Source organism: Cervus canadensis, chromosome 24 (genome assembly GCF_019320065.1).
Source record: "Cervus canadensis isolate Bull #8, Minnesota chromosome 24, ASM1932006v1, whole genome shotgun sequence".
Lineage (NCBI taxonomy): Eukaryota > Metazoa > Chordata > Mammalia > Artiodactyla > Cervidae > Cervus > Cervus canadensis.
Window position 1 is genome coordinate 44,396,387 of NC_057409.1, and position 60,948 is coordinate 44,457,334.

Consider the following 60,948-nt stretch of genomic DNA (forward strand, 5'->3'; position numbering starts at 1 on the left):
CAAATGAACTTATTATTTCCCTGGTGGTCCAGTGGTTAGGACTCTGCACTCCCCGCACAGGGGGCACAGATTCCGATCCCTAGTTGGGAACTAAGATCCCACATGCTGTACCATTAGGCCAAAAAAAGATGAGAATAGGTACTAACCTATAGTAGAGGAAATACTGAGTATGCTCAGGCGCATCCTTGCCAGCAAGCCAGGTGCAGTGAAGGGAAACTTACTATGACCATAAGTATGTAAAATTATTTCTGCAGTGTTTGTGATGTAAGTTAAATACACAGTTAAGGTTCTAGGAGACCCTAGATGGTCAAAAATAAAAGGACCAAATGAACTTATTTACAAAACAGAAATAGAGTCACAGAAATAGATAACCAACTTATGTTTACCAAAAGGAAAAGTTGGGGGAAGGATAAATTAGGAGTCTGGAATTAACAGATACACACTAATATTTAGAAAACAGATAAACAGCAAGGACTTATAGTACAGGAAACTATATTCAGTATTTTGTAATAACCTGTATGTGAAAAGAATCTGAAAAAAATAAAACCAAAATCACTTTGCTATGTACCTGAAACTGACACGCCATTTTAAATCAACTGTCCTTCAATAAAAAAGAAATTAAAATTTTTTTGATCTGTAAAAATGACTGAATTCTATGTTGGATCTCTGCGAAACCAGAGGAAAATCCTGAAATAATTATTAGAGGAAAGATCAGATAGACCCCAAAGCCAAAATGAAACCCTAAGGACAGTGGGGCATTGGAGAAAGAGGAGAACTAATAGTGAAGAGAAGAATGGAACCTCAGTGGGATCATCAAGCAGAAGTTCCATACACATCTTCTATCTGTATGCCCTGTGAGGAACTTAAGTATTGTTATGATGGGCACTTCTCTCACCACATCTGAAAGAAATATGCAGTTATGAAAAGGTAGCTTTTTGGATAATGTGACTGATCATACTATGCAAAAATCTCTATTTAGTTATGATGCTCTTTGACTCGTTAAGTATTGTTGCTAACTGGGTTTACATCTAAACATATCGATAAAATAGAATGCCTTCATATTTTTAAATAAGTGATCAGTCAGAAAATTGATATTACTCTTGAGTATAAAAGATAATTAAATATAATTGCACTAACCAGGATATAGTTGGGCTAGAAATTGAGTAGGAGTTAGTTTAGAAGGCTTTGTGAACTACAGAGAACACTTGCAAAATTGAAATTAATTTGGTCAGATAGGATCAGATAAAATCTGATGAGAAGTTATTTTTAGACAGAGAGGAATTTTTTTTAATTGGTTGACTTTTGGCTGCACTGGGTCTTCATTGCTATGCTCGGGCTTTCTCTGGTTGCAGTGCACGGGCCTCTCATTGCGGCGTCTTCTAGAGCGTGCAGACTTCAGTAGTTGCAGCATGTGGGTTCAGTAGTTGGGGCCCAAGGGCTCTAGTGTGAGGGCTCAGTGGTTGAGGTACATGGGCTTAGTTGCTGTGGGACATCTGGAACCTTCTCAGACCAGGGATTGAACATACGTCCCCTGCATTGGCAGGTGGATTCTTATCCACTGCGCCACCAGGGAAGTCCCAAAGAGAAATTTTACTTTAAAATTTTGAATATGTTGCAGACCACTCGTTGTGTAAATATACGGTACAAATGAATAAGGAAAATGAAAATTAAATAAAATATATCCCCCATTTTTTTATTATGGAAATTACCATCCATACATGGGTGACTCTCTTGTTCTTTTCCTCTTTAATTCTTCCTTTTTCTTCCTTTCTCCTTTTTTAATTTAAAGTTATTTAAAAGCAGAGAAAGTCTATGTTTTAAAACCGAAATGATCTCAGCTAAGTTACTTTGTACTTTTGTGGCTTTTTGTTGTGGTTATTTTCCTATATTGTGGATCAGCAACCTTTAATGCAAACTTGACCTACTTTTCTGGTGTAAAGAGAAGGCAAGGCCTGAGCCTTAGATAGATTGCTTGGGAGGATGAGGACAGTGAAGAAAAGATGGAATAACTACCAACAGTAGCCAGGGAGCAGGATAATACCATGGAACCCAGATGGAGGAATAATTTCAAAGAAACATTTTGTGAACTGTAATGAATGATACAGAGGACCGAGGAGGTTAAGAAAAAAGTAGCCAGTGCATTCGTGGGGACTGCATAAATATCTTGGGTCAGTTCCAAGATTGGAGGATAGAGCTGTGTGAATTAGGTTAAAAAGAGTTTGAGTCAGTAAAATGGTTTTAACTTAACAAATCCAACTATATTTTGTCTTTAAAAAAAAAAGATAATTTAAATAGTGTATACTTTTTTCCTCAGTGAACAATGTTCCAGTGTGTGTTATTGGGGAAATGTAAATCTGTTCCTTCAATTCCCATGTGCCTATTACAGTGAGAGAATGTGAGCATCTTTAACATTTGTGTTTTTTATTTTAAATGGCCCCTACTGTTCAGAAGCCAGGTATTTCATCTGATGCTCAGTTGAAGAAATGCCCTGTTTAATGCTATATCATATTTTATACATTATTAATATGTGTTATAGAGTTTTAGACATAAATAATAGAGTAAACCACGCTTTTGGGAGATTTAAGAGCTTTAAAATTAGTATAATTTTTAATTTATACAGTTTTAACTTTGGACTCCACTCTCTGGCCATTCTTTCCTATGCCCTTGCAAAGATGTTCCTCAAGTATATATGGTAGAGAAATGGAAGAACTGTAAGCTTATCAGTGGAGAGGCGAAGGAGAGCATATGATGATTAGAGAAACCAGCAAGGTCAAAGTTAGCTCTTTATTTGTTTTTTTTTTTTTGGCAAGACCTTGAGGGAAGACGAAGATGCTTGGAAAGCAGTGAGTAAAGGTGGAAGCAGTACTGCTCTTACCATGACTCGGTTTATTTATCTTTCTGATAATAGTAGCAGCAAGTTTGTTTTCTTTTTTTTTAAATTTATGTAAGTGAAATAAAGATACTTTCCCTCTTAATCTGTTATACATTAAAAAATTGTTTTATGTATTTCTTTTGTCTATTTACAGCTTCCGAACTAGCGAAAACACCAGGAAAAAGTGTTTCGCTCAATACGAAGAATGATTCTGAAATTACAATAGACATTCCTCAGTGTAGCAAGGGTAAGATTTTAGCTCAGTTGTTTAAGGAGAGTTTTCAGAGTTGCTTCAAATTATATTGTTTAAGGAGAGTTTTCAGAGTTGCTTCAAATTATATATACTACTTTTTTTTTGGTCTAAGTGCATGTTTATGTATTTTCTGTTCTGTTCTGAAAATGCATTTGGCAGATGCAGTTAATACCCCAACCTATGTGCTATAGTGTATTTAGCAAAAATACAAAAAGTAAAGGGCACAAAGATCTGTGCAGGTTGAACTTGTACAAATTGACAGAGCCAATAAATACTGTTGTCATTTGCCTAAGTTAGCCAAATGTTTGTGGAAGATTTGCTTTGGCAAATACTATTTGAAATAAGGTTTTGGGGATTCGCAAGTCTTATAGTTTGTGGAGAATTGTGGATCACTTGTTTTTGAATAACCCATTCCAACTAGATTAAATAGTGTACTATTAAAGTAATGAGCCGGGTATTCTCTCATGGTCCAGTGGTTAGGGCTCCACACTTTCACTGCTGGGGCCTGGGTTTGATCCCTGGTTGGGGAATTAAGATCTCACAAGACACATGACATGGCTAAAATAAATAAATTTTAAAAAAAAGAAACAATGAAAAGATGTAGTTTTTCTTGTTACATGAATGCTACAGAAATGTCACTAATGGGAGCAATCATAAAATTAATAAGAACAGTTCAGCCTCTAGTGGAGACGTAATTAATTGAGAATTCAGTAATATAGTGGCTTCTGGATAGAACTGGCAACTTTGTTTTTAATGAAATTAGGTTTTTATGGAACATGAAGTGTTTGTAGTGAGTAATGACTTTTTGTTTCATTCTTCAGGGCATTCTGCTTCAGACCAATCTCAGTTGAAGGTAAGCAGTTGACTAAAAATAAGCAAAAACCATAGCATTACAAAGTAAGACATGATGAAAAATAACCATTTCACCTCTTAATTTAGATAGTACTTTATCATTTACAAATATCATTTACAAGTATGCTAATTAAATACCTAACTTATAGATGAAGAATGTGAGGTTCAGAGAAGTGAAGTGCCTTGTCTAAACTCAACCAACTAGGAACGGGACAAGCTGGAAAGTGGAGCCAGGTTTTCTGGCCCCAACTGTCCTGCCTGTTCTGTGTCAGAACTATCCCTGGGTATTTTCATCAAGTAGAGTTGGCTTGGAAATTTTACAGTTTGGTTTGGTGTTGCTTTTATATGTAATGTGTTTTTTTTGGGGCGGGGTTAATCCTAAAATCCACTAAATCCATTAATCTATCCCCCTATCATTGATGTTTGAAACCCAAGTTGGCTTTGGTAAATTCATTCCGGGGTAGCAGACAGTAATGAACCGTTCATCCTTTCCTTTGTGTTTTGTGTTTTCATTCTTTCATAATACTTTGTCACGTGGCCCTGCCTAGATGTGGGCAAGCTCAGGTAGGCATGGATGAATCCAGGATAATGAATATGTGAGTGGTGAGTGTTCCAGGCCTAGGTGGCTATAGATTTAGACATGTCTGGACTTGTGTACAGGCTCAGTTCTGGGAACCCCTCATAAAATTTTGAGTATAGACATTCAGGGCCATGGTTGTAGCCTGTGCAGGAATGTCCTATTTTAGGCAAGTGTAGGTGTGAGACTAGGCATGTCAGAGCCTCCCGCGCCTTTGATAATGCTTTTTTCCTCCATATTACATCTTGTATCACTATAAAAGAATAAAGCTCATTTTCATAATCCAGTCAATGATTTAGATAAATTAGCACATTCTTTTTCAAGTTGTGGATCACAACTTAGTGGATCTTGTTGATTCCCTAAGACATGGCCAGAAAACCTGTTAATCAGTGGTATTATACCCACCGTAATAAGAGACCATCACCCTGAGAGAGTCTTAGTGTTTTATCTTAGAAGGGGTCAGTCAGGAGAGAATATGTACAGGGCTTTGGGATCTGGCCTCCAGGGTTTTAAGGCACATTTGTCAAGATGGGAAACTGATCTGTATTAGACAAAAATTCATGGCATAGTATTTTAGGATTAGTGGACACAGTGAGGAGAGGGTTTTAAACTGAGTTTTGTCCAGGGTAGCAGACAGTAATTGACATTTACTTATCAAAATTTGAGTTTTGATAAGTAAACAAGCATTTGATAAGTAAACAAGTAAGCAAGCTATTTGCCCTGGTGAGTAATCTGCTATCCTAATGGGAGAATAGATTGCCCAGATGAGCAAACTGTCAGGATAAATTAGTTGCAGAAATTTCTGTAGGAAACAGTGAAGTTATTTACTAGTTTCTAGCCTTACCTTTTTGAGCAAGAATTTTCTGAAATGATTATTTTGACACAGATGTTCTCAGACCTGATAATTAAGCTATGTGGACATAGGTTGTCTCAGTTCTTAATCCAGAAATCAGTTTGGTAGGACATGATCTATAATTTTAAAAAAATGAAATAGGATAAAACAGGAAATTTCTATTTTATAAGTATTACTATAACTTAACTCAGTTATAAGCAGGGTATTTTATCTTTTTATCAATACTGTTATCATGTATACAACCGTAGGCATTTTATTGTACAGCAATTGAATAGTGTTAAAGTATTAGATTTTATAAAGAAAAGAAAAACATGTTATATCACTATAAATGTTTAAAAAGTTAAAAATACAGGAGTAAAAAGTAGAAATCTCTGTTTCTGTCCTCACAAACTATTTTTTATTTCTGGCTGCGCTGGTCTTTGTTGTGGCACACAGGTTCTCTAGCTGCAGCGCATGGACTTCTCTAGTTGGGGCATGCAGGCTTAGTTGCCCTGCAGCATGTGGGATCTTAGTTCCCCCACAGAGGGCGCAGCCCATGTCTCCTGCATTTTGGAAGGCAGATTTCTTTACTGCTGGACTACCAGGGAAGACTCCTCACAGACTACTTTAACACCAGTCAATTTTTTGTACATTAAAAGGCCCATTGCTGTAAGTATAGGAATCCCATTTAAGCAAATCCCATTTGCTTATTCATCATCACTGAACAGTGTTACCTTTTTTAAAAAAATATTCTGCTAATCTGATAGGTGAAGAATGGTTGAATAGGTTTGAATAGGGTCAAACACTGATAAATTTATGCTTTTTCTTTACATAATAATAGAAGTCCATACTTTACAGATGTCTGGAATACAACTTATAGAATCACTCTAAGAATCCTTTGGAATTTGTTTGTATCATTTTTGTTGTTATAGTCTTTTTTTTTCCCCCAACAAAGTCCTTTGTCATTGTCTTCTAGTTCCAGGAAGTAGCTCCTCTAGTTCTAATATCTATTGAAAACAAAATATTTTTCTTTCCAGCCTTTCTTGCACCCAGATCCATTGTTAATTTCCATGTCATCATTATTATTTGACTATTTAAACTATGTTGCTTTTTTATTTTTGAACAGAACAATGATAAAAGTGAATTTCTGTCAACAGCACCTCGTGGGCTAAGGAAGAGATTAATAGGTGTGTATTTCTTTTAATACTGAGTTTTTTATTAAAAAGCATCTAAACAAGAGGCAATAATGGTTAAATATACAGGTTCTAGCCTTAGAATGCTTACTTTTTCTTTGGCCTGTCACTTACAGGGACTTCTCTGTGCCTCAATTTTTTTCATTTGTGAAATAGGGACAACAGTGGTACCAGCCTCAGAGTTATTTTGAGATTAATTGAAATAAAGAATGTCAGATGTGCTTAGTAGTGCTTGACCATGATATATGCTTAACAGATGTTAGCTATTACTGTCTTTTATTATTATAACTACTTATTGCTGTTTCTTTTTGTGACGGAAAGGATATGTTCATGTCATCAATTGAACTGTAAATTGCTTAAGGGCAAGGACTATATCTTATATTTTAACTCTTAACACTTAGCACCATGTCTTTAACATTACAGTCAGTGGATATTAAGGTTAGTTAAAATTCTTCTTCAATATAATAACATGCTTTCTGGTTTATTTGCCTAAGACAGTTTTAGAAATGGTTCTATTGATTTATTTAAAAGTTTTATATTGAAATAATTCAAAATATTCAGTTATACTGAATACTATACAAAGCCAAGTAAACAAACATGAGTCCCACCTTTGGGGAAATTAAAAGTGTTTTGGGGTTTTTTTGGTTTTTTGGGTTTTTTTTTTTTTTGCAGCACTGTATGGTTTGCAGGATCTTAGTTCCCTGACCAGGGATTGAACCCAGGCCACAGCAGTGAAAATGTGGAACCCAAACTACTGGAACTATAGGGAACTCCCTGTTTTGGGGTTTTTAAATGTTTAACTTTGGGGCAAATTTCTTGTTGACGTTGGTTTCCTAAAGATATCAGCGCCTTTCTTGGGGTTGACTCCTTGACAGTATTAGCTGACATTGTTAAGTCCATGCCCCGTAGCTGTTCTTTTCAAGGTATAAAGTTGATGCTACATTTTTAATCAACATAAAATTTATAATACTAAATTAGGGGATATCTGAAGTAGTAAAAGATGATATGTGCAATTGTTGTTATTATTTTATGTCAAATACATCCCACATCTTAATTTCCTCCTTACTCCACAGAAGAATCTTTTTTAGAGAGAAGGTGAACGTCCTTTTCTTTCTCAATAACCATCAAATAAATACACCAACACGTATGATGTATTCGTGTAGATAGGATAAAGACATTGTCTGGTGCCTCCTACCACTTCTTACCCATGCATCTACCATGGGCAGCAATCACCAAAATCTGAATCTTCTAAGCTACATATGCCCACAAAATCAAGTCTTTTTTTTTTTTTCTTCTTCAGTATCTATATTTCTTACATGCTGACTGTATATTCTGAAGTATATCTACTCTTCAAAATAAATAGTGATTTGCTTAAAATTATTTATTTTGGAAGTTAACCTTTTATGATAGTTTTTTTTTATGATAGTTTTATACTTATTTCATTGAGTGTAAAAACTAGTTTTATCCTTACTTTATGATTATAAAACTAGCCTTACTACTTCTAGAGAATGGTTGGGGTCATTATGGTTTGTTTAAAAATATAACTTTTATATCAACTCTGGGATGGATTGTGCCTAGGTATTAGAAGTACTTAAAGTGACTGTCATGTATTGAGTGCTCTGTCAGCCAGGATGGCATTTTCAAGGGGCAGCAATGGAAAATTCTGTAACAATTGCTTAAGCCATGGACAATGAGGTATCTCACATCATAAGAAGTCTAGAGATACACAGTTCATGGTTGATGTAGTGACTCAACAGTGTCATGAAGGATCTTCCTGTTCTTCCTGTCTTTTTGCTTTATCGCTGGCATTTTTCATCTTTAGTTTTGATATTTTATATGCAAAATGGCTTCCATAGCTTTAAGCTATGGGTGTAAGTCTTTGGGACCCCATGGACTGCAGCCCACCAGACTCCTCTGCCCATGGAGTTTTCCAGGCAAAAGTACTGGAGTGGGTTGCCATTTCCTCCTCCAGAGGAGGCTGACCTAGGCATCAAACCCGTGTCTCCTTCATTGGCATCCCGCCGAGCTGCCAAGGGGCTTTCCTTCCACAACTGAGGAGACTCTTTCCCAAAAGCTCCCAGCAAATTTTCCTTCAAGTTTCATCAGTTAAATGTTTACATAGCCAACTCTGGTAGCAAAGGAGGCTGAGAGAGCATGTACTGGGCAAAGGAAAAGACAGTTAAATTTACTGTGATTATTTATTCCTTAGCACATTACCACATTTTATAATCAATTCTATTAGTAAGGAAGAAGGAAAGAACATAGTAGGTATGATCGACAATTTCTGCCTCAGTTCCTATGTGTTAGGCATTGTTAGTTGCTTTATATGCATTTCAGTGTAAACTTAACAATGTTTTATTAAAAACAGTGTTTTATTAAATTAGGCATTGGTAGCCTCATTTGATAAATGAGGAAACTGGTGCTCAGAAAAATTACAAAACTAGCTCTGGTGAGATTATCATCATGTAATGACAAAACCAGAAGTCACAATCTCTTACATCAATGCCCACACTCTTCCTAATACCCTACAGTGTCTCTCTTGTCAAGCTGTCCAATTTTCCCAATTACTTCTTCCCCCACAGTTCCACAGTCTCATTCTGACAGTGAAAGTGAATATTCAGCTTCCAACTCAGAGGATGATGAAGGAGTCACACAGGAACATGAAGAGGACACTAATGAAGACGTATTGAACCAAAAGATTCAAGCTCAGAATAGAGTAGTCTCAGCTCCTGTTTGCAGAGAAACCCCTTCTAAGAAGATGAAGAGAGAGAAAACAGTAAGTGAAGAGAGAACTTTAACCTGAAAGAAAAATTAGTAATATCTCAAAGATGAGCTACCTAAAAGATCCAAATGGGAGGGTCAGCACAATTTTTTTTCTTCACTTTTCTACATTTTCTCAGCCTTTCACATAAATTCCCACATATATATTTCTGAACTTTGTATCCTGGCCTCTCTCTCCATATCCATATATCAATACCGTAGCATATGCTAAAGGTGGCAATTCAGTTGACTGAAAAAGAGCTTTTCAATAAATATTAGTTGGATAATTGAAGGCAAGACTTCTCAGTATGTACCTTTTTATGTAGTTTTATTTTGTAACGCTGTTGATGTATTCAGGTTAGCCTACGTATATAATAAATGCTGTGACTCTGGATCCAGGTTGAGTTGTTTGGAGAACACTGCACATGGCCTGAGAAAAGGCTAATTGTCCTCTCATTCTCTGTAAAGACTCAGGGCAGAGCCTCCTGCTTGATGCCTTTCCATTCCTTCCTTCCTTTCATGGAGGCCAGTCATGCCCCAAATCAACAGAACACATGGTCAGTCATCTTACTGGAATAGTAAGCAAGTCATTTTTTTTTTAACGTTGGTGTTGATATCTGTCTCATTTTCACAGTCCTTCACCCATACTAATTAAAGAATTTGCTAGGACTGTGTGAGGCAAAACAAAGGTCCTGATATATAAAACCTTTTTTTTCTGTAAGTCTGAATGGGAATAATATGTTGGAATTTAGGAATCATTTTTGGACAGACTACTTCAAACTAGTCACTTTCTTCAACTTTTATGATCAACTATTATGAGTAAGAGTTACTCAGTTTTATCACTGGAATTAATTTTGCTTGGTCGTTAATCAAGGCGTTGTTGCTTCAAAAAGAAAATACTGACTGCCAAATAAAGAATTTCACTGATCTTGTTTTACACTGCTGTTACTATCTAGTTTTGATATAAAACAAATATCTGAAACTAAGAGCTGACTTTGCTTTGTCCACTTTCAGAGTCACTTAGTAGAAGAATATTTTGAAGCCCACAGCAGTTCTAAAGTTTTAACCTCTGATAGGACACTGCAGAAACTAAAGAGGGCTAAACTGGATCAGGTATGTTGTAATGAATGCTACTTCTAAATTTTTCTTATTGTGAGCTGAAAAATATACTACATAAGCAGCAAAATCTGAAGAGTACTATAATTATGTTTTTCCCTTATTTATCATTTCTTCAGGACCTACAGTAATCATCAGGGTCATAGTTTCTTTATTTTATTGACATATTATGCTTGACTTACAATGTTGTATTTCTACTGTGCAACAAAGTGATTCAGTTACACATGTATATATATTTTCACATTCTTTTCAATATGGTTTATCACAGCATACTGAGTATAGCTCCCTGCGCGGGGTCATCGTTTCTTTGAAATCCATGTACCATTAATCTCTATTGTTAATTTAACCCATATATTCACTGAACCTCACGTTGGTCATAAAACACTGACTGACCTGATTCTGAGTTAAAAACCTTGCAAAACGCAGTGGGTATTCTGCTTTCTGATATTATGGAAAGCCTGTCCAGTACAGTAAGGTAACAGGGTTACTATATACTATGATTCCAGCATGTCATATAAAAAATACCATACAGGTATACTCGGGGCTTTATTCATACCTCACTAAGGCAAGACACAGAACCATCTGAATAAGAAAATGTTTGATTAGAAAGTGGGCTTGATAATTTAAGTCAATAAGAGATTGTTATTGACTCAGAGAATCAAGATTTTATTATTTTCTGAAAGTAGAGTTCAGTGCAATTTTCTGAGGGACTTTTGACAGAGTTCTCAAGCTATAGGAAAGAGAGGAGATTATTGGGTAAATCACTGTGACCTGGATGACACGGTGCTGTGTGGTTAGTTTTTTTGGGTGTTTCATTTCTTTCTACCTGGCTCATTGGTTTTGCAGCTCAGATCAGAGACTAGCTGAAAACATGTGTCAAGAAACCACATTGTTCCAAGGAAGAGATGGCACTAACATCTTGTTAGTGCATCTGCTTTTATATAAGCAGCATGGGGGTGGGGGGAAGTGGATCTAGGGTCAAAGTAGGCCTTCACAGGACCTAGAGACAAAGATCTCTCAGAGAAGGAAAGAAACACCTGTTACTGATAAAGAAAGGAAGGTCTTTCATTAATTGCGGACATAGCTGGTGGATGCAGTCTTAGCAGCCCATGTCAAGAAGCATTGATTTCTCGTGTCTTCCAGTTAGCTGGGAGTTGGCTGGTCTAGGATTTGCTCCACATACCTGTCTTCCTTGTTGGACCTCCTTGGGAGGCTACCAGAGGCATGTTCTTTTCATGACAATGTCAGAGACGAAGTGAAAAAACAGAAGACCTCCTAAAGCCTGGGCTCAAAACTGTCTCTGTCACTTCTGCCTCATTCGGTAGCCACAGTAAATCACGTGGCTGAAAACAAAAAGTCAAAGCGCAGGGACTAGACTCACTTGTTTAGTGGGAGGGATTGCAGAGTCACACAGCAAAGGGTACGGAGGGGGGAGCAGCAAGTGCTGGGGCTGGTAATGCCATTCTGCAAGGATGGAGAGAGAAGCTTTAAAGCTACCTACTTAACAGTTTCACTTAGAATTTGTCCTGTTTCTCCTTAAGTATATGAATAAATAAAAACTGTTGGCAAAGAATACAAACTGTAGGCTAGAGTGCACTAGTCTTCAGTATTAAAAAAAATATTTTACTCAAAGGATAAAATGATGAAAACACAGTAGTGCCAAGGTTAAAAAGGAATATACAGCTTTTTGCTAGTGTTTTCATTTCAAGAAGTGAGCTGTGTTTAGTCACCAGAGTGTCTGGATTTGTTGTCAAAACTGGGAGGCAGATTTAATCATCTCATGATGGTAACAGTTTTTTTTAGAAATTAAAACCTTACATTTGGAGTTCATTCTCATGTAAATGGTTCTAGACAAAACTTAGCAAATTCATTACTGTTGTACATGTTTGTATGTAAGAGTATATAACACATTTTACAAAAACAAATATTGAAATACTATGTATATTCAGTAGATGCACTCATTACCAAACCTGATTAAAGTAATATTTCCACTAATAGCCTCTTCTAACCTTGACCTGTAAGGGAATATTTTTTTTTTTGGGGGGGGGAATATTTTTACTATGAATTGATTTGATGTATGTAACTTGAGAATGATCTTCTTCCTGCCCTCTTTCTTTTTTTTAAAGCGAACTTTGCATAACTTATTGAGCAAGGTTTCTCCTTCCTTTTCTGCTGAACTTAAACAACTAAATCAACAGCATGAACAGTTATTTCATAAATGGATGTTGCAGTTACAGTAAGTACTATTATCATTGCAAACCTCTGTAAAATAAATATATTTACATAATAATATATGTACATAGGTCTATGCTAAAATCAAAGCAGTTAGACATTTTAATTTCTTTTTGCAATGACCTTGATATGCATTTTTACTTACGTGTAAAAATTTGAAAAAATAGGTGTTTTCCCAGTTTTATGACCCAAATGTAGAAATGTTATTATATGACTCTTCTCAGAAAAAGTTAATCAAATTTGAAAGCTTTTATAAACTAAATAGCCTTTCTTAGAATTATAAATTATTACTTATAAAAATATTTGAAAATGTAATTTGTCAAGATTGATAAATATATCAGATTTTACTTCAGTTTTTCACAGCCAAGTTCCTAAAATGAAAGAATATATATTTTTCTTTTAATCCCATTTTATTTACATGTACTATAGACCTTCAAATTTCATGAGATCTGTTCTATAAATATTATTTTACCATTTTTAAATTGTTTCTTAGAATATTTTTCCAATTTTATAATTTCTCAAATACTTAAGGTAAAATTTTAAACTTTCATTAAAATACCTAGAATGATAAAAATTAAAATATAGAAATTTTTTCTATAATTATTTTTATATTTGTATTTAAAAGAAACTAAGTATAAGGAAGTGCTTAAAACGTATGCTAAAATGTGAATGCAGTAAGAACATGGAAATTGCCACAGTTTTCCCCAGTTGATCCAGGTTTTCTTTTGCCAATAATAAATCAAAGGGTTATGCTAGTAAGAAAATTATTTTCTTCCCTGTTAGGACCTCACCTTCTCTGAGTAACTATCTATGGATCTGTTCATTATAAATTTATATAGCAGATCTTCACTCTAATCCTACCCCACAGCCCACCAATTCTTTTCTTCCCATATGTCAACTTTGATAACTTGATTTGCTTTGCTTCCCAGCCTAGACCTCATAGTCAGCTACCCCAGTGGAATCACTAGTTCACTGAATTCCTTTGCTTTGTTTTTCCTGCTGCTTTTACCTTGCTAATCTCTGCCTTTGGGGATTTCTCTCTTCTTTTCTTCTATTTCTAGGCTATCCTGCATTGCTGCAGAGCATCTCATAAATACTGTTTCTGATTGACCTCCATAAACAATCATGGAGTTGAACTTTAGCTTGACACTTCATGCTTGATGTTCTGGGTTGTCTCATCCACTCTCTTGACTTCAGTTGTTCTTTGTATGTGAATAACTCCCATAACTGTATCTCTAGCCCAGCCAGAATTCACTTCAGCAGCAGACTTGAATTATATTGAAAGTGTCCATGTAGAAGTTCTATAACTAATTCATCATACATAAAATTTAACTTATCTTAAACCCATCATTTCCACTTGCCCCAACTACATAGGGTAGTGAATATCACTTCATCATATAGTTGCCAAAAAACTGAGTTATTCTTAATAGTCCTTTTCACTTATCTTCCATGTCTAATCATTCTCCAAATCCAACCAATTTGATCCATAAAGCTCTTGACACCTTATGTTTTTCTCCATGACACCTAATTCAAGTCCATAGTCTTCAGTTTTACCCTCCTTCCTATCCATTCCCCAACTCAGCCAGTGTAATCTTTCAAAAAAGATCATGTTACTTTCCTACTTAAAACCTTTCACTTAACACCTGACTACTGACTTTAAATGATCATATTCCTTAGAATAAAATCCAATTAGTGTCTTAGTTGGTTTAACAAGACCTTTTGTGACCTGGCCCCTGCTTACTTTTCCAGTTTAATCTCTCAATCAAAACTCTACTTCAGCCTGTTAAAATTTTAGTTTCTTGTACCTAGTGCCTAGTTCTCTCTTTCCTCCTGTTACTTGAAAGGTTATAGGAAGCTCTGATACTTTGGCCGCCTGATGCAAAGAACAGCCTCATTGGAAAAGACCCTGATGCTGGGAAAGATTGAGGGCAGGAGGAGAAGGGAGTGACAGAGAATGAGATGGTTGGATGCACCACCGACTCAATGGACATGAGTTTGAGCAAACTCTAGGAGATAGTGAAAGACAGGGAAGCCTGGCCTGCTGCAGTCCATGGGGTCGCAAGAGAGTCAGACATGATTTGGCAACTGAACCACAATAGGAGCTAAAGAGAAAGCTACTGAAAGTTGGAACTGCAAGCTTGATGTACAGATAACAAAACTGTGCTCTTTCTTTATGTATGTTGGGAAACACTATATTAATCATTATTTAGCCACGCCAGTTCTTCCTGTATTCTTGATAAGCTTAAATTAAGGAAACTGGTTGATTATAAAATTGGCAATAAGTAATGAATTTTAATTTCATGCGTGCTGTTTTTCTTACAGCCTGGGGTTCAACATTGTGCTTTATGGTTTGGGTTCTAAGAGAGATTTACTAGAAAGATTTCGAACCACCATGCTACAGGATTGCATACATATTGTCATCAATGGCTTCTTTCCTGGAATCAGTGTGAAATCAGTAAGTTTTAAAAATGTTTAAAAAAGGGTAACATCATATCCCCTGCCAGTCCATACCACCATGTTAAAGAGGATGCTATTTCATATTCTGGAGCATTCGTTTTTTGTTTTTAGTTTTTACACTAGTATGATTGCTAAGTGTTTAAGATCACGTGTTTGGATTCAGAGGGTCCTAGCTTTGACTCCCCCTCCTTGAATTTCCTGTTTGGTAACTGAGCATGTATTAAATCTTAGGGAAATGTTAGCTTTGTTTACTCTGTTGACTATCTACAAGACTTCTCTGAAGGATAGGATTATGGAAAAATTCAATTTTATTATGCTTTTTTGTCACTTTGATACTCTAAAAATAGTAAAGATTTAAGTAATAGTTTATCGTTCTTTGATCATTTTTACACCAGATGCTCATTTCTCTTCATCATTTGAAAATGAATTTAAGCCTTTTGGGCTCTGGATATTAACCAGTGTAATACTCCTTTTTAAAAATGTCCTAAATGTTTGGACCCTCTTTCATTTGATAAATCTATAGTTTTATAATATTTCTCATATTGTTGGGTTTGTTTTGTATTTTCACTGCCCTGCTTTTATTATTTACACCTTTGCTTCCCCATTTCCTTTTAGCAATAACTTATGCAAAAAAATAAATTAGATCTACTTAATCTACTTACCTTAAAAAGTAGGACTCTTGAAGTGATTTTTCAAACTTGGTGGGAAATCCAAATTTATTTTTAATTTATTTTTTAAAAGAAAGGCTTGACTTGCTAGTTGTGTTTATCCTACATGACAGAATAAGTTATAACTGATGTATCTCTTGCACTTTTATGACATAGATCCTGAATTCTATAACAGAAGAAGTCCTTGATCATATGGGTACTTTCCGCAGTGTGCTGGATCAGCTAGAGTGGATAACAAATAAATTTAAAGAAGGTAATGTGAAGAAGATGTTCTGTAGTTATAGGGTGAAGCTAACTTCTACTTGTTTGTGTACTAATGTACACAAAAATGTGGACAGTTTTAATAATGATATTTCTCTCATTGCTGATTAAGATTTCTTTAAAATAATTTCTCCTTTCCTTTTCTGTGAACCTCACTTAACTAACAGGAAAGAATTGCTCCTGCTACCTTGAACTTATATAGCCAAAGCCTTTTTTTTTTTCCAAAACCTTTTACTTCAGAATAATTTTCCAGTTTTGTTTGGCTAGTGTAAAGTGCTTCCAGCCAATTGGGACATCTGTGTCTAATAGTTTTATATTGTTTAATATGTTTATAAAGTATTATTTCTTTATCCTGAGGAAATATCAATGCATTTGAATAATTTCGTATACTAAAATCAGAGAAATAGGGGGGAAAATTTGTTTTTTTGGTATGTGTGTTTTGGTTATATGAACATTTCAGAAAAATAAAAATAAAATTATTTAGGGCCTAACAATTGTCATTTAGTCATTGCTTAACAATTAATTGGGGGCTTCCCTGGTGGCTCAGATGGTAAAGAATACGCCTGCAATAACTAGACCTGGGTTTGATCCCTGGATCGGGAAGACCCCCTGCAGAAGGAAATGATAACCCACTCCAGTATTCTTGCCTGGAGAATTCCATGGACAGAGAGCCTGGCAGACTACAGTCCATGAGGTGGCAAAGAGTCAGACATGACTGAGCGACTAACAATTAAATGGAGTAATTGGTTATGCTTAATGATTTAATAGATGATTTTGATATTATTTGTATGCTCATTAAAATAGGTGCCTGAGTCATTTTCAGTATGTATATGTAGTATATAGTCTGTATTATATACTCTATATTATAATAAATGTATATTATCTATAATTTCTATTAAATATATTTATAACTTTGTAAATCATAAATATTTTAGTTATGTAACATGCATGTTATCCAAGTTTTACCTTCACTGACTTTTATATTTTACTTCTCTGACCTCCTTTGTGCTTTGAGGAATATCCTAGGCCTCCCCCCTTCTCTTGTTGTTTTTGTCTCTTGGCTTTTGTGATAACCGAGGTTTTCTATATTCTCTCTTAATGCTTAGTGTGAACTCTCTTTTAGGAATGGGGATCCATCCCACCTTGCAGTTCAACATGCACAGATTCACCTGCAAATCTAATATGTATCTTGCCTTATTTCCTATGCCTTATTAAAACTGGTTACTTCATGGACTGATTCAAGTGTTAACCATTCCAGTTGTCTTTAACTGCTTCAGAGTCTACTGATTTTCAATGAATTTCATTTTTTAAGAGTATAATAGTGTCTTGCCTGTTTTATGAGTGACTGACATATCTTCTCAAATAAATTGCATACCCCTGAGAATAGCTGTTTTGTCCTGTATTACCTTGATATGTTCTTCAATACATAAGCCTTGCGTGTGGTGGGGACTTTACAACTACTCATTGAAAATAATAATTGAATTCTCTTTCCTTTTAGATTCTTCTTTTGAACTCTTTCTTCTTATTCACAACTTGGATAGCCAAATGTTGAGAGGAGACAAAAGCCAGCAAATTATTGGACAGTTATCATCTTTACGTAATATATACCTTATAGCATCTATTGATCACCTCAATGCTCCTCTCAGTAAGTTGAATGTTAGTGTTTTTTCTTCTTGAGATAACAGTCTTTGAAAATTACTTTTCTTAATGTTGTAAGTCATGGCATTTGTATTGTTTTTACATATACATTTCCTTTGTTCCATGTTTTAAAAACACAGTTGACAAAAATATAGGTGTCCTCAATCTGATTTAGAACATAATTCTTGGAAATAAAAATTCAGATAGTAAAGGGTGTGTTTTATGGTAAAGTTTCTTGAAGAAGAGGAGACCCAACTATTACTTTGGTTTCTTTCTAATTTTTCTTTGTGAGACTGCAATATTTATTTTATGCCTTTAGTTCAGAGACTTTGTGATAATCCCATAAAACAAAATGCTAAATTATTAAACTTTTTAAAAGAATGCCTTGGTAGTGTTAATATATTTTAACCTGAATTTAATATACACATAAAGATTCAAATGGTGATTGACAATGAAATTAGATTGTGAGGTACTGATTTGGATGGGGAAATAGCAAAAATGAAAATTTTCAGGATTCAGTTTTTATTTAATGCTTTCTTGTTCTTTCCTAGAGTGGAATCTAGTAACAGGAAAATATGAAAATAATTAGTCATTCTTATTTTTTTTGATCATGTACTCTAGTGTGGGATCATGCAAAGCAGAGTCTTTATAACTGGCTCTGGTATGAAACTACTACATATAGTCATTACACTGAAGAAACCTCCTATGAGAATTCTCTTCTGGTTAAACAGTCTGGATCATTGCCACTCAGCTCCCTAATTCATGTCTTACGAAGCCTTACCCCTAATGCAAGGTAAGGATGAAAACTGTTGTTTCTTTTTAAAAAAAACTTTACACATTTTAAGATATGCCTTGTTAGGTTTGAATGGCAGTACTTAAAGTCCTTACTAAGTTTGCAGGATTAAGAGAAATATTACCAATGATAATAATAGTTGCTAGTACTGAGTTATGCATTAGGTAGACTACGCAATAGTAGTCTCAAATTGCCCAATAATAAAGCAGGGGTACCAGCATTTTTAATAGATTTTTATGTTTCTGAGTAAGAACATCTCAGTGGTCATCGTTGAGGAAACAGCAGAATTTTGATGGATTTTACTTACATGTGATAGTTATTTTTAATTACATATTGAACATTATGACTCAGACACAGGGCCCTTTACACAAAATAGCTTTTTTGATCCTCATAAGCACTCTAAGGTAGATGGTAAAGGGCACAGAGATTTTGATTCCTATCTATGTGGTTCCAAAGCTCATACTGTTAAACCTTGAAAATCTTTGTATATAGTGTCTCCAGTGAAACCCTTCAGCAGCCTAACCAAGATGCATATCTGAATTAATAACAGCTAGTTAATAAAGGCTAAGAAAAGTTGTATGTAGCATAAGCCAGCAAAAAATAAATTATGTAATTAAGCTGTTGAAAAAGGCTTTTTAGTAGCCTCACAGGGAGGCCACAGAGAAACGTACAGGCAGGTCCAGAGCATCCCTTTCCCATCCACCCCCTGCCAGTAGCTCACACCACAGAGCCGTGTTAAAACCAGGAGACTGACGCCGGCACAATCACAGCGCTCATCCAGGTTTCACTTCTGATTCGTGCACTGATTTGTACCTATGTGTTAGCTCTGTGCCATTTTCTCACATGTGTAACTTTGTCAAGATATGCAGCTTTATCATCACAAGACTCCCTTGTGATGTCAACCATCAAATGCTAATTTTAATGAATTTTATTATTCCTTAAAGCTATTTCTGTACACTTAAAGATTATCATTGCATTAACAATGAAATATGTATTAAGTGACCTCCCAGATGGCTCAGTGGTAAAGAACCCACCTGCCAGTGCAGGTGACGTGGGTTCAATCTCTGGATCAGGAAGACTCCCTGGAGAAGGAAATGGCAGCCCACTCCAGTATTCTTCCCTGGAGAATCCCATGGACAGAGGAGCCTGGCAGGCTACAGCCCATGGAGTCGCAGTCAGACATGACTAAAGCAGCTTAGCACATATGTTAAATGGGTATCTAATCAAAATTTTTGATGGAATTGGGAATAGAAAAAATGTTCGTTCAATTTTACTATTATGCTAACTCCTAATGGACTGTTGCAAGTTACTACATATAAACTTGGGAATCCAGCAATGCAAATATTCTCAACATGATACTGACTGCTCTAAAGCAATTATTTTTAGTTTGGCATACCTAAATGTCTATATGCTAGCCTCCGGTGCTTCTTTGGTTCATCCTGTACACTCCAATACACATTTAGTCTTTACTTGGTATGAATGTGATTGATCAAAAAATCTTCACCAAATTCAGCTGTGTACCAAGTTATAAAGTGGTCATTGAGATGACCCAAAATGTACTTATAGAAATTATCTTCTAGACTGTAATAAAAATGAAAATGCAAAGGTTTAAAATTTTTGCCATATCCAGGGACTTTTGGGAAGGTTAGTTTTGTATAATACTGCTTCCAACTAGTAGTTCTACCTGGGACACTCTCCTACAGAAACAGTTCCAAAAACATGAAAGAATATTTATTATGATTTTATTTAATGTGGTGTTATTTTTTATTAAATTGGAAGTAATGTGAACATCCAAAACCAGTAGGAAAATGGTAAGTTTGTGGTATAAGCTGGCATTAAAAACTGTTTAGGAAGAATTTTAAGACATGGGAAAATAAATAAGTGAAAAAGTGAGGTTTAAAATGGTGTATACCATATATAAATGCTTGAATTTATGTTTTCACAGTGCTTCATTCCACAGAGACTTGAGAAAGCAGCATATGCAAATATGATCTCCACATCAAATGTTAGTGGCTGTAATTTTAGGGTTATAGAATTAATATTTTTCTCTTTAGTTTTTTCTTTAGTTTTTATTATATATTCCAGGTTTTCTATAATAAACTAATCTCTAGTCTAAAAAAAAGTTGACCCTTGAACAACATGGGGGTTAATCTGTGTCTTAACTTTTCATAGTCAGCACTCCATATCCCACTGCATCTGCAGAGTCAGTTAACTAGGGACTATGTCGTACTGTAGCATTTACTGTTGAAGAATATACATGTGTAAGTAAGGAAAGGAAGGTAATATAAACAGGCTAAGTGTTTCACAGTCTTTGTGTACTTGACTATTAACTGTTATCTGTGGATGTTAACGTTCTGGATTTCAATTTGTTTTTGTTTTTTTCCTTAGGGGAATTTTCCGGTTACTAATAAAGTATCAGCTGGATAACCAGGATAACCCTTCTTACACTGGTATCCAATATTTATGATATTAAATTGTGTGACCTTTGTTTCATCCCATAAATTCTTTTTCCTGGAATCTAATAATAGCATTACAGTGTTTCACAGCAGTGAATAAATGGTTTGCTCCGTGATCACTGTGTCTGCCATATCGAAAATTTTCAAGCAACCCTACAGATACACTGCTGAGCAGGCTATTTGTATTATTTGTCAATACAAATTGAAAAGCAAATCCAGTTTACTTCTTAAATTTCCTCTGCTATGGATGTATGTCTACCAACTACATATATTTCATATACTGGGCAACTTAGATTTTCTTTCATTTGCGTGAAAATAATCTGTTAAACACACATTTTAATAATCATTCAGGGGACTGCCCTGGTGGTCCAGTGGTTAACATGTCACCTCCCAATGTGGGAGTTTCAGGCTCGATCCCTCATTGGGGAGCCAAGATCCCACATGCCTTGTGGCCAAAAAACCAAAACATAAAGTAGAAACAATATCGTAACAAATTCAATAAAGACTTTGAAAAAATATTAAAAAATCATTCAGTTCTCACTTGACTTACTGGTTCCCTCTTTTAACACTGTTTACAACTGTTTACAACTGCCCATGAGATTATATTATACTTGGCCACAGTTGACTGCTTTCAACCAATCAGTTCTCTTAAAAAAATGTAAGCCACAGTATATAACACCTAAATATTCTCTAGTTTTGCTTCTTCGAGAGGTATTTACTCAGCATTTACTGACTGCTTTGACATACTCGGGTGATAGCACTTTTTTCCTGTGTTTTTCAGCATGGGTACGCATACATGGGGTCATGTCTTAAATACTGACTTATGTTCACATCTTCTTTTGAACTCTCCAGGACTTTGTTTTCAAGACTTTTACCAGCAGTGTCGGGAGGCATTCCTTGTCAATAGTGATCTGACACTTCGAGCCCAGTTAATTGAATTTAGGGACCACAAGCTTATAAGAACAAAGAAGGTGAGACTTTGCTCTATAACATTGTATGCCAGGAATAGGTCTCTTGTTTACTTAAGGACAAGTATGCCTATTATGAAACTGAGGTTGCCTTGGTGGGTCACAAGGATCCATTTAGGCGGTGTGCCATTTGAGTTCTGTAGAAAGAAGGTAGAAGTACTCCACTTTAGCATGGAACAGAAGACTTATGTTCAGAGTAACAAACAGTTCTAGTTCAGAGTAACAAACAGGCCATAGAAATGAGTCAGATAATCATGTTCCCTTCTCCTCTATTCATTAATCCTGTCTATGTGTATTGAACACTAACTGTGTATATTGCACAAAGCATTAGGATACAGAAGTTAAGCAAAAACCTAATTTCTTGTCTGATAAAGCTTAAAGTCTTAATGGAGAAGATGGGCATTTGTCAAATAATCACATACATGTAAAATTTAAATTGTGGTTAAGTCCTATGATCAGGAGGGACATGGTTCTGAAAGAACATATTAGAGTAGGTGGATTTGACCTAATTATGTGTATCAGAAGAGAGCACTGAGCTGAGACCTAAAGGAAGACTAGGAGATTTACAGTCATCAGGGGAAGGAAGAGCATTCTAGGCAGGAGCAGCCTGTAAAGAGTCTCTGGAACAGGACAGCAGCCAGTGTGACACAATCCTGTTTCATTCTGAAATAATGAGAAGTCACTGAGAAAACTGTTCTGACAGTGGTGTGGGGAGTGGGGTGGGGCAGTGTAAGGTGGCCGCTGCCAAAGCTCAGTGCACACAGACCAGCTAGGAGGGTGTTGGTAGCCTGGGTGAGATGGTGGTAATCTGGACTAGGTTAAAAAGAGAAAAGTGGTTGGGACTCAAAATGGACAAGAACTGATGACAGACTGGATATGGGAACCAAAGGAAAAGAGAGTGTTGAGAGTGATTCCTGGTTTCTGGCCTGTGTTTTTCCTCCATAACCAGAGAGATGGTGGGATCACTGGATGAGAAGCTGAAAGAGCAACATTTTGGGGGAGATAGAGCATGAGTTCATGGTCTTAGTATATTTGGACTTACTCCTGTTGAGTTTCTCCTGACATTTTCAAGTGGAGGTGTCAGCTGGGCATTTGGATTCCTGGGACAAGATACCAGAGAAAAGATCTGGGCCAGAGATAAAAGGTTATGATTCCTACATATTTAGATTATAATGGAAACCAGGCTTTGGTGAGACAGTCTAGAGAGAGAACATATAGTGAGATTAGAGGGCCAGGAACTAAGCCTAGTACTGTGATATTTAATGGCCAAGTAGAAGATAAGCCTGCAGGGGTGGAATAGCCAGAGAGCCAAGACGTCATGGAAGCCAAGAGGAGAAGCATGCTTTTAGGTCAGCAGTGTCAGGTGCTGCCGAGAGGCCCAAAAGGCAGAGACTGAAGATACGTAATGAATTTAGGAAAATGGAATTCCTTGGTGGCCTAACCAAAAGCTCTTTTGGTGTGACATGATAATGATGGCAGTAGGTAGGATGGCTTGGGTTGAGTGAAAAGTGAGGAAATGGAAACCACCATTTATAGACAACTCTTCTGGAAAGGTGCCATGGTTTTATGATGGTTGCAGAGAAATGAGGAGTCTAGTGAGGATTGTTTTAAAATTGGAGATACCTGAACCTGTAGCCAGTGGGAAGGATCCAGTTGAAAGGGGAATAAAAGAACAGAGGTATCAGTAGTGTAGCATTTTAGAAAGAGCAGGAAATACCCACCTTCTCATTCTTTAGTCTTCTTTTCCACTATAAAGTGGTTTAACTATAAACTCAGTGTATTTAATAGCTATATATCCCTGTGTGTCCCCTGGCTGCCCTTGTTATTTATACTTCTCTATTCATGTAAAGTATTAAGGAAATCAAGTCCATTTTTTGTTTAACATTTCAAATACATTTCTTACGAATGACTAACATTCAGGTATTCTCACATCTTTTAGGGAACTGATGGAGTGGAATATTTATTAATTCCTGTTGACAATGGAATACTGACTGATTTCCTGGAAAAGGAAGAAGAGGAGTTATAAAGCACTCCTGTACTCTTGAAACCTTCCGTGGAAGATTATTACCCCAGCTGCCACTCCTCTAAAGTGTTGCGTTTACATCCAACATTAGACTCTTCAGTGTACAAGATTTTAAGTGGGGAGGGGTAATGTCATCACCCAGAACCGTGATTAGCCTGGCTGGTATACCATCCTAGTTCTATGCAGCGGTCCTCAAATTGGAGAAAATGTGCCTTTCATTCATTACCTCTCTGGAGACTTCTTGCTGGAAGGAACAGTGTGCTCAGGGACTCTTTGGAACTGGATGTTTTTGAATTCTTTTATACCAGAGATGATGCTCCTAATTTTTTGAGGGCCTTTTATCACTGTATTTGCAAATGTGCTTGTTCCAGAGTGTGAAAATTATAAAGACAGTGGCATAAAGTAAATCTGCTTTATTTGCTATTCCACGTGTCAGAACTGAAGAGTATAATGGAGTAGGCAGATCATCTTTTACTGTTTCTGAAATGGCTTAATAAAAGGTACAGGACTGGGGGAAAGTAAGTGATTTTCAGCTTTCTCCTTTTGGATTTAGGCTACATGCTGATGGAGGAAGGAGCATGATGCTATTCAGTTGGGAAAGTGGGAAAAACCTAACAACTGTTTAGGGTGTTCGCCCATCCCAAAAAGCACATGAACAACAACAGATCATGCTCCTCGAGACAGTTAATGTTTGTGCCATCACATTCACAACATGAGTGAGAAGTCAGGCTAGAGAAACACGATCCTGAAATTATGTTTTAGTTGTTTTTTTCCAAGGCAACAGAAAAATTTAATTATTCTTGTATATCAATGTATTTTTTTCTTTTCTTGAATAACATGCAGATGAATAGCTTATTAATGGCTGGCTTTAAGTTAATTTTATTTCTCTATCAAGTAGGCCCACCTAAAACTCACTGTAAGACATTTCAGTTTTTTCTTAAAGTGACAGTTTTAAGCCTCCTAAATACACAACCCTTTTTTCTTAGGAAAGAAAAAAAGGCTAACCTTGACCACTGGAGTCAGCAGATAGTCTTTACATACTCCCTGAAATGTTTCATACTTGGAAGTTAAATTCTCTGTCACTGTAATATACTGCATCAGCATTTCTCACTCATTTCTTATCCTGTAAACCCCTTTTACGAAAATATTTCCCAAAATGCCCAGCATTTTAAAAATCATTTCTTTGTGTCATATAATGAAGTAATTTTATATTAAATCCATGTATAAGGGGGGTTAGTCTTAACCATAATTACTAATCAATATTTAAACAAATTTGTACATGAATAGGATTCAAAAATTTTTTAATTGTACCAAAGGATATTCAGTGAAAAGTGAGTTTCCTTACCATTCCCCGATCCAGTCCTTTAGGCAGCCATTAACAGCATTTTAAGCATTCTTCCAGAGGTATTCTATGCACATCTAAGGGTATTTGTCTATATTTCTCCTTTTGAAAACACAAATGGTGGCATATGATACTTGCTGGTTTGCACCTTTTTTTTTTTTTTTTGCTTAATATATTTAGTTTATAATAACCTACAATATATAAAAAAAGTATACAAAGTCTTTAATGACCTACTGTGAAACTTTGCATTTGCCCTTAAATTTATCTACTGGTTTATTTTTATATTTTTTGTGTCTATACTGTGCAAGCAATATGTGTGAATAGTCTACTATTAATAAAGAAATTTGAATAGAACTTTTTTTTTTTCATTTATAGTACTGTTTTTTTACTTAAAACTCCCAGATTCTCTGGGACCTTTTTTTTCCCCCCCCAGCTTTTGGCAATGCAATACAGCATGTAGGGTCTTAGTTCCCCAAGGAGAGATAGAACCTGCACCCCTTACATTAACAGCACAGAGTCTCAACCACTAGACTGCCAGGGAAGTCCCATAAAGTGCTATTTTTTTTACTAAAAATATTTTGAAGTACTTCAAAAATTTTATGAGTGCATCTTACAGCTCTGATAGTGATCTTGGCAGAATTATATGCTCTTCACTAACTTGTTCCAAAATCAGTGTAGCTTAAGCTCTATCAGTTTGACTGCTAAGGCCCCAAACTTCTGCTGTTACTTGCTTCTGGCAATATTAAACAGACCTGAAACCTTGAAAGATTCTTCTGGCTTCTCGTAATAAAATGGCTAAAACTGGGCTAAAAAGGTACAGGGGATGCAGGACAGATATTTGCACTATGCAAACTTGGCATAATACTGAATTCCTTATGCAGAGAGTTCTAAATGAGTTCCTGTTATATTCCATTAATATAAACAACTTTCTTAGTATATCATATTTGTCATTTTAATACATGAATATTTCATTCTTATAAAAGATCAGGCAATTTGAGGGGTGGTTTATAGATTTTGCTCAACTTAAAAAAATCACTAATGAAACTTTAAACATCTACAGTTGATCCTGAACAACACAGGTTTGAATTGTGTGGGTCCACTTATGTGCAGATTTTTTCCAATACTAAATAGTACAGTACTATATGATCCATGGTCCGTTGAACCCACGGATGTAAAAAGGGAAACCAAGCATACACAGAGCCAACTGTGGGTTATAGTTGGATTTCTTACTGTGCAGAAGGTCAGCACCCCAACGATCCTTCCAGGCTCAACTGTACTTCAGCTCCAGTCAATGGAAACCTGGAGCCAGTAGCATGTTCAGAATGTATTTTTCTACATGCCAGGTTTTTGGCTTAGTCCTGAGTAGCTGTGGAGTGACAGGCAAATTTGGCCTTGGAGTACAGAATGAAGCAGGGCAAAGGCTAACAGAGTTCTGCCAAGAGAATGCACTGGTCATAGCAAACACCCTCTTCCAACAACACAAGAGAAGACTCTACACATGAACATCACTAGATGGTCAACACCAAAATCAGATTGATTATATTCTTTGCAGCCAAAGATGGAGAAGCTCTATAGAGTCGCAAAAACAAGACCAGGAGCTGACTGTGGCTCAGATCATGAACTCCTTATTGCCAAATTCAGACTGAAATTGAAGAAAGTGGAGAAAACCACTAGACCATTCAGGTATGACATAAATCAAATCCCTTAGGACTATACAGTGGAAGTGAGAAATAGATGTAAGGGAGTAGATCTGATAGAGTTGCCTGATGAACTATGGACGGAGGTTTGTGACATTGTACAGGAGACAGGAATCAAGACCATCCCCAAGAAAAAGAAATGCAAAAAAGCAAAATGGTTGTCTGAGGATGCCTTACAAATAGCTGTGAAAACAAGGGAAGCAAAAAGCAAAGGAGAAAAGGAAAGATACACCCATTTGAATGCATCCAAAGAATAGCCAGGAGAGATAAGAAAGCCTTCCTCAGCGATCAATGCAAAGAAAAAGAGGAAAACAATAGAATGGGAAAGACTAGAGATCTCTTCAAGAAAATTAGAGATACCAAGGGAACATTTTATGCAAAGATGGGCTCAATAAAGGACAGAAATGGCATGGACCTAACAGAAGCAGAAGATATTAAGAAGAGGTGGCAAGAATACACAGAAGACCTATACAAAAAAGATCTTCACAACCCAGATGATCACGATGGTGTGATCACTCGTCTAGAGCCAGACATCCTGGCATGTGAAGTCAAGTGGGCCTTAGAAAGCATCACTACAAACAAAGCTAGTGGAGGTGATGGAATTCCAGTTGAGCTATTTCAAACCCTGTAAGATGATGCTGTGAAACTGCTGCACTCAATATGCCAGCAAATTTGAAAAACTGAGCAGTGGCCACAGGACTGGAAAAGGTCAGTTTTCATTCTAATCCCAAAGAAAGGCAATGCCAAAGAACACTCAAACTACCACACAATTGCACTCATCTCACACGCTAGCAAAGTAATGCTTAAAATTCTCCAAGCCAGGCTTCAGCAATACGTGAACCATGAACATCCAGATGTTCAAGCTGGTTTTAGAAAAGGCAGAGGAACAGAGATCAAATTGCCAACATCTGCTGGATCATCGAAAAAGCAAGAGAGTTCCAGAAAAACATCTATTTCTGCTTTATTGACTATGCCAAAGCCTTTGACTGTGTGGATCACAACAAACTGTTGAAAATTCTGAAAGAGATGGAAATACCAGACCATCTGACCTGCCTCTTGAGAAACCTTTATGCAGGTCAGGATGCAACAGTTAAAACTGGACATGGAACAACAGACTGGTTCCAAATAGGAAAAGGAGTACGTCAAGGCTGTATATTGTCACCCTGCTTACTTAACTTATATGCAGAGTACATCATGAGAAATGCTGGGCTGGAGGAAGCACAAGCTGGAATCAAGATTGCTGGGAGAAATATCAATAACCTCAAATATGCAGATGACACCACCCTTATGGCAGAAAGTGAGGAAGAACTAAAGAGCCTCTTGATGAAAGTGAAAGAGGAGAGTGAAAAAGTTGGCTTAAAGCTCAACATTCAGAAAACTTAGATCATGGCATGTGGCCCCATCACCTCATGGGAAATAGATGGCGAAACAGTGGCTGACTTTATTTTCTGGACTCAAAATCACTGCAGATGGTGATTACAGCCATGAAATTAAAAGACGCTTACTCCTTGGAAGGAAAGTTTTGACCAACCTAGACAGAATATTAAAAAGCAGAGACATTACTTTGCCAACAAAGGTCCATCTAGTCAAGCCATGGTTTTTCCAGTGGTCATGTATGGATGTGAGAGTTGGACTATAAAGAAAGCTGAGCGCAGAAGAATTGCTTTTGAACTGTGGTGTTGAAGAAGACTCTTGAGAGTCCCTTGGACTGCAAGGAGATCCAACCAGTCCATCCTAAAAGAAATCAGTCCTGGGTGTCCATTGGAAGGACTGATGTTGAAGCTGAAACTCCAATACTTTGGCCACCTGATGTGAAGAGCTGACTCATTTGAAAAGACCCTGATGCTGAGAAAGATTGAGGGCAGGAGGAGAAGGGGATGACAGAGGATGGGATGGTTGGATGGCATCACCGACTCAATGGACATGGGTTTGGGTGGACTCCAGGAGTTGGTGATGGACAGGGAGGCCTGGCATGCTGTGGTTCATGAGGTCGCAAAGAGTCGGACACGGCTGAGCGACTGAACTGAGCTGAGTAGCTCTCAGAGATGACACGAAGTCATGACAGTCTGCCTCATCACAGATGGGTGTCTTCTGTAAACCAAGGGATAGTCATGTACATAACTTTCTCAGGCTTTTTGTAATTATTTGATTTCTCCCTTGCGAGTTTCTCCCACACTTTAATTTTTCAAATTGTTGTTAAGCCATGTTAATTCATGTTTTTTTGTTTGTTTGTTTTTTTACTTTTTCTTTTTTTAATTTATTTTTTCAGTGGGTTTTGTCATACATTGACATGAATCAGCAATAGATTTACACGTATTCCCCATCCCGATCCCCCCTCCCCCCTCCCTCTCCACCCGATTCCTCTGGGTCTTCCCAGTGCACCAGGCCCGAGCACTTGTCTCATGCATCCCACCTGGGCTGGTGACCTGTTTCACCATAGATAATATACATGCTGTTCTTTTGAAACATCCCACCCTCACCTTCTCCCACAGAGTTCAAAAGTCTGTTCTGTAATTCTGTGTCTCTTTTTCTGTTTTGCATATAGGGTTGTCGTTACCATCTTTCTAAATTCCATATATATGTGTTAGTATGCTGTAATGTTCTTTATCTTTCTGGCTTACTTCACTCTGTATAATGGGCTCCAGTTTCATCCATCTCATTAGAACTGGTTCAAATGAATTCTTTTTAACGGCTGAGTAATATTCCATGGTGTATATGTACCACAGCTTCCTTATCCATTCATCTGCTGATGGGCATCTAGGTTGCTTCCATGTCCTGGCTATTGAGAACTTATCATGCAGAAAGCTCTGTTGTAGGCAGCTGAGAGAAAATCAAGATGTGATATGAAATACCTAGCTGAGGTTTTAATAGCATTAAAAATTACAGTATCCTTAATGTGTTGAATAAAGTCAATTTGAAATAACTAATGCTACAAAAAATAGAACTTTAAGCATAACAAAGCTTATTACCAAGTTTTCATTATTTTGGCATGTATCACTTGGGCCTCAAGTCTTCTGAGGTATTCGGTTCACCTGAATACTTCAGCATGTTTACTTGAACAGTTTGGAAAATCTGACAGCTGAAAGTAAGGAATCTTGAGCAATTATTTTTTTCTTAAACTGCATAGGAAGGAAGAAAAAAATAAACTACATAGGAGGTGTCTGGGGGTATTTTTTTTAGTTATTCAGAAGTGCAAGCAGGCTGAAAATGTATTACAGTAATAATATCGTTCTTTATTTGGCAATAAGTGTGTCCATCATAAACAAATTCTTTGATTCATTAACCCCTCCTAAAACTCTACCCAAAGGGATTAATCCACAACTGTCAATTCCGAGATCCTGTCTGCCTTCATGAGTCACAGGTCAAATCACACCACACCTTAAGTGCGCTGTGACAAAAAAAGCAGGGTTCGAGAGCTACTGGCCTCAGGCTACTCCTCCATCACCACCTTGGACATACTTTCCTGCCTTCTCTCCAGGCTGACAGTACTGAGTCGATTACTCGGGCTTTGTCCGCGGGGTCTGCTGTTTGTCTACTCAGGACGTGTGTTTCAGCTGTCCCCCAGAAGACCTTCCCTATAAACACCATGCCTGCCTTTTCCACAGTTAAGAGTTTACTGTCATCCTCAACCAAATTCTGTCATATCCTCTCCACACCTCTATGGGTCCAGCACACAGAAAGCAACCAGTGAGTGAATGAATGAAGCAAATACCATTAAGATAGTCTCAAAGCTGCTATCTCATTCTCGCTGCTTCGACAGACTTGACCATCTCATAGACGCTTTCTAGTTCTTGGCTTCTGACACTCAGCTTTCCTCGTGGCTCCTCCAACTATACGTGGGGGCATTTCATAAGGCTCACTCCTGTTGGCTATTTCTGCAGTGAACCAGTATTACAGGTGAACCACTGTATTCTTAAAAATTAAGAATAATTTTTAAGTTAGGATCCCAAATCCTGCAGGAGATAGAAGATGGGTAGGAAAAGGATCCTACAAATATTAAATTCTATGCTTTCTCATTTTTAGACAATAGTGTTTTAAAAGATTGCTTTCGTCATTACCACAGTAACATGCTCAGTGTAGAAATTGGAAATAAATATAAAAGCATTAAAAAGAAAAGCCTCTCATCAAACCACCCAGAGAAGATCACAGTTAAGATGGATTTTTTTTTTCCCTTCAGGATTTCTTCCATACCTCTTATATCAGTCCTGCCATCAATGTATTTGATTAAGATCCACTGCAATTAATAAGCACATAGGCTCTGAAGCCAGACTGTCTGAGTTTATGTCCTAACTCCATCACTTCCAAGCTACATGGCCTTGGGCAAGCTACACAACCTCTGTCTCAGATTCCTCATCTGTTAAAATGAGTAACAATGCCTATATACTTGCATATAAGGAATTGAAAGTATTTATAGAGCACATAGTAGAGTGCCTGGCACAAAATTAATACTGTACAGGTAATCACCAGCATTATTTTTAAAGTTAAAAATCTTTAATGAAATGGTGAGTTACCTAAAAAGCAATCCTTACATGAATAATCCTGAATATTCATTGAAGGACTGATGCTGAAGCTGAAATTCCAATACTTTGGCCACCTGATGCGAAGAACTGACTCATTGGAAAAGACCCTGATGCTGGGAAAGATTGAAGGTGGGAGGAAAAGGGGACGACAGAGGATGAGATGGTTGGATGGCATCACCGACTCAATGCACATGAGTTTGAGTAAATTCCAGGAGTTGGTGATGGACAGAGAAGCCTGGCGTGCAGTCCATGGGGTCGCAAAGAGTTGGATAGGACTAAGCGACTGAACTGAACTGAACACGAATAATGATCATGTATATTTACAACAAAGAGCAGAACTCACCCTGAGGGACATCCCTGGAGGTCCAGTGGTTAAGACTTCACACGTGCACTGCAGGACGCACCAGTGTGACCCCTTATCGAGGAACTAAGATCACCCATGCCACGTGGGATGAGGAAACTGAGACAAAGGTTAAGCAGTTTGCTCAAGGCCAAAAAACAAAATCTCATCCTGATTCTGAAATAGAGGTGGGAGATCAGTGATCTAGGAACAGGAACAACGAGACAGACCTTACCACCCTCCAAAGGTTACGACCTAGATATAGGTGAGCTAATATCAAGTTTTTGAAGTATACATATATAGACATACTTTTCTGAAAAAGTATATTTTTAAAATAACTAAGGACAGAGAGATCTAGAATGACACATCCCATCTATAACTGAGTTAAAGAGATGATTACTTGAGCTATTTCCCAAGAATGTTAAATAAACAGGCTTACTCCATATTTCCTAGAGTTTATAATAAGTTTATATTACACAGTATATTCTTTAATTTGTCCTTTATAATATTTATTCTTCAATGGTAATTACATTATAGTTTTTACTGTCTGAGCTACAGAACATCTGGAGAAGCAGATTAAGAAACCAGAAATGCTAATGTACCTTCTAAGATACTCTTTTGGAAGGATACCAACCCCACTGATTCATGTAATGGATTCACACTGGGAGCCACCTGCTTTCTATATTGTGTTATCGGGCTGTTCCTGCAGGCCTTATATCACATGAAGAGGGTCTCTGTCTGTTTCTGACAGGATAATATTAATCTTATTCTCCAAGTGAGCACCCAGCATATCTCGAAGATCAGAAAGAAAGCCTCGTTCAGTGTTGCTGTGTTCACAGAGGATGACACTTATTCCTTGGGAAGCAGCATCCAGAACATCATGGTGGGACATCTCACCTGCCAACAAAGGAAAGAGCAGATATTTAAATATCAGACACAGTCTGTGGACTATAGTTCTGTGCTGAACCATAACAGCAGAAATACCAAGTTTTCATCCTATATGAAGCAAATGTAATACAGCAGAACTTTATACATGAATCTAGAAAGTTATATGCATGTTTCTTATATGTCCTCCAATTTACAAAGAGAGACCATCCCACTGAGAATTCCAGATTCTTTCTCCTTGGCATATGCAAGGCAAGTATCCAAATTCACACATCCTACAGTATCTGATACCGCCAGAACTGACCTATAGGAACACCCATTCAAAAGGTTTCCACAATAAAATAAAATAAATGACCACTGCTTACCTCCCAAAGACTTCTTTATGCTTTGTGAAGTAAAGTGAAGTGTTAGTAGCTCAGTCATGGCTGACCCCTAGTACCCCCATGGACTCTAGCCCGCCGGGCTCCTCTGTCCATGGAATTCTCCAGGCAAGAATACTGGAGTGGGTTGCCATTTCCTTCTCCACGGGGTCTTCCCAACCCAGGAATCGAACCCAGATCTCCCACATTCCAGGCAGATTCTTTACCATCTGAACCACTAGGAAAGCCACTTATACTTTGCAAATACCAAAATTCTCAGCATCAACTGTAGTCTAATTCCTAAGAATGAAATGAGCTTAAGGTTATTTCTAAATTAAAAACAAGGTATTTTCCTTTGACTCAGGCAAAATGTGGAGAAGGCACTGGCAACCCACTCCAGTACTCTTGCCTGGAAAACCCCATGGACGGAGGAGCCTGGTGGGCTGCCGTCTATGGGGTCGCACAGAGTCAGACATGACTGAAGCGACTTAGCAGCAGCAGCAGGCAAAACGCCTAGAAATTCTGAAGTTACTGGTAGAAGAGGATCTCATCTTTTGTGGAAAGATTTTGGGAAAACTCAAATGCGTTGAATTTTTAAAAAACACTTTGTGAATCTGATGTAAGAGCAAGAATATTTGGCTTTTTCATAAAAAGCACAATTTTGAAATATACTTAAGACATAAAGGTATTTTAAAAAAAGGTCTTAGAAAAAAAAAACACCTCAATTTCAATTCCCCACACTCTCCCCTAGCCAAATACGTATCATTTCATTATGAAGTGTTAGTCACTCAGTCGTGTCTGACCCTTGCGACCGCACGGACTGTAGCTTGCTAGGCTCCTCTGTCCATGGAATTGTCCAGGCAAGAACACTGAAGTGGGTAGCCATTCCCTTCTCCAGGAGATGTTCCCAACTCAGGGATCGAACCCAGGTCTCCTGCACTGCAGGCAGATACTTTAACATTTGAGCCACCAGGGAAGCCCTCACTGTAAGGACTAGTTTCTACTCAAGCACCTTTTAAAATATCTTAATTTAAGTAATAGTAGAGAAAAAGTGAAAGGAGGAAAAGACACTAAGTGGCCCAGTTAGAAGTCCTGCTTTAGGAAAGACAATCTGGCTGTTTGGACTAGTATACAATTTATATTTCCAAGGAGCAAGCTTGCCATCTGCTGGTCTTCCTAGGATACTACCCTTTATGATCTAATATGTAAAGCTCAAAGGAAGGGTGATGAAAATGGTCTTTTTGGCTGGGGTTTCCCATCCCTAAAGTGATATTCAAAGTGACGCCTCACAGATTACAGACATCTAAAGCAAGCTAGATAAGACGTTTTCTGTTTCCCCAACTAACCATGTAAGAAGGACATTTTAACATTTTGGAACTGTGTGAATTTATCTCATGTACACACTGCTTTGTGATACGAAAACTAATTTTAAAAAGTCATTATTTATGAGAAAACAATCATACACTCCAAACTGAGAGACATACAAAAAGGCAAATGGCCTATGCTCTTCAAAAATGCCTGTGCTCTAGAGACAAAGTTGAGAACTAGAACAGATGCAGTGTGTGATCAAGAATTGAGCATCAATCTGAAAAAGAAATACTATAAATTTTGATCAATTAACAATATTAAATTCCTGAATTTGTTCATTATAACATGGTCATATAAAAGAATGTCCTCGCTCCTAGGAGATAAAATGCTGAGGTATTTGAGGGTAAAAGGTCATCATATCTGTAATTAATTTATAAATGGTTTAGGAGAAAACATAAATACATATTAGGTTGGTGCAAAAGTAATTGTGGTTGGTACAAAAGTAATTGAGATTCAAAAGTAATTGTTGGTGCAAAAGTAATAGTAACTCAGGCTGATGAAAAAGTAATTGAGGTTCAAAAGTAACTGCAGTTGGTACAAAAATAATTGAGGTTGGTTTAAAGTCAACCACAATTACTTTTGCACCAACCTAATACTTATGCATACACAAATATACACACACATATATGATGTTATAGAAAGACAGAATGTACAAATGTGGCAAAAAATAGCCATTAGTAATCTAGGTGAAGGGTGTATAAGAGTTGATTATACTATTCTCACTGCAACTATTTTATAGGTCTAAAATTCCTTCAAAGTAAAATGTTAAATTTTAAAATAGAAACATCATGTTAAACTGTCTATACACTGAAAGTTTATTTCAATTTGGTATAAATTTGAGGGCTTATAAAAATCTTACAATTTAGGTGACCTAGACAAGAAGGAAATCTAAAAAAGAGTGAATATATGTATACATATAACTGATTCATTTTGCTGTACGTTAGAAACTAATACAACATTATAAAGCAACTATACTCCAATAAAAATTAAATAAATAAATAACCCCCTCCCAAATAAAACCCTTGCTTCTTTAGAAGGAAAGAAAAGAAAACAGACAATGGTCACATACACTTTTAATTGGTTCAAAGCAATACATCAGGCTTGCTAAGATGCTGCACCTATTCTCAGAGATATGACATTATTTCAAGTGCAGCAGCCTTCGTAAGGGAGTATGCTGGATAATAAGACATGGGTGTATGGTGGCAGGAGAGGTCTAGTAATGGCAAGTCCCAGAGGTGGCCAAAGGAACCCGGGGCTTACAACCCTTGAGCCTGGTTTTAGAAGTGGGTAAAGTAATCTCAAGCCCCTGTCTCCTAACCCTCAAGCGGCCCAGAGGCAGTAACGCAGCTGGGAGCAGCAGTGTTCAAAGTACCTCCAGCTCCCTTGGAGGAACAGTGGGCCATGTTACCAATTAGGTATTACCAACACGGCCAGAGTATAGAGCCTGGGAGCCAAACAATTTCTGTCCAAAAGAAACGCATATTGTAGATTAAGAACAAAGTGACAGGAATTGGGAGAGAAAGGTATGATCAGCAGGGGTAGGAGCTGGACACTGTCAAGAAAATGCTTCTCAGGGGAGGTTATCTTTGAGCTTATCACCAGAAGTATAAGAAAGGAGCAGAGAAAAGACATCCCAGCCAGGGAAAACAGCATGAGCCAAGACTGCACGAAAGAGGGAGGGACGTTCTGGCTTCAGCAGGGCACTTGGAGGAAATCGCTGAAGGGTTTTCAGCCACGATAATGTTATACACCATCACATCTGTACTTCTCAAAGTTAGTTCTGGGGGAGTGTGTGGAAGATTAAGCTTAGAGGCTTAATGAAGTACTTTAGGTAGGGGATGCCTGGACGGAGATAAGGGGAAAAATAGAAAGATTTTGGAGCTGGAACTGAGAGAAAGTGATCATTGCCTTCAGGGCCGAGTAAGAGGAACAAGTTTCTACCTAAGGCAACAGGTAAAAAGTGTCCCAGTAACTTACGTGAAATCTGAGAGAAATCATGTTTAGGAACAAAATAGGTTAAATAAATGCTGAACATCACTTTTTAGATAATCTATTAGATGATTTTTTTTCCTTCCACAAAGTATGTGGTATGTCCCCAATTTTGACATAGTTCTTATTTAGTTCAGGTTCAAAAACATTTATTAGATCCATCTGTATGTTAGATGCTATCCTAAAATCTGCTAATTTTTACCTTGTAAAAAACAAACCAAGGTAGGGAAGGGATACACAAGAAAAGGGTACAAGAAAGGTCCAATGGCTGTCCTACCTGTGAGATAAAGGTCGGCATCTGTCCCCTGCAGGACGCTGCTCCCAGAACCAGCGCACAGAGCCACGACTTTGACTGGGGACTCTTCACGATAAAGAAAGCAAGAGACCAACACTTTACAATTCCCCTTCATATTCATATTACAATCTGTACCAGGCATCTGATATGTAATATCTTATCTTACCCAGTCTTATCACCGGTATGTGAATTTTGTGAAAAAAATTTTAAAAAATAATAGAACATGTCTTCGTATAGGCAGACAGACTATTCCGTGGTATTACAGAGCTAGCCTAAGGCAGGATTATTGCTCCGGTGGACACTGGCTGTGGCACAAGCCCCCACGAGGCGCCTCCGAACAGCATCCACCGCCATGAGCACCAGGTTTGAGGCCTCACCGGAGCGGCCCAGTTAAGCGACCTCACCTGGTCTCCAGGTGACAGTGAGAGGCAGGCACATTTGTCTCTGTTCCCAGGTAAGGAAGCTAAGGAACTAAACAGGCTAGTGAGAGGATGCTATGCAACGGATTTGACACACATCTTTTTAACTTTTGATTTTATATTGGAGGATAGTTGATATATACAAAACGAACTTATAGTTACCAGTGGGGAAGTACGGAGAAGGGATAGTTAGGGAATGACATGTACATACTGCTGTATTTAAAATGGATAACCAACCAGGACCTACTGTTTAGCATAGGCGACTCTGCTCGATATTACGTAACAACCTAAACGGGAAAAGAATAGGTGCGTGTATAACTGAATCACTGTGCTGTAATCCTGAAACTAGCACAACACTGTTAACTGACATTTTTTTTAACATGGTATTTTCCTAAAAGAGCATCCTCTGGAGAGTGAAATACAGAAACTTTCAAGCCAAAATCCAACAAGTGTTGAGCACTGAGGTTTCTAGAACGGACACTGCATTAGTAGTATTTCAAAAAAGGGGCAATGGGGCCGGTCAGAAGTCTTACTCCACCTCTGCCACCCACCTTCTTCGGAAATGAGCACTCGTGAGTTGTTTGATCCAACTGTGGATTTTGGTTAAGTCAGTTACCTCTGCAAACCTCAAATTTTTTCACCTATACAACAGGAAAAATAATACTTTCCAGACATCTAACAATAGCTAGCATTTACTGCACTTAATGTGTGCCAGCCACATGAACTGTATCACTACTCTCACGTCTGTCAAAGTCACGCAGCAGACACGACTGTTACATGAACCCACAGCGTCAGACTCCACACTCATGACAACTGCACTCCACCTGTTGCCTTCACAGTGGAAACACACACACTGAGGGCACTCTGAATAGTCCCAGGCTCACTGCAGGGGCCCAGTAAATGTTCTGCTCGTTCCTTTTGTTCCCCAATTACAGGAGAAAGCCAAGAGAGAAGGCAGTGGCTACAAAACTCAGCAACCGCAGTCAATTACATCACCGAGCATAGCAGTACCTCACTATAAGTTATCACCAGTATTGTAAAACTTAAGATCTGCCTTGTAACTGGAGCAATCACTGCTTCTAGCTTTCTTCCTGGAACGTGGCAGGAGTGCACTCCATGCTCTCCCTGGGCTGAGTGACTCTGAACAATGAGTTGAAGAGAATATGTATCATTTCTAGACTACAATGTTTAACTGCAGTTTAAGACCCTCCTTCTTCAAGACCTGTCTACAATAAGCAGACTCCCCTGCTGATCTGAGATGGACCTGGAGTGTGAATGAGAAATACATCTTGTTTAGACCGAGGAGATGTATATCACAGCATAACCTTGTCCACTCTGACCAATAAAGTAAATCAGTTATCTTCAGTGAGCTGCTAACACATTTCTATCATATTGATAGAGCCAAAAGTTTCAATTTTTGCCCAACATTATCAGTAGGTATGCTGGACAAATATAAAAGACATACTTACCTAAGGTCTTCCCTATTCCAAGAGCAAGGCGGACATGAGATAGTTTTAGGTGGCTTTTGATTCGCTCAATCATGGTTGCCAAGGAGACAGACTCATCCAGTGTGCATAACCGTCCCATCCCAGTATGGAGAAGTAGAGGCTGTAGAGAAACAGAAATTAGGAAAACTGGACATCATCAGTCCTAGAAAACAATTGCATAGAGCAAAGAGCAAACACAGAGATCCATAAAACAAGGGTACTACGAGCTTGCTATAAAACTAGCTCCAGGGCTTTTCTGGTGGCTCGGTGATAAAGAATCTGCCTGCTAATGCAGGAGACACAGGTTCGATCCCTGATCTGGAAAGATCCCACATGTTGCAAGGCAGCTAAGCCCATATACCACAACTATTAAGCCTGTGCTCTGGAACCCGGGAGTCGAAACTACTGAAGCCCTTGGACCCTAGAGCCCGTGCTCTGCAAGAGAGAAGCCACCACAAGGAGATGCCCATGAATAGCAACTAGAGAGCAGCCCCCAATCACAGTAACTAGGAAAAAGCCCACGCAGCAATGAAGACCCAGCACAGCCAAAAATTAATGGATAGATAAAAATTTAAATAAGAAAAGTAGCTCCAAGCTAAAATTTAGGAATGCCAACCTGACAAAAATATCTTCTGACTTCCAGGAGCTCAGTCTCCTGAGAAGGTCGTTTTCTCTTTTCCTATTTTTTTTTTGGCTGAGTGGCATGTGGGATCTTAGTTCCCTGTCCAGGGATCAAACCTCTGCCCCTTGCATTGTAAGCATGGAGTCCTACCAGTGGACCACCAGGGAAGTCCAAGATAGGCACTATTTTTTAATGGGATCACAAAAGAGTGACAAAATAGATGAGTTGAGATGGGAGGAAGGTGGGTACTTGAAGTAAGGGGAGTAACATAAGCTTCTACAAGAACTTGGGTCTTGAAGACAAACCAGAGAGGCGTTAGGAAAGGAGTGATGTCAAGTGCAGGATGATAGGGTGAGATGTGGTGAGGCATTCTACTTTTCCTTTTTCCTTTTTATTTAGTTATTTATTGAGGCATTCTAAACAGAGAGAACATGTACAAAGGTACCAAGGTGTGAGGGAGTACACAGGCAGATCTAAAAGTAGAGAGTACAGCCGGTGTGCAGAGCGAGGGACGGGGAGGGAGGAGCTGGGACAGGGGTCCTCGCTGGTCAGGAAAGGCTACACACTCTAAGCCGAGAAGCCTGGACTATCTCCTGGAGGTGCCCGCTCAGGAGTTCACTGTGTCTTCTATCCCAAGGGAGGGAACATGAGAGTTTCCAACTACTGTGGCGGCAAAGCAGAGAGGAGAAACATCTTATAGATTTAGGGACAGAATCAGCAGGGCTTGGATGTATGGGAGCAAGGGAGAATTGTTCAACCTGCAAATAAAACAACTCTTAGGGTCACCGGTAAAACAGAAAAAAAAACTTGTATTTAAAAGCATGGTATGTGGATAAGGTCAGTATTTGTATATACTGGATTTTAAATACTTGTAAGATCTGTAAGTGGAAAATGTTCAGAAAGTGGCTGGATATACAGATTTTTAAAAAATTTTTATCTTTTACCTTAAGAAAGCATCCTGAGACAGGAAGTAAAGACATAGGGATCATTACAAGTCAAGTTAAAGGAATGAATAAAATGGTCCAGGCAGAGGGTACAAAATAAGAGCCTGAATCTGTAACTGAGTCTCTAATCTTGAAAAAGTACCATCATGGTCTGAATGTTTCCGTCCCCCTCAAATTCATAGGATGAAATCCTAACCTATAGATTAGGAGGTGCAGCCTTTGGGAGGTACTTTCGGGTCATGAGGTTGGAACCCTCACAAATGGCATTAGTGCTTTAGAAAAGAGGCTCCAGAGAGATCCCAGGTCCCCTTCACTGTGTGAAGACACAGACAGAAGCACCACCTTTGAACCATGTAGTGAGCTCCATCAGGCAGCACTCAGAATCCGCCAGTGCCACGATTTTGGACTTCGCTTCCTCCATAACTGTGAGAAATTAAGTGTCTGTCGTTTATAAGCCATCCAGTCTACAGTATTCTGTTAGAGAAGTCCAAACATGTTATGGTGGCCTGAATGGACTAAGATATCTACATTTTTGTATTCCTGAAACGTCTCCCTTTTTCAATAAACTTTCCAGGGCATAACATGCTTTCCTCGCCACTTTGGGCTTCTACTCTAGGCAATAGTTAATAACCTGTTGAACTAACACTTTACATATGAATTTGTCAAACAAAACTGCACTGTAACGTAAGATATCTTTTATTACCTTCTCTAGTGACAGAATTTCAGTCCTCTGATAAAACTGCCTATTCTGGGAAAGAAAAGCCACCACCTGCATCAAAGCTTGCTGAGTACAATTCAGACTGAGCCGTGTTTGTTCTTCATCATCAGTCCTGGAAAAAAAAGTCACTTGGTTTAGGATAAATATAAACAAAATAAATATAAATTTATATATATACACACATTTATGTATTTAAAATAATCCATAGTTTACAACCTCCGGTAATAGGAGATTAGATTTATATGGAATTTAGGATTTAATTCCAAACCATTTTCTAGAATACTGTTTCTCAAACTTCAGCAAGCATCAAAATTATCTCATGGCCTTATTAAAACAGACTGCTGGGCCGTACCCTCAGAGTTTCTGCTTTAGTAGATCTGAGTGGGGGCTGAGAATTTATCTAACAAGTTCCAGGTGACATTGATGTGCTGGTCCAGGGACCTCACTTTGAAACCCCTGTTCTAGAACTGTTCTTAGTCCTGGTCGTGCATCAGAAATCTCCTGCTGGCTTCTTAAAATAACAGCTGCTGGACTCTTCTATAGACTCTGTGAAACAGAACATCTATGAATGGGGCTGGGGCAAACAATGTTTTTGAAGTCCTAGAAAAGTTAATTTTCAAACATCATTGAATACAAGGATCTCCCAGACAGATTCTCAGGCAAATCCCATTCTAATTACACAGATTTAGGATAAAGCAGAAAATCTGCACTTTTCTTTGTTTATTTTTAATTGAAGGATAATTCTGCTATAATATTGCATTGGTTTCTGCCACACAACAACATGATGCATTTTTCAAAAGCACCCATTATGCTTATGATTCAGAGGGTCCCTGAATCACCCTTTAAAAAGCAACACGCTTGGGAATTCCCTGCTGATCCAGTGGTTAGGAGTAGGTGCTTTTATTGCCAGGGCCTAGGTTCACTCCTTGGTCAGCGAACTAAGATCCTAAAAGCCATGAGGCATGGCCAAAAAAAATTTTTAAAAGGAATATCCGAGAGCCTCTCCAAAAAAACTAGCATCAAGAAAGTTTCGTGTTTAACCATAAACTCTAAATATATATCACAGAATTTGAGAACTCAAAGATTCCTTACAAGATAATGTGGAAGCGTAGTTTCAACACTGGAACCATCTGCAGAGATTTGAAAAGAAAAAGCAAAAACAATGCCTGGTCCCAGTCTAATTGTTAAGTCTCAGATACTACCTGTAATGTGGAAAAACTGGAACCAAACTAAATGTGTATCAGTTCTTTAAAAGGTCCACCAGTTAGGAAGAGAAATGCTTCAAGAAATTACAGTACATTCATAATAAGAAATCTACATGGAAAGATTACTATGACAAGTTGAAAAGGCAAATACAGCATACCATTTAAATTAAAAAAAAAATGACTAAAACAAAACTATACATTCCTTCATGTCCCTATACATGTTTGGAAAGATACCCACTTCTCTGAAAACAAAAGAAAAGACAACTTGAGTTGAAGATCTTGGGACTGAGTAAAAGGGACAAGGAGGACTTTGGTATTGTTTGAAGTTTTCATGCTCTATTTGTATAATTTTAATTTCAGTATTCACACAGTATTTCAGAATGGTAAAAGATATCTATGACTAGAATCTATGCAAAATCTTATAAATAATTTTTCTTAAGGTTCTTGAAATCCCCCAATACTACTATAGGACATTTACTATGGCTTTAGTATAATGTATCTACACATAAAAACCACTCATCAAAGAGTCATTTTTGGTGTAGCCTATGTGGATTTCCATTTTAGCTTTGCACAGTGGCAGTATCACAGCCAGTGAGATTTACCCAAGGCATGATTACTGCTAACAGATTTCCATTTTATTAAAAGGTCACTATATTTATCTTTGGCTTTTTTTTTAATAATTAAGTCCTAACTCTGTATAATGTGTCTTTTACAATGCTTTAGTGGCTTCCCTGGTGGCCCAGATGGTAAAGTATCTACCCGCAGTGCAGGAGACCCGGGTTTGATTCCTGGGTAGGGAAGATCCCCTGGAGAAGGAAATGGCAATTAGTAGGCATTAAGGTAAATTAGTCCCCCCAAAAAATCTCCAATGAGGCAACACTTTTTGGTATCTCAGACCTAATTAAATGATTGGCCTATCTGAGAGGCATTTTAATGTATTTTTTCCTTTCAAGTGTTTGGGAATCATCATGTGCTGGGAACTGATAAAAGTAAACCTATACTATCAGTATATCACTAGGGTTTATCTACATACCCTAAAGTAAAAATAGCTTTCAACACTGTCAGGAGGATTAGAAATACTGTAAGATGTGTGGTATAGTCCTTCCTGAATAGAAAACAGTCAGTAAGTGTTATCATTTTTATTGTATTGAAAAGATCCCATAGTTTTCTTTCTCAGGGACCCATATGCAAATGAGAAGAACGCTCTTTTGTAAACCTACCGGAGGAAAATGATTTCACCCAAGGAAAATAATTTGTTGTAAACTTAAATAGCAGGGTTATAGAATTTGTAAGAAAGATTCCTAACATATACACAAGAAGAGGAAAATATATTGTACCTAGCAGAAAAAGAAGTGACAGATACACCTGCAATTTCTTTCAGTGCAGAAATGACTTTGTCCAGGTCTTGGGTGTGGGTAACACTGAATTCTACTCTGTGAGTTCCCTCCGTGGGGTAGTCAGGAGCTTTGGAAGGATGGATGGGAATGGAGGTGCAAACACCTAGAAAAAAAATTGTCAGGAGTTAAGAGAGATTTTGTGGGTTTTTTAAAAAATTAAAAAGAAAAACTACTACTGTAAGAAATGAGTATTCTTTAAAAGATTCATTCTTAGATGCTTCTATAATAAACACACACAACATGGTCCTTACACATACACCCAATAGTCCCCATAACCTAAGGATTTCGTATTATCATACAGAATCATAATTCTTTTCAGAACTATTTTCCAGAAGACTTAAATATCACAGAAAGTTGGACAAGACTGACTCATGAATTTCTGATGGCATATAGAATTGTGACTGCTTACTAAATTTACTTCTGTAAACTATGATTCAAGACACAAAGCTCATAATCCACTTGACCACACTAATCCAGATTGTATCATCACAGAAGCTTCAGCCCAGCACAAGGAAACTAAAAAGGCTTACCAAAAATAAAGCTAAAAACATGTACACTGAATTCCCTCATTGTGCTGGGCATAAGCACTAACCCATTGAAACTATCTGACTGATATATGAAGTATATTCTGGAGAGGCCTGAGCTTTCAATTCAATTCAACAGGCATTTCTGGAGCGCCTGAGTGCTAGCCACTGTGCCACCTGAGTAAGGAATCACAAAGCTCAGCCAAAAATGAAGATTTCCAATGTGGTCTTTATTCAATAAGAATAAAATTTCATTTTCAAATATAATTTAATTGTCAGGTTTCAGCAAGATTATTTTAGAATATATAAAGACAGAATAATGGTCCGCATCCCTAAAGAGGTTAAAACACGAATGAAAAGACACTCTATAAAATTTCAAAGCACTGACAGGGAAAAAGCTAGATATGAAGGATCAAGAGGCTTCTCACCAAGCCCTTTAGCCAGCCAGCTGTTGACCCCCTGAGGAGCAGCGTCATAGGCTGTATGAGGAGAGTAGATCCCAACTCTGCTCTCCAGTGCCCGGATTACCAGGCGCTCCTTCCACGTTTTCCAGGTGATGCGCTTCATGGGTCGGAAAACAGGCGGATGGTAGGAGAGGATGAGATCCGCCTTCTTCTGCAGCGCCTCCTCCATCACTTCCTCCGTCAAGTCATTGGTCAGGAAGAGCGTGTTTACAGTGTGCGGTGGGCTCGGTTCCACCAGCAAGCCAACGTTGTCCCAACTCTCAGCAAATGAGAGGGATGCAAAGTCATTCAAGGAGGAAAGGAGAGCCTTCAGATCCATGAAGGAGCGGGAAGAACTGTAGATCAGGGAACGGACCAGGCGGGCTGTCGTGGCGACCAGGCGTACACGAGATGACAACATGCAGAAGCCAGGTAAAACTGAGGATCTGAAGTCAAACACAGACTATGGAGCACATGTACACTTTACAGACTCAAACCCTTTTAGACAGCAAAGTATATGAGCAAAAGAGCTGTAGTCTCACACTAAAAAAGACAGACAGACATGATGGCATGCATACTCCGTTGCTTCAAACCCAGGCCTCCCGCATTGCAGGCAGATTCTTTACCAGCTGAGCCACAAGGGAAGCCCAAGAATACTGCAGTGGGTAGCCTATCCGTTCTCCAGCAGATCTTCCCACCCCAGGAATCGAACCAGGGTCTCCTGCATTGCAGGCAGATTCTTTACCAACTGAGCTATCACGGAAGCCCACTCAGTTGCTTCAGTCATGTCCAACTCTTTGCAACCCACTGGACTGTAGCGGCTAGGCTCCTCTGTCCATGGGATTCTCCACGCCAGAATACTGGAGTGGGTTACCATGCCCTCCTCCAGGGCTTCTTCCTGACCCAGGGATCAAACCCACGTCTCCTGCATCTCCTGTGATGCAGGCAAATTCTTTACTGCTGAGCCACCAGGGAAGCCATACCTAAGTTCAAATATTGGCTCTATCATTTACCAGCACATGGTATCACAGGTGAGTCACTTAAGCGCTCTGAAATTGTTTTCTCATCTACAAAACGGAGATACTATAAACTTCATAGGTCATCTGGAGGAGTAAATGGATTAATATGTTTAAGTCACCTTGCACAAGCCTGGAGTGTGTGTGTGTGTGCACGTGCGTGTATGTGTTGCTCAGTCGTGTCTGACTCTTTGCATCCCTTTGGGCTGTAGCCCACCACACTCTTCTTCCCATGGAATTCTCCAGGTAAGAATACTGGAGTGGCACCATTCCCTTCTCCAGAGCACAAGCCCTGTACATAACACACAATTACATTCACCCCCTCCTCCCTGTCCCCCACACACCCTCTGTTCTTATTCTCCTCACCCTTACTTCAACCTTCCTTATCCACTTCTCTAGATACTACACTTCCTCCCAAGACCACTTCAACTTCCTAAATAAAGCTTTTCTGGACAAACTTTCTCTTTCAGTGTCTCCCCTGTTACTCCAGACATTCTCTTAACTGATGTTACATTCCTGTTTGTCTCCCCTAAAGCTACCAGAGAGCAGGAACTATCTTTTCTGCATCTCAGTATCTCCAATATGGGCCAGCACTAAATGCTTACTATACACAGACATAGTTTCCCTTCCCCTATCATAGCAGAATTTGGAGTTAGGGTGGTATATACTGACATTAAAAAGTGCTTTATCAGAGAGTTCCCCGGTGGCCTGGTGGTTAGGATTCCAGCTTTCACTGCTACGGCTCAGGTTCGACCCCTGGTTGGAGAACTGAAATCTCTCAAGCTGTGGGACATGGCCAAAAAAAAGGTGCTTTATCGAGAAAAAATAATGATACCATATATAAAAAATTAAGTGGTTTATCAGTAGCCAGAACCACGGGATGCAGAGGCGGGTTACTGTGAATCAGCAACGTCAAGGCAGCAAAGGGGCAGGAGATGCTGCCCCCAAACGAACACCTTGGTGCCAAAGGCCAGAATCAGGAGGCGGGAGGGGTGAAGGGGCAGGGTACTCTGTCCGTAGAGTCTGTCAAAGCCTTCTAGACATCTGTATCCTACACAAAAAACAACACGGTCAGCTCAATTCTTAAACTGAGTATCTATGAAAATTTTTTGAAGAAAAGCATTTCATGGTATGCAAATTAACAAGAAAGCAGTCAATTGTAAATTTTAATTGAAATACTTGTAACTCGTTAACTTCGGAAACAATTTTTTAAACTTTTATTTGTACACAAAAAATATTTAATATTTAATGCACTTATTCAAAATATGGTTTGGAGTGATGTAGAACCTCCACAAACCCCTGAAATGGGGTCTTAGAAGATCTTCTTTTTTTTTTTTTTTTTTTTAGAAGATCTTCTAAGTGTCCTTATACCACTTGCGGGCTTCCCAGGTAGCTCAGCTGGTAAAGAATCCGCCTGCAAGGCCGGAGAATGCAGGAGGCCTGGGTTCGACCCCTGGTTGCATACATCCCCTGGAGGAGATCATGGCAACCCACTTTAGTATTCTTGCCTGGAGAATCCCAATGGACAGAGGAGACGGGTGGGCTACAGGCCACGGGGTCACAAGAGTCGGACACGACTGAGGCACTAGGCACCACAGCACACACCCCTTCCAATCTCCAGATTCCAGGTCCTGATACTAATCACTCCGCTCTACAGACTCTTCTAAATCTGGCAAGGGCTAAAGTGAAGCTCTAGTGGTCTACCACGCCGGTGTTGATTTATGTACTGTTAAATTCGTAGGACTTAAAGGTAACAAAATACTCCCCATCCACAACGAAGCTGCGTGACTTGAAGCCACAATTAACAAGAATGCGAGGCGGCCCAGCATGGTAGAAGACCACAGATTCTAAAACCAGACTGACTCCCAGAGCCACAGCTGTCTGCGGTTTCTACCTCTGAAGGATGGAAATAATAGTCTCCAGCTCACAGTGTTGTTGCAAGATTTAATCGTAAAGCTGGGGAAAAGTGCCTGGCCCAGAGTCAGCGCTGTTTAAGTATCATTAGCAGGGCCACTTCACAGCCTGCAAACTGCGCCCCCCCTTTTTCCGTCCCACTTCAGATGTTTTCCAGGACAATGAAGAGAGCATGTAGCAAGGCCGTAAACCTGAGAATCAGGGCCCCGGCCCCTCTAGAGCCCTATCCTATCTCGACGCAACCCGGTTTTCTGCGCCCATCTCTGCCCTGTGGCTATCAGGTGCTGCCACAGCCCTCCACCGAAGACTCACCAGTCTCGGGAGAATCCAATTCTCCCAAGACTCACCAGTCTCGGGACTCCGTGAGCGCTACTTCCGGTCCTGCGCGGAACTTCCTGCTGCTGTGAAAGTGGGCGGGACGCCGGAGCCGGGCGGAAGAGGTCCTTTACATTTTACGTCTGAGCCCAAGGCAATTCTAGAGGTTGTCCAGAATTAACGCTTCTTGTCCTAGTGTAATTATTGAACGAGCCCCCTTTCAAGGTCAGAAGTGTTCCTGGTGGGGAACAAATCATACATTCTCTCCCTAGTTCTTCTCGTTTGGGTTACAGATAGGGATGGGGGAAGGGAGGACGCGAACAGGCAAGGGGCGTTCTCTCTAATGGGTCTCTTGCTCGACTTCCGGTGGCATTTCGAATCTACAGACCCGTGGGGGCACCTACGATTGCATCTTTGCTGTTTTAGCAACAACTGTGCTAATCGAAGTGGTTAAGTAAGTATGGGTAACGTCAGTTTTGTTTCATTAGCTTAACTCAAGAGCTGGCAGAGCGCTGTGTGTTTTAGTTCTTGTACTGCTCACAGTGAGTATTTGTTCTGCGCGGGGAGGGTGACGACTAGTAAAGAAAGAAAGTGAAGTCGCTTAGTCGTGTCCAACACTTTGCGACCCCATGGATTATAACCTATCAGGGTCCTCTGGCCATGGGATTTTTCCAGGCAAGAATACTGGAGTGGGTTGCCATTTCCTTCTCCAGGGGGATCTTCCCAACCCAGGGATCGAACTCAGGTCTCTTGCGTTGCAGGCAGATGGTTTACCATCTGAGCCACCAAGGAAGCCCATGTAGTGTACTAGTGCTAAGTGCTGTGAGAAAAAGAGATCGTTAAGGAAGGTTTACCCAGACATTTGGGCAGATATTTGGAGGTGAGGAAACTAGCCATACAGATGTCTGTGTGTACATGTTCCAGGCGAGGGGAGCACCCAGTGCCTGGACCCCAAGGCGGGAATGTACTCGGCCCTTGAGAAGTGAGCAGGGAAAGAGGAGTTTGAGGGTCTGGAGTTGATTAGTTTCACCTGATCGCTTCCATAACCGAATTTTTATTACTTGGGTAGGATGGGTTCTCGTTGACACTTTTTCTTTTAAGTATGCCATAAAGCTGAGCTTGTGTGAGTTAAGAGAGGGAGATGAATTCAATTATCTTTTCTTTTGTAAATAGAGGCTCGTTTTTGAACTTCTCTCAAAAAACTCTGAGAAAGTAACAGTGCTCCCTGAAACCATCAAGAAAGAAAATGGTAAATTTTATGGATTTCTTATGAATGTCTTTCAGAATAAGTAATTTTTTTTAGAAACGCAATCAAGGGAATTAAAACTGCATGGAAATTTCAGTGACAAAACAGAAATAATAAGCTGAAGAACTATACAGTGTAAAATGATTCTAAACAAAACCAGCAAAGGCAAAATTAAATTATGTTTTTCACTTAACACAGAATTTACCTTTGTATGGAAAAAGATACGAGAGAGAGATGGAAAGGGGTTGTTGCAGAAGAGCATAGTCAGGTGTGGTCCTTTTCATTGGATCCTTTTGCTCTTGATCTAAGATGGACAACTGGAGCTGGAGATAGAAAGAAAGCAGTGTGCCCCACCAACACACACACATTCCTGCCCTCTTTCTTCAACTTAGCGTACTCTGACTGCTAGATACTATTGTGAAAAGAAGAGAAATTTAAAAAGAAGTCTCAGAAGCTTTCTAGCCTCTCTGGAATGGGGTAACAAAAGGAGTATTTTGACTACCAATGAATAGATTAAGCAAAAAGGCAAGAAAGAAAGAGTACTCTGGTTACCTCTGCACATTTAGGATCTGAAAACACAGATGCTTTTTATGTCTGTTGTCTTTAGTGGAGAAAGAAATTGTTTCAGTTCTCACAATTAAACTACATAAGGGAAATGGTAAAAAAAAAAAACTTGTTTGTAAAAGTTTTTTTCATACTATTTTTCAATAAATATTAATGACTTAGTGAATTGCTTATTTAAGTCAGTCACACTAACATAAAAATCATTTTTATTGATGAAAAGTTCAAATAAGATAATTATTTCCATCATATTATTTGCTCCCAAATTTTTTAGCATAGATACCATTTTACCTAAACATTTACATTTCTCCTCTGGAATTTTTTTTTTTTCTACTGCTGAAATAATTTTGAAGAAATGCAACTTATCTCTGAAGAGCTACTGTGTGGATAGATCATCTCTGAAATGGTGTTTTTTTCTGTCTTTATTCAGATAGTCATCTTTAATATCTAGTTAGGGAAATGATACAGTGCACAAAATCACCTGAAGAAATCTCATTTTTCTCACAAATTTCTCTCCTTTTTAGTCGGTGACATTGCATACAGATGTAGGTGATATTAAAATAGAAGTCTTCTGTGAAAGGACACCCAAAACATGTGAAGTGAGTACAATAATATATGCATAAAAGATGAGTTAATGCAATAGGGTAACCATTTTCAAATTGAGTCACCTAACTTAAATGGCATAACCCCCCCTCCCCCAAAAATAGAAAACTTTTCTATAAAGCCATTGTCAAGAAAAACCATCAATCATAATTTCTGATCTAATTTATACTTCACTTTCTTTTAAATGAATTATTTAGTTTTTGGCTGTGCTGGGCCTTCGAGGCTGCATGCAGGGCTTCTCTAGCTGCAGGGAGCAGGGCTGCTCTCTGGCTGCAGTGCACCAGCTTCTCTTTGTGGTGGTTTCTCTTGTTGTGCAGACAGGCTCAGTGGTCGTGGCACACAGGCTTAGTTGCCCCCTGGCATGTAGAATCTTCCCAGACCAAGGATTGAACCTGTGTCCCCAGCATTGACAGGCAGATTCTTAACCATTGGACCACCAGGGAAGTCCTACACTTCTTTTTCTGGTGTTAAAAGTGAGTTGAAGAAAGGATAGACAATTTTTCTCTTACCATAGTGTGGCTGGTATCTTTTTCTCGGCTCATTTTTCTCAAGAAATATAGGGGAACTGTTCCGTTCATCATTTCACTTGTTTAAATAACAAGGATAGAAGGAACCAAGGAGTGCCTTGGCGGTCCACTGGTTAGGACTTGGTGCTTTCACTCCTGTGGCCTACGTTCAGTCTCTGGGGAACTAACATCCCATAAGCAGCGTGGCATGGCCAAAAAGAAATACAAGAAAGGGAAAAAAAGAGAGTCAGCTATATATATTCATTCATTCAGCAATTTTGCTTATGAGAAGCTATCTTGCCAGCATCTGGAACTTCAGTGATGAACAAGAGACATTCCTTGCTCATGTGAAGCTAATATTTACCTGATAGGCAGAGGGGAGATTCATTCTAGAAAAAAATGTAATTCTAGAGGGAAATAATGCCTTGAAGGAAATAAAGTGTTGAGATGGAGAATAATGGGAAAGGATTTATTTAAAAGAAGGTGAGGGCAAGGCTAGCCAAGAAAGTGGTACCGCACTTTAAGAACTCAGTGTGAAAGGTAATGAAGGCATCTCCATGGCAGGACTTATAAAAAAGGACGTCCCAGGTATAGAAATAGGTACAGGGCCTCAAGGTGTGAAAACCTGACTTTTTTTAATAAACTTTCAGAAGACTGATGGGGTTAACAGAGTAAGTAGCAGGGAAGGAGTGATTATCATTATGAGATGCAGAAGTAGGCTAGGTCATGCAGGGCTTACTAGGGTCTGCTGAGGATTTTGTATTTTCTTTCAGAAACAGAAGGAAGCTATTGGAGAGTTTTAGTCAGTGACTTTATCCAAAGTAATGCCTAAAGGACATTGTTTAAATAGGTTGCTGCAGTATTTCCAGTAAATACAATTCATTTGTTATCTAAAATATGTTTCTGCTACATTTCTCAATCATTATTTTTACTCTCCAGAATTTCTTGGCTCTTTGTGCCAGTAATTACTACAATGGCTGTATATTTCATAGAAATATCAAGGGTTTCATGGTTCAAACGGGAGATCCAACAGGTAAGTGATTCCAGTTAATACGTAGGGAATTGAATATATAGTGTAAAGAAGAAACTGGCTAAAGAATAGAAAAATAAAAGCATGTGGGGTTTTTTATAACTTACCTTAGCAAGAAATTTTTAAGCAGAAGCTACTAGCACCAAAGCCCTAAAATATGAACAATATTGATAAGGAGGGTTTGGAGGTTTTGTAGAGATACTTTATTTTTATGTTCTTTAAAGTTCATTTTGGGGAAGAAAGAAAGGACATATCAGATTTTATTTGTATTTAAAGGGTTACACTATATAAACTAGCCCTTATATTTAGAAAATGAACTCTTTCACCTTTAATTAGATACTTCATTTGTTTCTCTTGTAATATAGGTACTGGAAGGGGAGGTAACAGTATCTGGGGCAAGAAGTTTGAAGACGAATATAGTGAATATCTTAAGGTATATCCAAAATACTTCAGAATCTATTTTTTCATGCTGTGTTTACACTTGGAAACAGATACATATGTTGTAATAATACAGGTTAAAATAATTAGTAAATATACTTTTTTTTGGTAGTTTTTCACGCTTGATAAGTGATGTCAGAAAAGAAATATAAATGTCAGTTCTAGCCTAGTATATAATGGAATCTCACCATCACATGAATCTTGACATTAGGTGTTCAGTCCAATCTGAAATGTTTAATCAATAATATACCTGTGGGGCTTCATGTCTCACTATAAAATTCATGTTGAATGACATGAATCATTGGTCTTTTTGAGAGTGGGGAGGAGAGACTGTCAGACCTCCTGGTTGCAATATTATCAATCGCCAGCTTTTTATCTTCATCTCTTAGATATTTGAATATTTCTGTATTAACTTCACTTAATGTCTACGGCAGATCTCAGCTAGGTCTCAGAGAAGTGCATATAAATAAATCTTCAGCATAGAAAAATTAGATACTTATATTTCCTTTGTATTTTTTCAAACTTTCTAAAGAATTTTCTTTTTTCTATAAGTTAAAAAACTAGTACATATTAATTAAAAAAAAAAAGTTCCATTCCTCAGAGATGACATCAGTTAACAATTTATTGTATAGTCTTTCAATCTGAATATGTAATTTAGTATATTGTTTTGCAGTTACAGTAAAATGTACTCAGCAAAACTTCTAAAAATACTCACTTCAGTGTTTATCTCTCGACGGTGACTAGGAATAATTTATCTTTTTACTTTTCTATAATAAATAGATATTGTTAAAAAAATATTGTTACAAAATTGGGGTTAGGAGGTGATAAATTATTTAAAAAGTCATCCTTTTCCTGAATTGGAAATGAAACAGTTTTTTAGGCATTGATTAATGACTGTTTCCATGGTACTGATCTGTCATCCTATACCAGTGATTTTCAAACTTTGCTGGTGACAGATTGACCTGTAGAAGTTTTAAATTAAAAAAAAAGAGTAGGGCCTTACCTCCCTAAATCTAGAGAAAAACAATAGAACTGATTAGGACCGTAAGTACATTTTAAGATTCCCTGGTGATTCCTACACAAACAAGGTTAAGAACTATTTTCTAACATACCAGAAATGCGGATGCATGAATAGTCACATTCCCTAACCCAGAAATTCCATCCCCACATGTTTACCCTAGAGAAATTCATGGACATGTGCACTAGGCAACATGTACAGGTATGTTCCTAGAGTACTACTTGTAATAGCAAAAATCGAAAAACAATGTCCATCAATCTTTGAGTGGACTAACTGTAGTATATTCAGTAGTAAAATACTATACAGTGAAAGGAATACGTATAATACATGTATGAATCTTAGAAACATTATGTTAAGTGCAGAAATAATTTTCTAGAAGACTAAAAATAGTATGAGCTATTTTATGGAACTCAGAAACCAGCAAAAGGAAACAATATATTGTTCAGGCATTTATAAAGATATTAGAATACTAGTTACCACTTCAAGAGGCTGAAGTAATAGCTGAGAGGAGCATATAGGAATATGCAACAATTTGGTAAACTTTAATTCTTAAAACTTGGAAACAGGTTCATGGTTGCTTATTTTATTATACTGTAAGTGGTACATATATTCTTATGATGCATCAAATACATTTGGTTGGTAGTCACCTTTTAGGGAGACAGTAAAGCTTTAATATCCATGTCGTTGCATCTCTGTGGTTTGTCTCACTACTGTCTGCTGATGGATAGAATAATCATTGGACAGAGTAATCATTGGAGTTACTTTTAGTGTATTTTATATTTGGGCATCTCCCTGTAAGACAGTTCTGTCTTCAATTTTATTGGTAAAGTTCTTTTAACTCTGGTACACATCCCCTGTTATAACAGGGTAATGAATAATAGACAAGGCCTTCCTTAGATCACCCAGTCCTGGGTTTATGAACTGACTGCCCATAGGTGGAAGACCCACAGATTCATTCTCTGTGGCCATTGGTTTAAAAAAATTGTAAATGTCATGAGGCAAGAGATACACTGTTCCTTTTTGCCAGATTCCACCATTCCCTAATGTTTACATTCTTCCCAATTATCAATTATTATCTGCTAATCCTTGTGAGAATTAGAATTATGAAAAAACCCCTGAACTAGTCCAACCTCCCTTGTTTTACAGATAAAGAAACTAGCCAGAGTCCAGTGTATATGTGAAGAGATTATGGGAATTTTGGTTTTGTTGTCTGCCTGATGGTTTCATGCCAGCACACTGTTCCTTAATACAAATGTAAGGATTATTTCTATTATACATTAGTGTTGCTGAAAGTGTTTGCGGCTGTACTTCTCCAAAGAAGAAATTGAGGAATATGATTTGGTATATAAACAATTTACATACAAGTTTTGAGAGATACAGATAATACAGAAACTGAACATTTGGACTAGCCCTATGGAACTGATTACATGTTTTCTTGATCTTTTAAATATTGGGAAGGTGAAGAGTGCATGTCTTGTTTCAGTCCTACATTTGGAATGCTTATGTAAAAACAGTTAATACTTTGGTCTGTCCTTTTCAGCACAATGTTAGAGGTGTTGTATCTATGGCTAATAATGGCCCAAATACTAATGGGTCTCAGTTTTTCATCACCTATGGGAAGCAGCCACATCTGGACATGAAATACACAGTATTTGGCAAGTGAGTATTCTGATTTAGAATTTCACTGCAAAGGATGCATGAGTGGCTGTGATCATGGCGTAACTAGTATCGAAAGAGCAGTATGAGAGCTAAATGTACCTGAAATTTACATCCACCACTTAATAGGCATGTGGCCTTGGGTAATTTACAACCTCTCTCATCCTCAGTTATTTTGTAAAGAAACACCAGCAGTTTTTTCAGGATCTTATGCAAGTTAACAGTATGTATTGTTTTCATTCAGAATAGCATTTTGTATCAACACATCTGAAAAACAGTTGCTTAAACAAGATGAACTGGGATGGTGTCACTGATGTCCCAGGTGCCTTTCTTTTTCTCGGCCACCATTAGCTTTCATTCTGAAATTCACCTCATGGTTATAATTTGGACAGCAATGGTTCAGTCAGAACATTTGTGTTCCAAGCAGAAAGGAGGAAAGGCAAAAGGTGCTTGCCAGCTGAATCAGTCCCTTTTTAAAGAACTTTCCTGGAAGACCCAGGCCTTACTTACAAGTTCAGTTCAGTTCAGTCACTCAGTCGTGTCCGACTCTTTGCGACCCCATGAACCACAGCACGCCAGGCCTCCCTGTCTATCACCAACTCCCGGAGTCCACCCAAACCCATGTCCATCGAGTCGGTGATGCCATCCAACCATCTCATCCTCTGTTGTCCCCTTCTCCTCCCGCCCTCAATCTTTCCCAGCATCAGGGTCTTTTCAGATGAGTCAGCTCTTCTTATCAGGTGCCCAAAGTATTGGAGTTTCAGCTTCAGCATCAGTCCTTCCAATGAACACCCAGGACTGATCTTCAGGATGGACTGGTTGGATCTCCTTGCAGTCCAAGGGACTCTCAAGAGTCTTCTCCAACACCACAGTTCAAAAGCATCAATTCTTCTGCGCTCAGCTTTCTTTATAGTCCAACTCTCATATCCATACAGGACTACTGGAAAAACCATATCCTTGACTAGACGGACCTTTGTTGGCAAAGTAATGTCTCTGCTTTTTAATATTCTGTCTAAGTTGGTCATAACTTTCCTTCCAAGGAGCAAGAGTCTTTGAATTTCATGGCTGCAATCACCATCTGCAGTGATTTAGAAGCCAAGAAAAATAAAGTCAGCCACTGTTTCCACTGCTTCCCCATCTATTTGCCATGAAGTGATGGGACCAGATGCCATGATCTTAGTTTTCTGAATGTTGAGCTTTAAGCCAACTTTTTCACTCTCTTTCACTTTCATCAAGAGGCTCTTTAGTTCTTCCTCACTTTCTGCCATAAGGGTGGTGTCATCTGCATATCTGAGGTTATTGATATTTCGCCCAGCAATCTTGATTCCAGCTTGTGCTTCCTCCAGCACAAGAGAGGGTAGGAAATGTTTTTCAGCTAGATATATTGCCATCTCAATAAAATCAGCTCTCTATAAATAAGAAGAAAGGGGAATGGAATCCTGAGGAGACTTTTAGCAGTCTCTGCAAGGAAATCCATTAGATGCACTATCCCTGGGAATTGCTTTTATAAATCAACATGAAGTCAGTTTGTCAACAAATTATTTACTGTGTCCAGTAAACTAAGGCACAGTTCTAGAGTTTATTTTATTTAACAGTTTGGATGCGAAGCTAGTTTAATTAAAAATACAAGAGTCTACAACTTTTCTTTTTCATTCCATATGCATTTCTAATTTATAGATTAATACTCGATGAAAAGGAATATTATAGCCTTTAGTAGTTTTTGTGTGTATATGGATACACTCCCTTTCTTTTATTTTGTCCCTAACCCACCATTCAGAATTATTGATTAGCAATTAGTAGGACTTATCTTACTGAATTGGTTAAAAAACACTGTAGCATTAACCTTTTTTTTTTTTTTAGCATTAACCTTCTTAATAGCATTCTTCTTGTAGCATTCTTAACCTTCAGTCTAGTAACTCCTTGAAACTCTTTTCTGTATATGCACACACATTTTTCTCAGAAAATGGTTCATAGCTTTTGCTGGTTCTCTAAGGTACCCATTCCCAAAACTTACCTCAACTCTACATGCCCTTTTTTTGCCTGGGGTCTTTTTCCTGCACCCTCTTTTTTCTCTTACTGACCCAGAAGGTGGGAAACCCTTTAAAATTTACAATTTAAAGACCTTAACTGCCTGCCTTTGGGCGTAAAATCAAAAGGCTTTGGCTATAGTAACATTTTAATGGAAATGTAAAATAAAATGGGAATCTGTTATTTTAAAAGTACCTACTCTAAGTCTTAGGAATTGATTCAAAAAAGCCACTTTGTCTTAGTAGACTAAGTTTCTAGAACATATTAGAAAAACAGCTGTATTTTTTTTTTCTCTGATAGAAACATGAAGTAGGCTTGCCGGAAGTGGGCTTAGCAGTCCATCTTCTCTTCAGTATTTCTTCTTGTTGTTTAGAAGCAAAAAATAAAAACACCACGTTTAAACACTAAAGTACAAAGAAGCTACCCATGCCAGAACCTTCAGTGTAGGGCAGTTCTCATAATAACTGTCATCCTTACATACTTTCTCCAGGCTTTTCCTGTAGCAAAGAAAACCTTCTGACTTTGTATTGGCCCCATTTGTAGCTAATCCATGTGAATGAGGCAGAATACATCATTTAGATACTTTGATGGGAATATTCCTGCCCATTGCTACTTTTGTCTAAAGGCATAAACATGAATTTTTGTTTCTGAATTTTGGGCCCTACTTATGGCAGAAAATCAAAGCAATATCTTATTGTATACTCAACAGGGGAACTCAAAAAACTGTACAACTTGGTCATTTTCTCTTAGAGCAACTGTAATTGTTGTAGGTATTTGGATATTATGTTTCAATTGTAGGAAATTTTCAAACATTATATTGTTTCTCTTTCAGGGTGATAGATGGTCTGGAGACTCTAGATGAACTGGAGAAGTTACCCGTAAATGAGAAGACATATCGACCTCTTAATGATGTACACATTAAGGACATAACTATTCATGCCAACCCATTTGCTCAGTAACTATAATAGACCTGGACAGATACTTGGCAAGCTATTCAGGGAACACACCTATTATGGTTCACTCAGTTTTAATTATGTCAAAGATTGCAGCTTTGTTTACAACTAAGATCTTCTGTGAGGTGCTGGTACCAAGAGGGGACAAACAGTGTTTAGTCCTATTTTTAGGGCATATTCTATGACTATTATCTAATGCATTTCTTTAATTAAAAAAAAAAAAACCTGTGTTTAACTTTGTATTTTCATGTAAACATTCATTTTTAAATGCTGAGTGTCAAATGCAGGCATTTTTACATACTCCTACCTAATTACCTAATTACATACTCCTACCATATCTAGTCCACATCCTGTTCAGTTCAATTCAGTTGCTCAGTCATGTCTGACTCTTTGCAACCCCATGGACTGCAGCATGCCAGGCCTCCCTGTCCATCACCAACTCCTGGAGTTTACTCAAACTCATGTCCATTGAGTTGGTGATGCCATCCAACCATCTCATCCTCTGTTGTCCCCTTCTCCTCCCGCCTTCAATCTTTCCCAGCACCAGGGTCTTTTCAAATAAGTCAGGTCTTCGAATCACGTGGCCAAAGTATTAGAGTTTCAGCTTCAGCATCAGTCCTTCCAAAGAATATTCAGGACTGATTTCCTTTAGGGTAGACTGGTTGGATCTCCTTGCTGTCCAAGGGACTCTTAAGCATCTTCTCCAACACCACAGTTCAAAAGCATCAATTCTTTGGCACTCAGCTTTCTGTATAGTACAACTCTCGCATCCATACATGACCACTGGAAAAACCATAGCTTTGACTAGACAGACCTTTGTTGGCAAAGTAATGTCTCTGCTTTTTAATAAGCTGTCTAGATTGGTCATAACTTTTCTTCCAAGAAGCAAGTGTCTTTTAATTCCATGGCTGTAGTCACCATCTGCAGTGATTTTGGAGCCCCCCAAAATAAAATCTGTCATTGTTTCCCCATCTATTTGCCATGAAGTGATGGGACCAGATGCCATGATCTTAGCTTTCTGAATGCTGAGTTTTAAACCAACTTTTTCACTCCTCTTTCACTTATATCAGGAGGCTCTTTAGTTCTTCCTCACTTTCTGCTATAAGGGTGGTGTCATCTGCATATCTGAGGTTATTGATATTTCTCCCAGCAATCTTGATTCAACCAGCTTGTGTTTCATCCAGTCCAGCATTTCACATGATGTACTCTGCATTTAAGTTAAATAAACAGGGTGATGATATACAGCCTTAACATACTCCACATCCTAGACATATTTCTATTAATTAACTATTTACTTTGTACAGTTAGAGGAAAGATAAAGAGATTGCCTAGAGAGGCCAGTCAATCCATTAGGTATTTCCCCTGGTGTTTAAATTTATAGTAAAGGCCCAGAGAAGTCCTGGAGTACAGTGAACACTCAGAATTCCCTAACTGATTTGCCCATGGAATATCTTTTTAAAGCATATCTTTTTTAAAAATGCAGGAATACATAAATGCAGGATAAGAGTTTTACAGATGACCCATTTGGAAAATACAATTAGTTGTAGAGTCCTGGTCTGAGTCTGAATCACAGCTCTGCCTCCTACTATTAACTAGGCAAGTTAACATCTCCAAGCTTTAATTTTCTCATAAATAATCCTCCATGACTCTTGTTAGGATTAAATGACACAGTGTGTTTTTAGCTGGTGTGGAGAAGTGTTCTGTAGCCAGTAAATGGAGGCTGCCTTCTTAACCATATCAGGCTTCTCACTTAATCAGGTCATTTATCAGACTATACCATTGATTTGATCAAGATCTATGTCCTATTCAGTGTCTAGATCACCTGGATTAGACTTTGGGTATTCCTAAAAATTATACAGACATTTCTTTGTATCATTTCTGCAGATAGCTGATCTAATTAATGTCTTGATTCTAGAGTGCAGTTTGGGAGTTAGCTTGCAGTTACACTCTTGTTACTACTGATGTCTCCCATACCTTCCAATAAACTGAGTGGCCAGTTATATCAGTGCCCTCAGGTTTTGTTTCACCTCTTTAATTTAATCATTAGTTTCTAGAATTAGTATTAAGGCCTTTTTTGGGTCAGAATTTGGTTTGTCACTTCTTGATATCTTTTTTCTCTTTTAACCACAAAAATAACAGCTATGTTGTTTCCCATGGGAATGTTCTGGCAATTTCAAAATATAAAATACACCAAATAGTTAACCTATGACCAATAAGACCTCACATTGTTCATCCAATGAGAAAATGTCTTTGGGCATTTTTCTGCAGCTTTATTTGTTTTTGTTTATATGTAATGATGAAATAGTCTTTGAATTCTTCTGACTCTGTGATAGAATTTCGTAAGGTGTTTAGACAGTGATTTGATTTTAGTCAGTCTAGTTATCCTAGAGTATAAGTTATCAATCACAATCTGATTTTAAAATATTATTTTATCAATTTCTTTTTTCTTTACCCTGTTATGTCACATAGAGTTCATCTGTCAGAGTAAACCTAATGTGAACATCTTTGTTTATAAGATACTTGATGGAATACAGAAAAATAAGTTTGGTAGATCAGATAAGACTTTTTTTTTTTGTTGTCCCCCTGCTTAAGGACATAATCCCTCAAACAAGCATGTGACTAGGAAAATCAGGTCTCTGCTTTTACTCACTGTCCCACATATATGTGTTAATATACAATATTTGTTTTCCTCTTTCTGACTTAACTTTATGACAGTCTCTAAATCCATTCACCCTTGATATATTTCTTCTCCAAACATATCATTGAATTTTGTCACCACCCTTAAGAGTATTTTAGTGATTGTCAGGATGTTTTTGTACTGACTGACATTCCCTCAATTTTTATTCCAAACTGTGCCATTGTTTTTTTAGTGTTGCCAATATGGAGACTTTTGGGTTCTTTGAACTCATTCTTAGGTCTGCTCAGCTGTACCCACAAGGATCTCATAGATAAGGAAGTATATTGACTGCACCCATGGGCCTCTTGTAGGTAGTGAGGATCAAAACTCAGAACATTGATTTCTGTCCACTCACACTGAATTGACTGGTTCACTGATCACATTAGCAGTTGGGTGACTGATATCTGTTCCATAAATTGAAAGTCAAAGTGTTAGTTGCTCAGTCGTGTCCAATTCTTAGCGACCCCATGGATTATAGCCTA

General features: G+C 38.1%; 3 protein-coding genes and 1 pseudogene across 8 annotated transcripts in view; 3 read left to right on the forward strand and 1 right to left on the reverse strand.

Annotated features, from left to right (window-relative positions):
• ORC2 (origin recognition complex subunit 2) overlaps nucleotides 1–25,647 on the forward strand; it is a 36,088-nt gene extending 10,441 nt beyond the window's left edge. For all 4 annotated transcript variants that reach the window (XM_043446087.1, XM_043446089.1, XM_043446086.1 and 1 more), the window contains 13 exons: nucleotides 3,027–3,119; nucleotides 3,947–3,978; nucleotides 6,513–6,573; nucleotides 9,162–9,355; nucleotides 10,354–10,452; nucleotides 12,582–12,691; nucleotides 15,010–15,142; nucleotides 15,969–16,065; nucleotides 17,572–17,718; nucleotides 18,333–18,504; nucleotides 20,893–20,954; nucleotides 21,813–21,931; nucleotides 23,868–25,647. In XM_043446087.1, coding sequence (XP_043302022.1) covers nucleotides 3,027–3,119; nucleotides 3,947–3,978; nucleotides 6,513–6,573; nucleotides 9,162–9,355; nucleotides 10,354–10,452; nucleotides 12,582–12,691; nucleotides 15,010–15,142; nucleotides 15,969–16,065; nucleotides 17,572–17,718; nucleotides 18,333–18,504; nucleotides 20,893–20,954; nucleotides 21,813–21,931; nucleotides 23,868–23,954 — 1,406 coding nt within the window. In that variant the 3' untranslated portion in view covers nucleotides 23,955–25,647. The remainder of the gene's footprint in view (nucleotides 1–3,026; nucleotides 3,120–3,946; nucleotides 3,979–6,512; nucleotides 6,574–9,161; nucleotides 9,356–10,353; nucleotides 10,453–12,581; nucleotides 12,692–15,009; nucleotides 15,143–15,968; nucleotides 16,066–17,571; nucleotides 17,719–18,332; nucleotides 18,505–20,892; nucleotides 20,955–21,812; nucleotides 21,932–23,867) is intronic.
• A 6,690-nt stretch (nucleotides 25,648–32,337) lies between these two features.
• Nucleotides 32,338–47,883, reverse strand: NIF3L1 (NGG1 interacting factor 3 like 1). Of its 2 annotated transcripts, none has more exons than XM_043444796.1 (7): nucleotides 47,783–47,883; nucleotides 44,491–44,951; nucleotides 43,479–43,641; nucleotides 40,922–41,048; nucleotides 38,635–38,773; nucleotides 36,729–36,812; nucleotides 32,338–32,747 (listed from the first exon to the last, which is right to left on the reverse strand). In XM_043444796.1, exons 2-7 carry the CDS (start codon nucleotides 44,924–44,926, stop codon nucleotides 32,563–32,565), a joined length of 1,134 nt encoding a protein of 377 aa, XP_043300731.1. In that variant the 5' UTR covers nucleotides 44,927–44,951; nucleotides 47,783–47,883; the 3' UTR covers nucleotides 32,338–32,562. The 2 variants fall into 2 exon arrangements, with proteins under 2 accessions (XP_043300731.1, XP_043300730.1); XM_043444795.1 differs by having other exon boundaries at nucleotides 47,748–47,850.
• LOC122426955 lies at nucleotides 42,704–42,821 on the forward strand (annotated as a pseudogene).
• PPIL3 (peptidylprolyl isomerase like 3) lies at nucleotides 47,839–58,024 on the forward strand. Of its 2 annotated transcripts, XM_043444797.1 has the most exons (8): nucleotides 47,891–47,975; nucleotides 48,137–48,204; nucleotides 48,924–48,999; nucleotides 50,082–50,156; nucleotides 51,606–51,699; nucleotides 52,062–52,129; nucleotides 54,693–54,811; nucleotides 57,669–58,024. In XM_043444797.1, exons 3-8 carry the CDS (start codon nucleotides 48,997–48,999, stop codon nucleotides 57,793–57,795), a joined length of 486 nt encoding a protein of 161 aa, XP_043300732.1. In that variant the 5' UTR covers nucleotides 47,891–47,975; nucleotides 48,137–48,204; nucleotides 48,924–48,996; the 3' UTR covers nucleotides 57,796–58,024. The 2 variants fall into 2 exon arrangements, with proteins under 2 accessions (XP_043300734.1, XP_043300732.1); XM_043444799.1 differs by lacking the exon at nucleotides 48,137–48,204 and having other exon boundaries at nucleotides 47,839–47,975.
• Nucleotides 58,025–60,948: the final 2,924 nt, after the last annotated feature.

Coding starts and splice junctions, on each gene's coding strand:
- NIF3L1 (XM_043444796.1), bottom strand. CDS start 44,926: ATGTTGTCATCTCGTGTACGCCTGGTCGCCACGACAGCCCGCCTGGTC. Junction 43,642..44,490: donor CTGGCTGGCTAAAGGGCTTG/GTGAGAAGCCTC, acceptor TTTTTTTTCTAG/GTGTTTGCACCTCCATTCCC. Junction 38,774..40,921: donor AAATTCTGTCACTAGAGAAG/GTAATAAAAGAT, acceptor GTTTCTCTACAG/CCTCTACTTCTCCATACTGG.
- PPIL3 (XM_043444799.1), top strand. Junction 50,157..51,605: donor GGACACCCAAAACATGTGAA/GTGAGTACAATA, acceptor TTTACTCTCCAG/AATTTCTTGGCTCTTTGTGC. Junction 54,812..57,668: donor AAATACACAGTATTTGGCAA/GTGAGTATTCTG, acceptor TTTCTCTTTCAG/GGTGATAGATGGTCTGGAGA.